Source organism: Eurypyga helias, unplaced genomic scaffold (assembly GCF_000690775.1).
Source record: "Eurypyga helias isolate BGI_N326 unplaced genomic scaffold, ASM69077v1 scaffold3429, whole genome shotgun sequence".
NCBI lineage: Eukaryota > Metazoa > Chordata > Aves > Eurypygiformes > Eurypygidae > Eurypyga > Eurypyga helias.
This window is the reverse complement of record NW_010272574.1, coordinates 1-56315: the sequence shown is the minus strand read 5'-3', so window position 1 is coordinate 56315 and position 56315 is coordinate 1. Positions and strand designations below refer to the sequence as shown.

Genomic DNA, 56315 nt, shown 5'->3' with positions numbered 1-56315 from the left:
GGGGCCGGAGAAGGTGGCGGGATTGCTGTCCCTGGCAATCTTTAAAATCAGGTTGGACAAACACGGCCCGGTGCTGCTCGCCTTGCTGAGGCGCAGCGGCAGGGAGAGGTTCGCAGCCCGTGGGCACCGATGCATGCCGGCTTGTCCTTGTCCTGCGGCGGGGGAAACGCGGCTCGTCTTCTAAGATGCCCAAATGTAAGAAGACTGAAAAAAAAAACCCTTACTGAATCACCCTCAGATTTTCCTTCTGGCTCTCCGTGATTATGACCGCTCCTGTGCCACTGGCTGTGGAGGGAATGGTGGGTAGGAAATGGCCTGGATGCCCCGCAGCTGATATACCGAGGTCGATGGGGCACTCAAGAGAAGCCGCCTGCAAGTGGGAGGGGAGAGACCTTGATCTTAGTTTGCCCAGAGAAGCTGTGGATGCCCCATCCCTGGAAGTGTCCAAGGCCAGGCTGGATGAGGCTTGGAGCAACCTGGTCTAGTGGAAGGTGTCCCTGCCCAGGGCAGGGGGGTTGGAACTGGATGTGCTTTAAGGTCCCTTCCAACCCAAACCATTCCATGATTCTATGGCTTTGAGCCCAGGCTTCAGCAGGTGCCTTCCCGCCTCGGCACACTCCGGCAGGTTCGGTGCAGCCGCTGGTGCCCCGCACTATCAGCAACACGTAAAGGCTGATGGACAAAACGGGAGGAACTGGGGTGGTGGGTTGGATCCGTGATGACCAGCTCTACCGGCCTGGATTAACACTAACCTGCAAAACCGCTGCGAGGGCTTTTTGTTGTTTAACACCCTTCCTAAAATATCTCACCCCGGGCTGTGGATCCCACTGTGGGAATAGTCTGCCCCGACTGTCCCGCTGCAGGAATTGGTTTGTTTGAACTGAAATAAATACAGTTGTCTGGCTTTAAATAGTTAATGATGCACGGATTTTCTGGAAGGCACGGTAATGAGGTAAAGAGATTAATTTCTGTAAATCCATATCGCTGTGGTTCGTGATCTCTCCAACTAGATGTGGGCAGTCCAGGCAGCAGCTGCCAGTATTTTTAGGGAGGTTTAAAGTTAATGTATTCAAAAACTACTCGGTCTGACCAAAAGAATTTCACTTTGAAATCCCAGCGCTTTGATCACAGCAAGAGAAGAGTCGCGGCAGCGTTACCCGGAGCGCGGAGCGCTGCGGCTGTAGCTGGTAATGCCAGTGCTGCTATGGATTTGTCAGCTTTTCTGTCAACATGCTGCTTTTCGGAATTTAGGGAGTTCCTCCATCACCACCCCCACAGTTCAGCACACAGGGCTGACTCACAGGCTGGATACTGATGTATTTTCCCTGAAAAATGGTATTGAATAAAGCAAATAAGGTCTGAGTGTGAGCGGTCTGAAGTGATCCAGACTCTGATCCTGCAGCAGCTACAGCAAGCATGTTGCTTCACCCGTGCACTTCCAAAGAGCCGCTCGGAACGAACGTAATGCCATTTGGAAACTGGTGCTGATTTATTATGGGCTTGCACAGCGAGAGCTGTGGGCTTCTCAGCAACAGGAAACACCCCTCCCCCATCTGCAGGCCATGGAGTTACTGCCGTTTGCCTAAGGGACATGTACCTGGAGCTGGGAGATGCCCGTTTCTCACCCACAGTGCGTGGGAACTGTGGGCGTTTCCATACACCGAGAGCTATAAACACGCTGTATGAGTACTTCGCCAAACATCAAATCGCGCGAAAAGCTCCAAAGCCTATCACCATCAAACCCCATGTGTTTCCTTCTCCCTTGCTAAGATGCACGGTTGGACAAGAGCAGCCACACCGTGCCTGAGTGCTGCGGGCGTTTGCCTTTCTCTGCCTTCCCGTTAAAACCAAAGGGAAAAAACCCCATTAAATCTCTGTTTCTACCAAAAAATCAAGGTTTAACCTGGTCTTTGCAGTGCTTTTCCTCTTCTCCCCCTTGCCTATGAGCCAGCCCAGGGGTGTCTCTTGCCCACGCTTTTCCTCTTCTCCCCCTTGCCTACGAGCCAGCCCAGGTGAGGCAAGAGCAGGGTTGGGATCAAATCCCAGCCCTGTTCCGCTCAATCCTTTTATTCCTCAAAATAGAAAGATGCACATGTACGCCAGGACAGCAGGAGCAAGAGGGAGAAAGACAATCGGTACTAAGGCATTCATTAGGCCTAACAAAAAGACAGGCAATGCTTCTTTTTCCAGGCCTCCTTTACACAGAAGAGTTTGGAAGGTAAGTGCGCACCCCTTGGAGAAAATGAGATTGAGGGCTACGCCTGCCCTCACTTGGAAAGCGTGGTTTTAATTCCAAAACTTCCCGTTTGCATCATAACGGGACATCGGTAGGGAAGCGGGCCGCATCGTTTCGGTTAAACCCGCGGCGATGATAAAAGGTGAGTGGTATGGGAGGCATCTTTTAATAAACGCCACAGCAAACTCTGCCAGCAACAGCAGCTCAGAACAATATGTGAACGAATCCCTGGGGGAAACCCACACTGGAAACTGTTCCAGGACGTGGCAATTTTTTTCCTGGTGAAAAGGTATGTGATTTTCATTCTCAGCGTGTCATGCTCTGCTGAAAGCAAGAAGCAGCACAATTAGATCTGCCCAGGTAGCAGTGACATTAACAGCTCAGCTACTTGTGAAAATGCTTTATAAAACAAGCCGTCTTTAGCAAGACGTTGCTCTTGCAGTGAGAGTGATCCACAAACTGCTCAGAAAACATATTTAGCAAAACTACAGTTTCTCATTTTCCACTAGATTCCCCCCTCCTGCCCCAGATCTCCAGCAAAGGATGGGGGACAGGGGTGAAAAGCAGCCTCCCTGGGTCCTGAGGGAAAGGGAGCACACCCCCCCGACCCACGGCAATGTACAGTGCTGCCCTGCTAGTAGCCAAAGGGCAAACAGTCTGGGGAAATGCTGGCCAGGCTCAGCTTGGAGAAGAGACTCAATGTCCGACTGGGATGAGTGGGTTAATCACCCTTCGTGGCATAAAGATGTTTACAGCTCCCTTCTGTCCCAAGGCAATAGTTTAAGCACCATCCCATGGGTGTCTTTGCAGAACCAAAAGATATTTCCCCGAGAACCAACAGCAGCCTCTGCTCCACCCTCAGTTTCCATCTTCTCACCGAGTAGGGGTTGGAAAGGCAGCTAGCTCCCACGCCGGCAGTGTGGCATCCACGCATACCGGCACCGTGGCAGTGGGCAGTGCAGACACTGGGGGTGACGAAATGAATCTGTCCCACTCCTGGAGACATGCTGGAATCGCTATTCATCAGCCAGTGAGTCACTGCCCTTCCCACAGGCTCTTCCTGAGAAGCAGAGGTGACAGCAACACAGGATCGAGCACCTACGCTTCCCCCAGCCTACACGGGGAGCTCTGCTCCGTCCCCTCCCTCCCGAGCCCGCAGGCCTGCTATTTTGGAAGAAGAATACTGAAAAGTGGGCATGAGCGTGTGGGCACAGAGTGGTGAAGCAGAACTGCATCATCTGCGGTGCCGAAGGGAGCGTGTTGCGCGTGTGAACGCTCTGGGAAACATCTGCTGCAGGGAAAAGGGCTGCACGCCTGGGACACACAGCCCCTGTGTGTGACACTCCTGGTCCCCCCGGCATTGCTCACCCTCTGCCTGCGTGCGAGGCAGCCGCCTGCTCCCCGAAGGGTAGGGTATCCCCATGCCGTGGAGGGTGGCAGGAGTGGGGCTGGCTCTGTGGAGCATCCCTGTGGGATGGCTGCCAGCAGCAGCAGCATTCCCCAGGGCGATGCGAGTGGCAGGCTAGCAGGGCTGCAGTCATCTGAGCTTTACAGGAGACATCTGGACCAGCGGTGAAGCAGGCTTCTAGTGACAAGCAGTGTTTTCCCATGACACACGCTGGCTGCTGTCGCCTGGTGTGACCCAAAGGAGGCTTTGGCATGCCAGTACTGCGCCACATTTTGCACAAAATAAGCCAGTCTGCAAGGCAAGGGCAGCCCAAATTAATTTGCTGAAACACTGTGCTTCTCAGTTCCTGTTTACACAATTCCATCAGTGTTAGCGTTGGCTTTTATATACGCCTATCACACGCAGAAACAAGGAGTCGTCCATCAGTAATAGCCCATCCGTGTCTATTTTCTAAAGCAATGTTGGCTTATCCAGAAAGTATAAAAGCATCAAACCCATAACAGCAACCACATCTAAAGAAAATTGTCCAGGGGTTGTTCCAAACCCTCTGCATGTCCAAGGTTTCACCTTCTCTCTCCAGCACCTGGTTACGAGACACAGAAGTAGGGCAGCTGAAGGCGTGGATTGCCAAGGGATGCTGCCTCGCGCCTTACGGAGGGATCAGGGTGCAGACCCTGGCCGCCTTTCATCTGAGGCAGGAAGACATGCCAGCTGTTAAGCCCTGTGATGTAGAAGAGCTAGGCTGCAGCGCAAAGCATCCGCGCTGCTTTGCCTTCTTGTGCTTCGAACAGCATTCCTGTGTCTTTCTCATCCCTGTCCCAGAGCCATTCCCCTCCCACTGAAATGACTGTGCTGACGGCCGCGGGACCTCGGCAGCGTAAGGCGAAAGTGAATCACTGCAATTTCTCAGGTTTCAGAGCCAGGGATGATCATTAAAAGCACCCAGCACTGCTGTAGATCAGCGGGGTTTGAAAGACATAAACACTTTGTTTATTTCCTGGGTTCTTTGCTCTTCAGGGAACTCCAGGATCTCGGTTTGCATCATTCATACCCAGGCTAATGAACAGTGCAAACCTGCAACCACAGAAAAATGAAAGCCACGGCTAATGGTAGCAACGAAATAAACGGCAAAAGCCTAAAAGAAAATAGCTTTGAAAACTGATACACTCCAGTGTGACATGATAATGCAGAAAGGTTGCCTGTGCTGGTATTATTTATAATTCCCTGAATGTCTGCATTCCCTCCAGCCAGCATACATTATGCACAATCCAGGGCATATGCAACAAATCATATTCAATGATGGAAAGTTGGGAGAAAAGCAAGAGCTCAATCTCTCTTGATTACAGCAGCCACCGACTCCTTTTTCATAGACTGCCAGGGCTAATGAATGAAGAGGACATGAAAGGAAAACAGAAATACTCATGTTGGTTACGTGCTTTACGTGCCAACAGATGTATCTGCTCATAAATTTGACTAATTAAATGCAAACCGTTGTCAAGAAATGTTGTTCAGCGTATGTAAGCCCTCACTGGGGCGGCAGCATCCAGCCGTGCGTGGCAGCACGGTCCCAGAAGCTGCGTGGGGCACAGCTCTGGGATCCTGGATACAAACCCCTGCTGCACCCCAACACCGGGGCACGCGTGTTTATGAAGTGATGCATCATGTGGTGGAGAAGGGCTGGTCCCCCAAGCTCTGCTCGAGCAGGATCGACTCAACAAAGGGGTTCTAACACTTGGGGTACCAGCCTCAGTGCCAGAAGCTGGGCCCCGTATCGGCAGACGAAAATTCCTTATTTTCAAAATGAAAGCCCGCAGTTTTCCATCTAGAGACCACTTCAGACAGTGCTCCCGAGGAGGTGTAGCCATTCTGAGGAGTTATTGAAATATATTTGGTTTTAAAGGAAAGTGCTAAGACCTAAAAGGGAATTTCATAGAGACCTTAGGAAAAAATAGCAGGCAGGGGTCAGGGTTAAGTACCACTCAGCTGCGATGATCTGTCAGACGCTGCCAGCAATGCATTACTGCAGTAAGAGCAGAGCTGCCTGCCTTGTAAAGGTCAGCCAGGCTTTTCACACTCACCAGGTCACAGATCCTCACCGCCGGGGGCGGCTACGCGGCGACGCTCATCCGATGTGCGTTAAACGGTAAAAAGGGACGGCGTGCTGCGGGTGGCTGGCATGGCCTTTGCAGAGCTGCTGATGGCCCTTTTTTGGTGCTGCTCACCGAGCTCAAGCTTGGCAGGGTAATTTTTTCCAGCTTTTGAAGGCTGGTTGGACTTTGCTCCAGGCAATTCAGTGGCCAAAACGCAGCGGCCAACAGACGTTCGTCGCCTGGCTTTACTTTCTTGGCTGCTACTGCCCTATTTTTGTGTCTAACATGGACTTTGCAGTGGTTCACCTAAGTTTAGCCCGGTACGTATCAGGCTCGCTGGTGCTGCTGTTCTGCTCTGGTTGGCAATGCTGATTAGGTAAAGGATACTTAGTGCTGTAAATCATTAAAATTATTTACAAGCTTTTGGCTGGTTCTTAAGAGATAAAAAGAAATCAAAGAAAAATGCACGCGCAGTTCTCTACCTATCAGTGGGTATTTGCATAAGTGCTCAAGTCTCCTAGGAAGTGGGGGAGACAGTTAAGAGAATAATATATAATTAACACATCCTCTTTTCTTCCTGTGTTGGTGCGGACGTGCCTGCAGATGAAAAGCGCGGAACGTTAAAAGCGTTTGGAGTGCGTGGGATAGAATAATGTTGGATTTTATGTAAGTTCAGCCCTGTCACCAGTTACACGTGTTCCGGAGAGCGCGAGCCTGTTCCTGCTCAGGGATCTCATCCCCTATGCTGCTTTCATACAGGCCTCCCCTGCGGCGGCGCGGTGGGTTTTGTCCTCCAAAAGGAAGGAAATTAGGGTCTAGTTTTTCCTGTGCTGTTGAAGGAATAGAAACTGACCAAAAGGAGTAGATATTTCTAGTGCAAACTTCATCTCACTTCAGCTCGTATTTTCATCAGACATCCCAAGGTGGCACATCACAGCTCAGTGTCGTGCAGCGACGTAAAACGCTGTTTAATGGGGAACGCAAAGGTACAAACCCCATGGAGGAGGCTACCCAAGCTTTCTGATATGTGAAGCTGGTCGAACGTGAAAATTAAGGGACCACAGACAGGCAGCAGCAGATTTCCCTGCTCTGGCGGCGTCACTCGTCGTGGCTCCCGGACCAGGTTCACTCTTTTTGGAAATGCTGGTCACCTGCACTGCGAACAGCCGGTGAGAAACAGCCTTTCCCAGAGATCAGTGGCTTTCTCAGTGCTCAAAATATATCCTGGGCTTAATGAGGTGAGTAGCCAGCAATGTCAGACGTGCCTGCACCGAACAGGCACCTCCACGCCATGAGGCGCTTCCCCATGCATGACTGGAGAGGGGTGCTAATGCCCCTCACAAAGCGCATACTGCGGCATCATCAGCTTCCTCGGAAACAGGGGAATGAGGTTGTTTCTGATAACTGTAGGCGATGGGATGTACACATGGGTACTTGCATTATACAAAGCTTCACAATTATGCAAATCCAAATAGATAAGTGCTTTTTTTTTTTCCTGAGAATTAGAGACCGTTACTTGCATTTTACTAGAGTACATATAAGCTGCTTTTATAGCTACTGGTTATTCAGGGACTACCAGGATTTACTGAACTGCTTGTGTGCTGGTTTTGATTGGGATGGAGTTAATTCTCTTCACAGTAACTAATATGAGGCTGTGTTTTGGTTTTATGCTGAGAAGAATGTAGGTTACACACTGATGTGTTTAGTTGTTGCCAAGCAATGTTTACATTAACACAAGGAAGCTTTCAGTTTCTCATACTGCCCCTGTTCTCCAGCTTCTTCTCTGCACGAGGATGGCAGGGGACACAGCCGGGACAGCTGACCAAATGGACTTTTCACCTTGTCAGATGGCTCCTGGTAAAAGGGCGAGAAACACAGATGTGTTTCTTGCTCACCCCAAAGCTGACATTTGCTGCCTTGTAGCCAGAGTAACAAAGGCACAATGAGCCTCAGCCAGGTAACAGTCTTCAAGCCTTCTTATTTCCTTTGGGGAAGGCCAGTTTGGTGCAAAGACCCCAAACCCTGCTTCTGTATGATAAATACACAGATGCTGGGAGCATCATTACGTACCCAATGGGATGCGCTGTGGAGTGTCCACTGTGTCACCGGACCTTGGGAACAGTCTCTTCCATGAGGACTGATTATCCAGTATATGTTGGTGCAGGCGCTTGGTGTCAAAACATCTCCAGTTCCGACACAGAGGGTTACTTCTGAGTCCTAGGCAGTTCCTCCAGAGCAAATACCAGCTCTAGCTGCCCCCCATGGCTGCTGCAGCCGTTACAGGAATCACAAGAGGGTTTTTGGTCCTGAGCAACCCCAAAGAGGGTGACAAAAAGCCTTGTCCTAGCGACAGGCCTCTCCCAGGATGCAGCACGTCCAAAATTTCACAGCAAAGTATTTCTAGAATCAACTTTCCCAGTTTAGTCATGTATGTGTCCGCCCCAATCCCGCACCCCCCCTCTGGTTGTGCTAACAGTATAGAGTGAAGCAAAACAAACATTTTAAAGCTCCTCCTCCCAAAAAAGAGTTGTTAAGATTATCTAAGGCACTATACCATATGTATGGAGCAAAACCACGTTGTTCTTATCAAATGACAGCATTACCTTGAGTTCAGATTTGCAGCCACAAGGATGTTCATTTTCTGAAGTCAATGAAGACAGCGAGACAAGAGATTTTACTTAAACTATATATTTTTACATAAAACAACTTTATGTTACAATAAAATCAGATAAAAATCACAAAGTTATATAAGTTCATAAAGAAAAAAAAATCAAGTTTTCTTTTTATATATATAAAACCCAGCATTGACTGCTACTAGGAGCCTAAACATTAACATTGACTGTCTATGGTCAATTTGAAAAAAAATGAAAGAAAAAAAGAAGAGGAAAGTACTTTTTCACAGCAGACAAAATGATGAGGTAAGAGATGTTTTTACAATGATCCAACTGCAGTAAACACTTCAGTTTCCATTAAACCATATACTAAATATAATAAACCCAAATAAAAATATACATTTAGAGCACTGCAGTGTTTTCCCACAGTTGTATATCAACAAATTGTCAGTCATTCACTAAATTTTACTTGAAACAGTAAAAACAGGGTGTCTGTTTATCTTTAGTACTAAAATCTCATAATAATCTAAATATTTTGGTATAGCAGACCACACTAAAACACTCTCATAACTTTCAACTACAAGGGTTATATTCATGTTAAAAACCAATGTGCTTTGTTTGTCATTCATGATGAGTTTTATAGAATATTGTGTTCATGATCACTATTAGGCAATTAAATGAAAACATCTAAATGCTGCAAAATACTCTTTTATTGAGCATAGCTCCCTCTCCACATACTCAAGTTAATCAACGTACTGCAAACTTAGAAGCTTAGTTCACAAATCTTACATTATCAGTCTTTTTAGCTAGTATATGGCTAAAATAATTATTGCTGACCAGTGTTAAAACAAAACAAAACAAAAACAAACAAAACAAACAAAACAACCCAAAAAAAAATTCAACAGCAGACAGATTTTTCCCAAGTGCCTTTCTTGTGTGTACCATTATTATTAGGCAACTAAATGACCAGAAAGGAAAAAGAAATCTATTTCAAAATGTGCATATCAAAATTTTGGAGGTATAGGCACCTTCATCCGAAGACTCTGTTTAGGCTGTTGAAAAAAAAGGAAAAGAAAAAAAAAAAAGAAGAGCTAAGACAAAACACAGTAGAAAATCAAGCAGTTTAGACATCCAACATCCCTGGGGGATGCAAGCAAAGCCCTCGCAGCCAGGACCAGCTCTGCCCTCAGCCCGCAGAAGCACCTCCCTCACATTTACCGTTCGCCTCCTGTCCCTGTATTTCACTTCAGTACCCTACCCTTTACCGCGGAGAGCGGTATTTAAGACACGCAAACGTCAGGTAACTGTCAAGTTTATATTCTAACAATGAGCCTAAAGCACTGCCGAGCTCCCGGGGCCCAGGACTCCACGTCCAGCCTCCCCGGCCAGGCTGCGTTGGCCAGCTGGGGCTCTGGATTGAACCTCTTGTGGCTACGTATTGCTTTGCTTGACACACAGGTGCTTGTTGAACATGATCCGTGGAAAGAAAAATTACCTTAGGGTAGCTCTGTGTCTTAGAGTTGCTAAATCGTGCCCATCAACCGGAGCCTGCCAGCCCAGCCTGGGAGCCCTTGCTGCCTCGCAGCCCCTTGGAAGCTGGACCTGCCCCTCTGCAAGGGGTCTGGTACCGCTGTGCCCACGTAGGACAGCAAGAGCTTCTCCGATTCTTGACTGGAAGCGCCTGACCATCAACCAGTGCCGCTGCTGCAATGCTCTCGCGCTGCTCAGCTCGTGTGCGGGCACTCGCCTTCCATCCCTCCCATTGCCACCATCGCGATACGCTGAGGACTTCTCGATAGTCACAGGCTTGACAAGCCCAGAATTGCCCGGACAAAGGCAGGGAAGCTGACGGATCAGCGCAGCCATCTAGACCCTTGGCACATCCACAGCTTGTGGACAGAGCGCATCCTTCACTGTAACGATCGTCAAAATTAGCTGCTGCCGATTCCCCCTCGCACCCCTTCCCTTCGGATTCAGCATCAGTCAGACACTGAGCCGAGCGGGGCGTTTCCCCCTGACAGTGGGAATCTTGGTTAATCCATAGACTCAGGAAGACAGCACTATATTCCTGATGAGCCATCGATGCTTTGCAGAGATCCCTGTTCAGAAGAGCCTAACGAAGAGCACGGTCTTGTAGCTGAGAGGCTCCAAGGAGGTGATGGTAATGGGGAGTTTCCCTTCAGTCATTTATAAAGCAGCCAAAGGTGGCAAGAAATTATTAAGGGAGAAAATGAGCGCTTGGGGAAAAAGAATGAAACAGCATAGAGTGCAGGAGCTTATGGACAATTTGTGCCCTGCTGAGAGGGGGACATGGGCTCCCCGTGCCCACCGAGCGAACACGGGATGAGCACCGGCTTTAACACCACAAATGCTTTTACATTTAAAAAGCGTTCACCCAAAATTGTTCACATAAAAATAAAACCAGGTGCTTGTCTAGAGAGACGGCGTTGTCTAAATAACATTTGTTTTCTGGGCACAGACGCACCAGTGTAAGACTCTTTTTAAAAAGCGCATCGTTTGAACACCAGGATATAGGAAGCGAGAGGTGGCACTGAATTATTTTACAGAAAAGGCAAGTTTTCATCCAGTGAGCTCACTTAGTAAAGGAGATGCCAATTAGATGTAGACAGATGAACACTCGAAAGTACTAATTTTTGCCGAAAATGAACTTTTAGGTCAAACAAAACTACTTGTGAAGTTGAGTGAGAATCAGCAAATAAAGATTCAGCCAAATAGGAAAAAAGCCAAAGGTTAACCTAATTTATTTCGGGGTGTGAAACAACGTTTCAGTTTTTAATTTTGAAATAATTTATTCCAAAGATGAGGCTAAGGTCATTTTCCAAAATGTAAAATAACGTATCTCATGGAACATTCTCTCCCCTTGAAAATAATTAACTCCGTGTATTTTTATGTCACTGAGTGTCGATAGGTTTTGTGCTAATACAAAGTAGACCTGTTTATTTCTCATTTTCACCACCAAAAAATCCCTCAAACTCCACCATTATTCAGCAGCTCTAGCACCAGCTCATAGGAGCATCTCACCGGGAAGCCGAGAAGGCAGGAAGACACTCTCTAACCCAGTGTCACAAGAGGCCAGCACTGATTTTTCTTCCCAGAGCCCCCAGCTTGTGGATGTGACCAGGGCCGGACAGGCAGGACGGGCAGCGTGGTGGGATCTGCGGCGGTGCGGCTGGCATGTATTAGCATGGGGTGTGCCAAGCACAAGACCCTAATGAACAAAAGACCACGGAACTGAGGTAGGATAGATCCTGCCATCAACCACTTAGAGGGGGAAACCTGTGTCCGGAGAGGGAACCCCCGATTGCCCAAGGTGGGATACAAGCTCGTGTAAAGACACCTCCACCCAGGCTCGATGGAAAGGGAGCAATGACCTGCTTTGCTGCTGCTGGCACGGGGAACCAGCACTTGCCCAGCGCTCTGTTCTAATCACCAATAAACCCAAGTTCTGTGGACCCTCTCTTGGAGAGGGGTGAGCCTTTCTCAGCCCGGGCAGCCATCCCTACCCGGGCAGCTGCCAGCTGAGCACAGCTCCTCGATCGGGGTGTCCGCAGGGATGGGCTGAATGAATCACAGACTGGTTTGGGTTGGAAGAGACCTTAAAGCCCATCCAGTTCCAACCCCCTGCCATGGGCAGGGACACCTTCCACTAGACCAGGTTGCTCCAAGCCTCATCCAGCCTGGCCTTGAACACTTCCAGGGATGGGGCATCCACAGCTTCTCTGGGCAACCTGTTCCAGTGCCTCCCCACCCTCTCCGGGAAGAACTTCTTCCTGATATCCAATCTAACCCTCCCTGTTTTCAGTTTGTACCCATTACCCCTTGTCCTATCACTACAGGCTCTTGTAAAAAGTCCTCTCCCAGTACCCTTGTAGCCCCTTCAGATACTGGAAAGCTGCAATGAGGTCTCCTCAGAGCCTCCTCTTCTCCAGGCTGAACAAGCCCAATTCTCGCAGCCTTTCATCATAGCAGAGGTCCTCCAGCCCTCTGAGCATCCTCGTGGCCTCCTCTGGACTCGCTCCAAGTGGGCAATATCCTTCTGATATTGAGGGCTCCACAGCTGAACCCCCAACGCACACAAAAGGAGGAACACATGCATCTGCGGGAAGGTGCAGGCATTGTGGTGGGTGACAGTTGGCCACCCTGGTGCTCCCATCTGGAGGGAGGAGGCATTTCATTGCCAGGATGAGTCCCTGAGGAGCAGTGTGGGACTCACGTTTTGGCATGCAGGCGTTATTGCTGGGCCACCTCAGAGCATCACAGAGTAAGCCGTGGGTGACGCCGACAGTCCCCACTCGGCACGTGCTCGGGGCTCCGCTCCTGGGGTGGGGATGGGGCCAGGTGGGAGAGGGGAACTGCAGCTGCTGCCCCAGCACTCCTGAGCGCATGAACTGCCTCTTCCTAGCACGCTTTTGGCTTCTGAAGAGGAAAAATACAATGGAAGAAGGGGAAAGGTTAAAAAGGATGGAGTTTGGGGGTTTTTCAGTGATACATAGCAGCTCTCAACTCACTGCTGCTGGCAAGGAAAAAGAGGGAAGGTAATTATAGCAAGACCTTGGATGCTGGAAGGATGGAGTTTCCCCGAGCGAACAGCTGTGTACAGGCATCCCTAACAACTCAGCATCAGAGCAACAGCAGATAAGGAAAGCATACGTTTGGGGCTAGACTAGGAGAGACAGGGCAAGGATTTCCCTAAGGACACCCCATCGTTCCTCTGCTGGGCACGAAGCACCCAGAAATAACTGCCTGTGTCAGAGCTATGCACTGGTTTAATGCCCCAGCACTAAACTCCATCTGTTACGCTGATGCAGATTTTACATTACATTTACATTTACAGATTTTACAGATTGTTACACCGAAACACTTTTCTTGCAATTGAAGAGTGGCTTAATACATTCTTAATGAACTGGATCCAAGATAGACCTGACTAAAGTTGAAAAAAGATCTGGATTAACCCCAATAAAATAATTTGTTCACAGAGTCTTTTGCATTTCTCTGCTCAGAATCCTGGTAAAAATCATGGTTTATAGTAAAACCAAGAAGGAAGCCCTAAGAATGCTCAACAGAAAAAAGGGAACAGAAGATGGAGCAGAGTCCTCGGTGCAAAAGCAATAAACCACTGCGACGAGGAGGGCCCTGACTAACCCTATTGCTTGCAGCTCTTTGCTGTGTTACTCCCTGGTTCCCAGCTCACACAGGGACTGGCTGCAGTTCGGGAGCTCTAAAGCAGCTTGGGAGGAGAGGAGAAGCAGGATGAGCTGCCTGTTAAATGATCCGACTTGCCATCAAATAAAGAGACTAAAAATGGAGATTACTTGTGCACAACCACACACAGTCTCTGACGTCATTTTCAGTTTTGAGATGCCTGCTCTAACCCCACATTATGCAACTGTTGAAGCTTCCACACTGGCAAAGTCTAATTTTCACACGCCTACATGCTATGTACCTGATTTTTATTTTTATTTTTAAATATCAACAGCCTACGGCACTTTTTTTTTTTTTTAAAGAGTCTTAAATGATCATAATGGTTATGGAAGGCCCCAGCTTCACCTCCATTGTTTAAAAGGAGCAAAAGGAAAATGACACAAAGTCCAGCCTAAACAGTCTAAAAACCAGGCGATGAAGATAACGCAACAGTGACAGCTGAAATGAAAATTCCAGAGACAATTGCAGACAGAGCCTATCTCCAGCACGGGGATTATACATCCATGTGCAAAATGTATTCAATGCATGTTTCACCTTTCTGTTAAAGGATACTTTTGTAACTGAGGTGTGCCGAGGAAAAAACCAAGGCACGGCTGTGTTGCGTCAGCCACTGCTGGAACATGGTAACGCGGGGCTTAACCAAGAAAATTAAGCAAATGTAATTCTGATGTCTGAATTAAAATTCAGACATTAAAATGTCTGAATTAAGCAAATGTAATAATGTCACATAAAACAGTAAGTTCTTTCCCGAATTAATTCAGATCCCGTGTAAACACTCTCAAACCAGTTTATGGAGAAAGAAGAGAAAGAAGCTCAAGGTGGTCCGAGGGCAAACCTTGGGCTGGATTCCCCTCCCCGGCCCTTCCTACATCCCTGTCTGTGACAAAGTGAACTTCCTTCTCGCTGGCACCCAGCCTGCGACCATCCATTTCTCAAAGGTGTTTAGAGCTGCTGAACAATGTTTGAGAACACAACCGCATTTCTGCTTTTCGGTTGGGGGTATTTTTGTTCAGCCTAACCTGGTGACTAATTCCCACCTTTACCGTCAACGATGCCCGAGGTGAGAATGCAGCAATCCTGGGAAAGGATTTAGATTCCTGCGGCCGTGACCCTGCCAGTCTCCTGGGCAGAAACTTGCTTCTGAGCAACACCTTCAAGCAACCCTGTACTGCTTTTCAGACCAACGCCTCCTTCTTCACGACTGCACACGTTAACCAACAGCAAGCCAGCTGCGCAGAGGCGCCTGCGCCCGGCGTACAAACCAGCAACCTATCGCTTGCCAAAACAAACCTCCGCTGCCGAGGCTCAGGCGGGTGTTTTTCAGAGACGAACGTGATGACGGAACTATCGGGGCTCAAAACCGAAGGCCAAAGAGCGAGTGAGGATCTTGCTAAGCAAGAGCAGCTGTCCTCACCTACTGGGTAAGATGCATGACCTGCAGAGCCGAAATTCATTTCTACATCGTTGGCTTTGTGCCGTATGGGTCCAGGCAAGCGCGCGCAGGGACGTTATCTGAAATCCAACGGGCTTTTTCCGGTGAGTCAGGCCTGACCGACATGGTCCCTAAGGATACTGGTATCCGTGTGAAGTGACTCACTTCACTGCAGCTCATCACAGGCACATTTTACAAACTGCAGGAGCTCCAGCTAATCTCCTCTCTGCTCCACCAAGGAATAAAAGCAGACGTTGCTAGGAGTGCTGATAGTCCGGACAAGAAAAAGACTTGTTTTCTGTTTCTATGGTTGCAACAGCCCTTAAGAAAGATATAAATTTCCCTGCAACAACTAACTGCATATTCATTTAAAGGTAGATCTAGTTCCAGATTCCTGAGACAGAACCCTCTACCTGTTCCCAACCCCACAAGCCAGAGCAGCAATATAGAAAGTTTCTAATCTCAACAGAATTCAGTGAGCAGCACGATTGGTTTGGAAAAATAAACAAACAAAAAATACCAAAAAAACCCCCAAAACAACCAAAAAACCAGCAATTTTTCAGCCTCTATGTACAGAAACAATGCAAACAAGTGGAACATTCTAGTTATATTTTGTAAAACACACGTTTGGGATCAACAAAACATCAAACATCCAGACCCTAGATTACAAAAAAAAAGAAAAAAAAAATCTATTGCCATCTAATTGTCAACCCCAAGTTTAGACAGTCCTTGTCGGAAGTCATGTAATTCATCTATCTTCCCGTCTAGTACATCTAAAAAATTCTTTAATTCAGTTTTAAGGTTGGTCTGCCTATGTTTGCTTTCTTCGACTTCTGTCCTTAGCGTTCTGACTTTCTCTTCAAGATCTTTGTTCTTTTTCTCAGCAGCCTTAAAGACAAAAAAAAGACAGTAAGGTGAAACACAGAGAAGAAGGATGAGCAGCGTTTCACAGGGAAAAGCAACAAATGTCAGTCGGGCTGTAAAAGTTCGCTTCGACTTCTGCAGACTGATTCGCACGAGCACCTCCGAGAGCAAGCGACGTGCTAGTCAGATGAAAAGCAGAGGAAGCCCACGCAGGAAAGGACACAGATTAACTGGAAAAGATGCTTTGCATCAGATTTTGACATTTGGTTGATATCTTAAAATTCAGCTGGATTTAAATCGTGAGCTGTGCATATATTTCTGTCATTTGCCACAGTTGCAGAATTAGACACTGTGCCACCAATTACATACGGAATTATCTATGGTGCTTGAACCCTGAAAAACAAGCTTAGAAAAAAAAATGCCTGAGGAGTAATATTGCTTCACTCAGCACTTTTGGATTTATTGGTAGTTTTTTAAAGTTCCACTTTGTGTGAGCACTCAGGCAAGGAGTGGGGCAGCCACGGAACACCTCGTGGCTGCGGTTCTATTACTTTCCCCTCTCGTGAGCTCTTCTGCCCATTGTCCTCCGTTTCACCGTGCCAGCACAGGCTTATTCTCACCAGAAGCCGCAGGCGACACACTCTGCCATACTGAATCAAACAGAACTCGCATTTCAACCATTTTCAGCAGCTCCACTCCTCTAAATGATTTTAGCCTGCTGGGATTACCAGCGTGATGGCTTACGTGCTTGACTGGATTTCAGCGCATCAATGCGACTGCTTCCATGAATTCTCCTTCCATGTATTAACTCACTGCACTGGCACAAGCCCGAGTCTAACGAGCGGTGCCCAAAGCCCAGCCGCCGGCTGGGGCCGGGCTCCCGCAGCCCAGCGAGCCCCGCTCCGAGTGAGCGTCGCCCAGCACAGAAACCACATGAGCAGAACCAAGCCCCAGCCGGCCGTGCGTCGCTGGAAAGGAATGAGACAGCACAGAAACGCATCCTCAGGTGAACTTTTTTTTTCCCCCTGGAGCTACATTCATCCGTTTCTTTCCAAAAAGCCTTCCCTAGCGCCGCTGCGGCAATGGGCGCAGGTCTTGGAGTGCTGCTCGACACGCGTGGCTGCGGTGCAGCTCCGCAAAGCCCAGCGCAGCAGAAATATGGGATACGGGATAGCCTGGAATCTGCAGGAGATGGGTGCAACACGATCCCAGGGAAACCAATTTCTGCAAACAGCGAGGCATAGAAACGGAGCTGTTTAATTACTCCTGTGCTGGGAAGGGCATGGTGTATTTTGCATGTAATTAGCATTTGGTGTTTTTACAAACTGCAGCTCTTTTGCCTTCAGACAGTGAGGTCTGAACAGAGAAAAGCACATAGTTACGAGGAAGGAAGTAAATGTATCCACTATTTCAAAATTAATTTCATATCCAAACTGTACCTCTAATTGTTGAGATACAGATTCACATTCTGACATTAGCTGTGGAATAATTTCACCCTGCTTTCGGAGCTCCTCCAGTTCCTTGGAAAACATAAAAGAAAAAAACAGTATTAGTGCAAGCTTCCATTTAAAACATAATGAAAATTTGAGAATACAAAATGGCTTTGCATATTTTATTGTATTCTGCACGGTATTTGGACGTAAAATAATCAAAATAGCGCGTCTGCATTCTAAAACACACACTAATTGTCTACCAGAATACACTTTTTTACTACATTTTTGACTTTGTGTTTCTAAAACAATTTTTGACTTTGTGTTTCTAAAACAATGTGATCCAATCTCTAGCACGAATGCCATTAATTATACTAATGAAATCTTAGCTGAAAACACACACCTATGCAAAAGAAATACTGAATAAGAGAGAAACGTGAAGGGCTGTAATGCTACAAGCAATTTATAGATGGTAGCAAAGAGCAAATTAGACATGAATTTTCAATGATATATGGCAGCAAAAAGGGCCTATGGCATGACGAGCTGCATACATAGAGGCATCGTTACAGAGCGCCGCTGCAATGGGCTCTCCTCCACTGCACAGCTCCGAGAAGAACCCCCCAGCCAAAACCTGTGTCCGGTTCTGGCATCACTGAGAGGGTAGCTGAAAGGAGTGCCTGAACGGAGCAGTGTGACTTGCTCTGCGTCCATGTCTCTGGTGGAAATTAAGACAACCGGAATAATTAAACACCCCAAACGAACAGCACCAGTGCGGGAAGGAGGGAAAGACTCAAAGAAAGCCTGCACATTTTGCAGAAGGATCGTCAGAGCATCTGAAAGGCACAATGCAGGTCCAAGAGAAACGCTGTGACGTGGAGAGAGCGCAAGATCCTCCTCCAGAAACCGCCCACCGTAGGTGAGGGTGCCAAGAGTGTGCAGGGGTGTATCCCCCCGAGCTGTACTGACACAGGACGGCTAAAGCTGTCCTACCTGAACGGCAGATCTCTTGGCTACGTGATTTGGAAAGGTGACTTCTTCCCTAACGGGTGAACTTGCGGCATAATATGAGAATAATAACAGAATCTGCAAGCCAAGCTCTTCCCCAGAACCAGACAATAACGTTTTTCCTCAAGTCCCCCTGATTCCCTACGTTCAAAGTACATCAATACTCAGCACTTCCAGTCTCACCCAAATTTCCCAAGAATCCAGCATATCCTGGAGGGCACGTTGCTTTCTTCCAAGGTTTGCCAAAAGCACCATTACATCAGATCTTTTTTTTTTTTGAGAAATTCTGTAATTCTCAGACAATTCTAACTGCTTTTATTGTTTCCCTTCATTTTTCAGCATCTGTTTACATTAGTATAAGAACAGAAATCATATAATACTACAGATTTTTTGTGAACTGTGCCAAAAAATTTAACTAATGTAAGAGCAACTATATCCAGGCAATGTCTCAGCTGCTGATATAGGGGAAAGAAAGGGTAACTTACCCTTTGTTTTGAGATACGAACTCTTGTGCATGTATATGTGTACATACATAAGTAATGCCGGGGAGCTCACATCTCAAAATATAAATATATTATACTATATATGCTTACTACATTTGTAACTACCATGCTGTATACTTACTATATATAGTATAATATGCACTATATATATATATATGGTACGTGGCATATGGTATATGAGAGATATATGTATAAAATATGTAAATATTTCACTGAATAGCTTGAGATATAAATATTTCACTAGATAGCCCTGTCCTGATTCCCATCTCTTTACATGCCTCTCTCCTCATTTCCTGCATGGAGAGGATAGCAGCAGCTCCTCTTACACGGCAGCGTCCATGAGCAGGCTTCATGCCGGTTTGAATCGCAGCCCGTGAAAAGGTTACGTATGGGTGCTTTAGACCTAATCAAGAACCCGATAATATATGTATGCAGTTTGAAAACAAGTTAGTAGATTGTCAGTGTAAATGGAAGATGGGCATGTAATATTCACAAGTCAATCAATTTTCTGGTTCATTTGGTACCGCAAAAATATGAATCTTGAGGAAAGCGCTGGCAGAGAATAAGGGTCATTATACGTGCTATTACCACAGAAAGGCTGGGAAGAAAGCATGACATTTTCCTTCGAAATATGGGGCTGAAAAACGTATTATATTTATAACAGTGCATCAAAATCCATCTCCCTAAACTATTTCCTTGTGCCATCTTAAAACCCTTTAACAGCACTGCTTTTAAGAGCACCAGCAGAGATGCTGTAATGGCGCATGGCAAACTTCACTGCACCTGCTGACAGCTTTTTCTCTTCAGCCAGCACAGAGCCCCTGGTCACTGTAATGAAGGGAAAAACCAAGGATCCCATTATTTTCCCCACTGTTCAGGGGCTCCAAGCCATCAACATCACTCTCCTTAGGAAAGTGACACCCTGCATGTCAAAAATGACAAAGTGGGGTGCTCTAAATGAATCTGACTTTCTCACCCATGGCATTAGCCCTGAGATGAGAGGGAGACCGTAAAACAGAAAAGCTGAAGACTACAAGCCACCTGAAAAAAGAAACAGGACTCGGTACACAAACTTCAAGTTATGTTGTAACCGATGCCTTTTTAACGATGGTCCTGATGTCCACAGAATTCATGGGGACTGGCAAACGCAACTGGTCTCTGCACACAGCTGGCTGGCTTTGGGCAACAAGTTTCCCCACTCCAGCTCTTCCATTAGGAATGTCGTACACGTGAAAGCATCACGCGTGTCAACCGCTGCCAAATCCAAGTGTGCTCGCGGAGAGCGTAAACACATCAGGAAACGGAGACTGAGGAACCCTATCGGATTGTTAAGGAGCTGTACATGGAAAATCTAGAGACAGGCAACACCCTGAGACATCGGGCTGCTTCTGGCCGTAGGTGAGCCAGTCCATAAACCTATGGCCCAAGCGAGAAGCAGGCAGACCCACTCCAACTCCAAAGCCTGGCCTTTTCTGCATCCTTACCAGCTCTTTGTCCTGAAGTTCTGTTTCCAGTTCCTGGAGACGTCTACTCAGCTGCGCGTTTCTTTCCTTCTCTTTATTTATTTCGTTGCACTGCTCCTCCAGTTCTTCAATCTTTAAGAAAAGGCAGACATGAGGTGAAATTTTTCAGCTTTCTGAAAATCTGGGGCAGAACACAGCTGAAGCAAATGGGCATTGCCCTGTGGAGCAGGGGGAAGCACGGGCAATTTTGATTTGTCATGATCTCTTTCCTAGATCATAGCACTTGATTCACTGCAACCAAATTATGGCTTCTTTCCTCAAAAAGAGCCAATTTACACATCCACTAGGAAGCCCTGGGACTGTGTTTATTCTCTCTCGCACAGTATCTCCGGAATGCACAAAACACCAAGCAGCTAAAATAAGTGGATCTGGGGATAAAATCTGCACTTCACTTCTCTGAAACCAACACGAGGCTACAAGGGATGGGTTTTCTTAACGCAGCAAGGAGAAGGAATCTCTCCAGCGCTCCCAGCTTTGCCTCCTCAGGGGTTGCTTATTATTCTAGCTGGAGAACGAGGGACACAACATCAAAACTTTGGGGGGAGAACCGGTTCAGAGCAACGTAGGCTGCTTTGTTCTCTCGCCCAGGGACGTGCTTTGCTCTCTCCGCACCTCCTCCTGCCGGCTCTGGACTTAGCTCCCAGGAGATGCACTTCCCACAGGCCGACGGGCCACCTCATTAAAGTACGTACTTCAATGCTCAGCTTCGTGTTGCTTTGGGATTATAACTTCCCTCATTTGAAGGTAGAGCAATATGCAAAAAATCCTGACCTAATTAACAAAGAAGAAGGAACTTCCCAGGGCGCTGCAGTGGTGCAGCATCAACATCGAGAAAGGAACCTACTTGGGGGAAAAGCCCAGAAAATCTCTCAGTGTAGAAAGACAGCACATTACACAGAGAGCCTTCTGCACAGTCTGGCTACTCACTGGTATAGAATCATAGAATGGTTTGGGTTGGAATGGACCTTAAAGACCATCTAGTTCCAACCCCCTGCCATGGGCAGGGACACCTTCCACTAGACCAGGTTGCTCCAAGCCTCATCCAGCCTGGCCTTGGACACTTCCAGGGATGGGACATCCACAGCTTCTCTGGGCAACCTGTCCCAGTGCCTCCCCACCCTCTCCGGGAAGAATTTCTTCCTGATATCTAATCTAAACCTCCCCACTTTCAATTTAAACCCATTCCCTCTTGTCCTGTCACTACAGACCCTCGTAAAAAGTCCCCCCCAGCTTCCTTGTAGCCCCTTCAGGCACTGGAAGGTGCTATAAGGTCTCCCCGGAGCCTTCTCTTCTCCAGGCTGAACAAGCCCAACCCTCTCAGCATGACCCCCTGGCAGACGGGCTCCAGCCCTCAGAGCATCTTCGTGACCTCCTTGACTTGCTCCAAGCAGTCGCAGAACTCCAGGTGGGGTCTCACCAGAGCAGAGTACAGGGGCAGAATCCCCTCCCTCGCCCTGCTGGCCACACTGCTCTGGATACAGCCCAGGATACGGTTGGCTTTCTGAGCTGCCAGTGCACACGGCCGGCTCATGTCCAGCTTTTCATCCCCCAGTACCCCCAAATCCTTCTCCTCAGGGCTGCTCTCCATCCACTCTCCACCCAGCCTGTCCTTGTGCTGGGATTGCCCCGACCCAGGTGCAGGACCTTGCACGTGGCCTTGTTGAACCCCATGAGGAGTTCAACATCAAAGTGTGATGACTTTGCAGCTGTAGTAAGGGAGTGTTTTGATAATCTCCAGATATCTAGGCTACAGCCACTGAGATAGGGCATGTTTCCTCAGTTAATGAGAACAGCATTTCTCTGCAACAGCAAAGAAGAGTAAAAAACCTACACTGCAAATGATGATACTTTCTAGTAACACACTGTCCCAGTCTCTCACTCCCCTATCCAAAAGAGACTGGATGTAGGAACCCAAATAATGTAACAACTAATATGAGTTCGTTGATGTAACAGCAGTTAGTCCAGCTCTGGTTTGATCCTTGAGTGGACACCTAAAAAACCATGTGAATGGATAGAGAATATTTGCCTCAGGAAATGGTTGCTCCACAGGGATTTTCAGTGCTGACAGACAACCCAGGCCACCTCCAACACTGAAATACTATTTGCAGCCTACTGACCTAGGAGAAGATAAGAAATTCCTTCCCTCTGAAAGCAAACACGAAACAAAAAAAGACTGATACAATCTGATCTCTACTCCAAACATCCAAGTGATCCATCTAAGCAAGGATCCAACTTTTCCAAAGACATGAATGAATAGAATGAAGTTATCCCTGCAAGAGGGCTCACAGATACCAGGCTCCCCGTGCCCAGGCTGGTGCCAGCCCCGTGGGGGCTGTTACCAACAGCACCGTGTCATAGAACCACAGCCTGGTTTGGGTTGGAAGGGACCTTAAAGATCATCTAGTTCCAACCCCCCTGCCATGGGCAGGGACACCTTCCACTAGACCAGTTTGCTCCAAGCCTCATCCAGCCTGGCCTTGGACACTTCCAGGGATGGGGCATCCACAGCTTCTCTGGGCAACCTGGCCCAGTGCCTCCCCACCCTCTCTGTGAAGAATTTCTTCCTGATCTCTAATCTAAACCTCCCCACTTTCAGTTTAAACCTATTACCCCTTGTCCTGTCACTACAGGCCCTTGTAAAAAGTCCCCGCCAGCTTCCTTGTAGCCCCTTCAGGTACTGGAAAGTGCTATAAGGTCTCCCCGGAGCCTTCTCTTCTCCAGGCTGAACAAGCCCAACTCTCCCAGCCTGTCCCCATGGCAGAGGGGCTCCAGCCCTCGGAGCATCTTCGTGGCCTCCTCTGGACTCGCTCCAACTGGTCTATATCCCTCTGATGTTGAGGGCTCCACAGCTGGACGCAGCCCTCCAGGTGGGGTCTCACCAGACCCAGTATCGTTTGAGGGACGGTAGTAACGACTAAACTGAGGCTTTAAGAATTTAAACTTCTGAGTTGTTTTCTGCTGTGGGTAACCAGGCCATAACCATGCCTGCTGCCTATCATCATCTGGCAGTATTTCAGAGAGATTTGAAAGGGATATGCAATGGTAATCCCACTTTTTAAACCTTTCTGGCTTACGACCCCGGCCCGCAACCCCTGCCGTCAAGGTACGCTCCCTACCTTGTCCCTCAGCCGGTCATTTTCCTCCTTGCAGGCAGAGAACTGCTTCTTCCAGTGCTCGACGCTGGCTGCGGACTCCTGCAGCGCCGTGGTCAGCCGGGCGTTGCTCTCCCGCAGCGTCTGCAGCTCCGTCTCCCACTTCTTCACATTGGACGAGCTGAGAAAACCAGGGTGCCGTTAGCCCTGGGAAGTGAAGGCACCTCACGGCACCCTGCGCGCTGCCCGCGCAACGGCGCGGCTCCACGCGTTTGTAGAACCGATGATGTTGGCGGGGAGGGTTTGACACTATATTTGACTTTTTTTTTAAGGGTCAGCCTTAAATATCAAAGTGTTAGGTAACGCTGAAGAATTAAACCTCTCATTTCCCAAAGCTTTGGGCGGCAGCACAGCGCACAAGACCAGAGAGCGAACGGAAGGAAGGCTTGGAAACTCCCCGCGCGCTCGGGGCTCAGTAGAAAATCGCTCTATTTCATGTCGTAACTTTGCATACTCCAACGCCTGTATTTTCACTACAGCTGCAAATTACTCTTCTCAGAATTTTCAAATCAATGTTCAAAATATCAGAGCAAATACCAAAAAAAAAAAACAAACCAAAAAAAACTTCAGGGGCCATTGTCCACAGCTAAGCCCCATCTAAGCAGCCCGGTGAAATTATATTTCTCACTTCAACTTTTTATGGCTGAGTTAATTTCCTTTTATAATTTTAAATATCTGTATCTATTTTCATCAAAGTAAATGTAGCAAACTGATAGAGGAAGAGAGATTGGCTTCACATGTTCTTGGTAGCAATTGCTCCCTCATGGCTTTAATGTTATTTCTGCAGCTCTAAAACTTCACAAACGAAAATGGTTATAAGAGTTGGCATCAGCAGAAGAAAAGAGATCTTATTTCATCATGAACTAGATCAGGAAAAAACTAAATACCTCTCAATTGGATACCAGGAGGTACTTGCTAAAATCTGCTCATTCATCCACTCTGCTGCATCATTTTAAATTAACGCAATTACATTTGAATTATTTCTGTTAATATCATTAGCCATGAGATAATTACAGCACGCTATTCCAATGCAATTTAGGCATTAAAGGAACTTCACCTTTGGGCTAGAGCAATTTTTAATTTATCATTCTCAGACTTGAGATGTGCCTCAGCAGGACCCCCGTGGGATGCCTTCTCATCGTCTGTCCCATTCACGCTAGATGCTCGAGTGGAAGATGGTGTTTCACGTCCGGATTCCTGCAGCACAGCACACAAACGAACACCGGTTGTCTCCTGCAACACCACAACACCGACATCTTTGTAATCTTGAGCCCACACCACCCTGCTGAGACCTAGGCCAGATACATTCTCCTGGCAGAACAGTGGTAACAAACACATTACATTTTGGGTGCAAAGCTGGTCCCTTTAAAAAGAATGAAAAAATTATAATGATAAAATGGAAGTTTAAAGTGTTCAAAAAAACCCTGTAAGTGCTTTAACTGACAAGGCTTGTGTTTTCTACAGGTTGTTTGGTTTCTCTAAGGTAATGAAACACTACAGTGCACCTGGAAGCACAGAAAGTCCAACCCAAAATTTAAAAAAAAAAAGAAGATAGCACTCTGCAAAAGAGATAACCATCCACACACTGCTTGGTGCTGATCACCCGCAGAGAATGAGGGAAGTGAACCATAAAGGCCATGACTAAATCCTTTAAAGAACAAATATCTGAAGCCAACCTCTCAGATAGGTATTTGTGGACCCCACAAAGGAGGTTACGTGAAAAACTAACAGCATTCAGCAACTTTTTTCTGATGATGCATCTGAATTCCTCTCTGATCAAAGTTCATCTAACTTTCCTCCAAACGTTAGCCCAGGTCCTGAATGCCCACTGATCAGGGTTCATCCTTACCCCAAACACCCACTGATCAGGGGTCATCCTTACCCCGAACGCTGACTGATCAGGGGTCATCCTTACCCCGAACGCTGACTGATCAGGGGTCATCCTTACCCCGAACGCTGACTGATCAGGGGTCATCCTTACCCCGAACGCCTACTGATCAGGGTTCATCCTTACCCCGAACGCTCACTGAACGGGGTTCATCCTTACCCCAAATGCTCACTGATCAGGGTTCGTCCTTACCCCAAACACCCACTGATCAGGGGTCATCCTTACCCCAAATGCTCACTGATCAGGGGTCATCCTTACCCCAAATGCTCACTGATCAGGGGTCATCCTTACCCCAAACACCCACTGATCAGGGGTCATCCTTACCCCAAATGCCCACTGATCAGGGTTCATCCTTACCCAGTGCAATGCACGTGCAATTACAGTCCAACACAGAGGCTGGGGCAACGCTCCATTTCCTCAATTTGTAAGAAACCCAGCTCTCCCTGGATACAGAGGCACTTGGCTGTATCAAGGTGCGCTGTCTAGGAAAACGTATGGCACAAATCCACAACACAAGCTTCTTCCAAGCACTCCCTGAAGCACCACCTCCCTACCCACATCACAGCTTTCCATCAGTCACAGCACAGCAAGGAAACGCTACAGCCACCGTGTCAGCCTCTCCGCTGGCCAGCTGAACGTCTACCGAAGTAGTTCGACGAATCCCATTTATTGTCTGCTGAAGCACTGCACTGACTTACCCTCCAGTCACCCCAACTATGTGTAACAGTACAAATCAAGGGATATACAGCTTTCCCTGCTATTAAAAAGTTATCACAGCTCAGGGGCTGCTGAAAAAAAAAATCAAGATTTAAATGAATGCAAAGACCATGGACGGATGAAAAACATTCCTCTGACAATGCTCGTGTCCAGCAGCTGACCATTACCTTCAGCAACCTTCCTTTTATATATTTTAGGCTTACTGCCAGAAGCTGGTACAGTCCATTAGAAAATTTAACTTCATCCTGTATGCGTACAGGTATTAAAGCTGTATTACAAACCTGGGAATGATTGCTTGAGGTCTCAATTTTCTCTTGAGATCTGTCTCTTGCTAGTTTGGCAGCTTCTTTCACTTCTTGGAATTTCTCTGCAAACTGGAGAAAGCATGAAAGGTATTTATTGAAATGACTTACCATCTGTTAAACCAATCAGATTACTGCCTTTATCTGGTTCATGGATCTCCAAAAGTGAACAAATAATTTTGGTAATTTAAAAGTGTTGTCAAGAAAAATAAAAATTAAATTCTTTGGCAGGGGTGTTTCCAAAAGAGGGACATCTTCATAGCCCTGGCTGATCACAGTATAAACCCATGGAGGAAAAGTGCCTCCTGGTTTGATTTGGTTTTGTTTCTTTCCCCCTCCTCCTCCGTTTCACTTGATGTTGACAGTCATTAAAGTTGAAAGTATAAAAGGCATATGTTTGGATAAAAAAATTATCAGTGTCTTCCATTCCTAGGAGCCAGTCAATTAAATTAAAGAATGCAAATGAGCTCATCTGCAGGATGCAAGCAAGGGATTATCAAGACATAGAAACAATGAGAAGAAGGTAGATGTGGATGTACGATGGGGCTGCATGAAAACACAGCTTCTCTGGCCTAATCTTCTTATTAGTGGCAGAAATAAAGGTAGAAAACTTCAGGGAAAGGCTTGAAGATCTTCCTATAGAGGGTGATGTCAAACTGGGGGCCCGGGAGACAGGAAAGATAGAGATGGAAAGTAACGATCCCAATCTCTACAAGTTGCTATAGGACACCCGCTCCCAGGCCAGCCTGGCACTTTCGAAATACAAGTATTATCACAGCCAGCCCCAGGGCTGCAGGGCTATAAACAGTGTTCAGAGTTTTAAAAGGAGCATTGCAAAGGTGGAAGAAAAGGCATAATCCATAGTTTTTATTTTTTTAATTAAGATGGATCCAGTAAAAGAATGGGTATCTTTGTCTTTCTGCTACAGCAACTCAGTCTTGCCTGTCATTTGAGAGACCTGAAATGCTAGAAAGACATATAAGAAGTAAAAATATAAATAGGTGAATTTTATTGTATAGTTTGTGAAGAATTGCCATTATATCCTTGGATAATTTAGAACACTTATGACAAAATTGTAAATAAAAGCATGAAAAAAACATCATGTTTTATAGTCAAGGAATAGGAAGAATCATTATCCAGTTACTAATCTTACCTTCTAACTTTTAGATTTAGGGCAGGTGTTTAGCAGGCTCTCTCTCAGTACAATACTGGGACTATACAGACTGATAAAACAAATCTTCTCCAGCTGGTCTAAGAGAAATCTGGATGTGTATGTGCAGGCGCCTGTGTTTTGTATAACACACACAAATGGAAATTTCCAACAAACACACATACATCATTCTTAAATGCCAGGGACGAGCACATTCTCAAAGCCGAGTGAAATTTTGGGTGTAGACTACGATCTGTGACGATGCTTCTGTCTGAAGACAGAGCTCTCAATCCAGCTGTTTTCTCTACAACAGCTGAAATTGCACATGCAAAGTACGTGCTCTCCGGTGGCAGCCGTTGCTATCTGATGGCACGTGCTGTCACTACACACACAAATGACTTGATTACCTTTGTAGCACTATAAAGATCATTAGGAACAACCACATTACAATCTTGCCTTAAGTGATTTAACTCCAACGTTACACAAAATGTATCTCCTGCTGTGACAAAACAGCTATAGCAAACTGATCATTTCCAAACTATTGTATCAACACTAAGTTCTACACTTGGGTTTCTTGCAAATAGTAAAGGGCTGGTTTGAGTCTCTCCTTTGCAATAAATCTTTATGGGCAAGTATGAAAAATTTATGAGGGTTCTTCATGCACAGTATGAAATATGAAAAGACAAAAAGAATTGGAAGCAATCTATCAAATTTTATTTTCGCAGCTATCTTCATAAAGCACACAGGAGACTGATGTGGAAAAATGATATGAGCTGAGAAGAAAAGGACATTTTCCCACATTTTTTGTAATAAAAAATTGTATATGACTGAGCAGAGCTAATCTTCAATATAAGCCAATAGCGATCTCGTTGCACAATAGATTTCAGTCACGTTTCTAGCTTACCAACACATGTATTTAACATATTTGCTTTTAGAAACAAGTACAAATAACTGATTTTTTCACCATCTTAGTGACAGATCTTTGCCTTTAAGAGTCAAAATATTACCCTTCGTTCCTATTGTTGTTACAAACGTGAAGATGGCTGTAACAGAAATGATAGAGAAAGACCATCTCTGTTTTTTGTTTAACCTCCACACTTGGAAACTGTCAGTCCATAAGGAGTTCTGCTGCCGCTTCTTTTCCATTCTTAGCTAATTAATACCTGCTAGATCGTACTAACAGTCTATTTTTGAAAGCTACAGAGGACCACTTGGCTTGTTATGACATTAAAGCTTTCACTTGATTACTCCTCTGAGTGCAGCAACACGGTGGTGACAGCCCAAACTTGTGTAGCATTACCAACGCTAATTGCTACAACCACAGACCGGGTGTTTCTGAAGCTACCCAGACCCCAAGGCCATCTCGGAGTGATGGCATGGCCACAGTGTCTAATCACTGGCAGAAATTAGAGAGAAGCTGTCTCTCCAGTAACCGACTTCTTCTGACCCAAACATAAATGATTGATGCTGCAAAATCATGTGCCACCTCCAAGATCTAAATTGACTTGGAGCTATCAAACCACTGTAACAACAGGGAGTGCTTTATAAATGTGAAATTCCTCGTTAAGAGTGAAATAATCTTCTGTTTAGTAAATGAAAACGTGGTAAATGCGGTCTCAAGGGACGATGCATGTATAAATACTCAAAAAACAACTAAAAAGATCACCATGCTCCTCCTTCAATCTTTACTCCCTTCATCTTCCCTTTCCTCCACCCTGGTCCTCGGGCAAAGTTCCTCAAAATTAGCACAAAAATAAGACTGAAGTAGGAAAAATGCTAACTAAACACTAACCCCATAGTCCACCATGGATGATATGACGTGTCTTCCCATGCCCCTGGAAGCTGCGAGAGTAAGACTAAGAAAAGATTTGCTGCTACCAACACTCGTGAAGCCTTTTAGTGTGGAGCTGCTGCAGCCCACGAGCACTGCTCGATTCTGAGCCTCGGCCAGTGACATTTCATGGGGACTCCAGGATGCTACTCTTGCACAATTTATTGAAAAGCTGTTAAAATCTGCAGCTAGCTTGTCACCTGGAGAAATATATATATATTTAAATAGACCTTTTAGCATTTTATACATTAAAAAGCATTATTTTGTATGCATAAATTTTAAGCTCCTGACCTGGCATAATATTTTACGTCTCCGACTGGCAAACTGTGCCAGTGTCACACAGATGAACCAGCTGCTCCCACCCAAAGCAGTGTCATAAATATTTCACCAGCCTCTCAGCTTGCAGAAGGCTGGGTGATGTGACGTGACCCACAAGGCACGCGTGGCTTCGCCCGTGGTTCTCCCAGGGTGAGCCTGCGGTACCGGGCAAGTCGGCAGGAAACAAGGGTATTTACTCCAGAAAGCAGCTGGTACTTTGCTGTGGTGCACTGCCAGCACCGAAACCGGCTGGACTGGGTTGGGGCTGCGCTGCACACTGGGAGCTCTACTCTGAGCTGTCTCCCCTGCAACACAGTGTCTGGCAAATGTCGCACACGTAAAGCGCACGCGTGCATAGAAATAAAGCCTGGTGCGTCACAGGTGCTGGACACCGTTGCTTTATGGTGTGCAAAGTCTGGGTTTACGGGGTTTCTCACCGGTATAAATCTTTGTCCCCATGCCCTTGGCTACCCACAGCTCTGCAGACCGCACGGCTGCGTCGGAGCATCCTGAATGACGGCAGAAACTTGGCTTAACCGCTTCGTGTGCAAAACACATCGCTGCCCTTCCAGCACCAGCCCTGCCTCCTCATCACACCCAGGCACACCACCCGTTTCGATCTGGCTGCGGCAATGTATGAGGAATGTCTTGAGACCTTTTTGAAGCCCAGGGTGGGAAGGGGGGAAAGGAGGGTCAGCGAGTCCTGCAAGAGGGGAAAAGGACCCTGAGTAGGGCATCAACTTTAAGCCCTGGGCTCCTCCCAATCAATGTGAATGGTAATTAGGTTACTAGGTCACTGAATGCAGTTTTCATTAATGGCTCATGTTTAATTTGAACTGCTTTTCCCTATAGGTATGGATTAATGCTTAAGTATCTCACGAGAAGCAAGGCATTAGAAAGAGGCAGTATCTTTTATTAGGCCAACCAATACACTTAAAAATGCAGATGTTTTCAGGCGTGCCAACCTCTTCTCATGTCTCATTATTATTCATTGTTTTCAGCAGGCATCTTTCAGCCTTATTTATTTATTTATATGTTTAAAGCCATGGCTATTGATCTCTGGCTTAGTGGAGTTTTAGTGTTTCCTTCCAATTCCTGACTAAAAGCTTCGATTATTTCCAGTAAAACTGGCAAGCTTTAATTTAGGTCTTTTATAAATTGTAATGATATCAACATAAAATGAAACTTTACTTTACTATTCCCAATACACTTATACATCCATAATCTCTCCACCATCTCTGATCTTTCATACTAATGGTTCAATAATTAAACTGAGGAGCATGGGAGATAAAGCATATCTTTGTCCCATTGCTTTGCACGGTGGTAATAAACCAGGTTTTCTAACATTTTCCAGATAAATAACTGTCAGATTTTTTTTTCTAGATAGATCATACCGAGCAATTTTCAGAACTGCTCCCCTCACGCTTCCCTTCAATATCCTGTCCAGAAAATGTCTTCCTGCTGGTTTGGAAAGCTTTTCCTGCAAGTAGAAGGCTGTTTTAGCAGCAGTGGCCTTTTCAGCAGATCCTGCAGTGCACACAGATGTGCAAACCAACCTGGAGAGAAACAGGGCCGGTGCTGGGGCCGCTGTGCCCACACGACGTGTTTTTCAGGTTGGCTCTAGTCCAGCCACATGACCACTGAAGAGCTGCATTCTGACACCAGCATTAGACGTATTCTAGGAAGGTGTTTGGACAGTTTTGGAGAATGTGGCAAAATCTGATATGGTAAAATCTCTACCATTTTTGCAAGGACCTCCAAATGTGCCTTGTTATACCTCCCGTCTCCTAGGTCAGCCTCAGCACGCAGCGCCTGGTGCATGTTTAACCCCAGCCCCCACTGAGGTACCTGTCATCTTGCAGAGACGTGACTTCAGTAATCCGGGATTAAAAATTACTATCCAAATCCTTTCATTTGTTGTCCAAATGTTGCACTTTATCATGCTTATCTGTTACTGGAAACAAACTATTCCCCTAGGTCCACCGTAATCCTCCTGTGTTCCCATACTACTGATTTAGCTCTTATGAACACCTCTGCCACAGAGTCAAGACTATGCCTAGGTGAAATGAGCAGTCCTCCACACCTGATTAAGCATCATAAAACATAATCAGCACCTCATTTTTAAAAAGACAGTTTTGCCTGTGATGGTTGGGTGGCCTCAGCATCCCAAAAGAGCAGATTATTGCCATGGCACCTTTACGGACAAGCCAAGCCCAAAACCAATTTAATGTAAAAGGTATAATATGCTTTACCTTTAAGAAATATTTGCAAAAAATGCAATTCTCTGGAAATTGCAACAACTCAGTGAGAGAGACTTAGTAAAATAAATCCCTACAACAATTCAGTTGATGGAAAGGTTCTCCTTCTATTGCAATGGTCTGCCTTTGCTATTTTAGACGCTGCAAGAAACATCTTGTTTTCCTGATTCTTTGCATATCAAAGCACACAAGAGGACAGCAGCAGGAGAGACTGTGTGCCATGCCCAAGGACACTATGTTGAGTCAACTGACAAAACCCAGTGCCAAGTAGTCATGCTTCAAGTGTCAACTATGTGTTAGATAAGGAGGGGTGTTCTCCTGCCTGAACAAACACCTCAGCTGCTTGATGAGCGCTTGGCAAGACTACTAATCTAATGACAGAGGATATATTTTCAACCACTGCTTATTCATTACGAGAGGCAGCTCCATACTTTGCAAGCCTGCTGTTGTAGCCAGTCTGGGGTCCAGGCAAGTGTTGCATCAACACCAAACCCACCTTTGGGGTGCAGCTCTGCCAGCAAACCTGGTGTCAGACCTGCCCGGCTACTCATCCACCGCCTCTGCCACAACCCACTATCACCTCCCCAGCTCTGTGATAAAACCGCTTTAGCTCAGGGCTGCAAATCACAGCGCTGAGCTGAAATGCCAAAAACGCAGTATTGTTTCAGGCCAGCTCAGTTTACTGAGCCTCCTGAGAGCACCAACACCAACAGTGGGTATCTGCAAAACCAGGGCACCAGCAAGCCCCAGGGGCTGGCAACTCTACCTCGTTAGCTACCAAGTCATCAAAAGGCACAATTCTGAGGCTGGGGTAGCTACTCTCTTCCTTCAGAGACATCTGGCAGCCCTAATGCTAACAGTCCTGGTTCCCTTCGCTTTTGGTGCCGCTTTCAGCTGAAATGGTCACCCAGGGCAGGGAGATGCCAACAAATACTTCAGGGTTCAGGTTGTTTCTGTAAACATCTGAAAACACAAATGCTTTCAGCCATGCTGGGCAAGATACCATCGAGATCACCTCACAGGTACCATCATCAGATTTAATGTATAGTTTTGACCTTAAAATTTGAAATACTGCTTGCTTCCGTACATACAGACACCAGGTAATTATACAGGAGATGGGCACAGGCGAAGAGGACTTGCAGAAGCATGCCACTCAGAAGAGCTCGGGTGGGTACATGCAACTCTTCATTAATTAGAAACAAGGTGACCCTTGAAGAAACACAGTGAGCCCCCGGTACCTTCGTCAGCTGCTGCTCGGAGGGAAAGCCCAAACCAAACACAGTATTTGCTCTGCTGTCTGCCCACTGGCCGAACTTCTGCGACGTTTTAGTGAAGGTCATGTTGGGTGTGATTGTGCTGTTTATGATCACCTGTTTAAAAACAGAGCAAAAAAAGAATTAAAAAATAGAAACCATATCGGAAATGCATATCCTAGCAACGATATCATCCAAAGCAATTAGTAGTCTAAATGAGGAAATTGATGTATTCAGAAGATCTTTTTTCCCCCAAAACAATCCGGTTTCTATCTTGTCTCAGTTCATGCAGGAATTTCGATGGTTTGTATTCTTTATCCAAAGCCCTGCCATGGTCTGGACTGTCCTGCAGTTCAGGAACATCACTGAGCTCAAAGCGACAGCAGGGACAGGAGCCAGGTAATGACCCTAGTAGAAATGCCAATGCAAAATCCTCTTTTTTCTGGATTACAAAGGCCCACGGCTATTCCCACACCCCCGCCAGCCACCCGGGATGGCCGGAGGCCTCCAAGCAGGGGGTCCACCAGCAACACCTGCCCTCAGACTGGAAGAGCAAAGAGATAATTCCGCAATTCTCCATTTGGCCTCAGACATCCACAAGTAGGATGCCTGACACATGCCAGAAATTAAACAAAAAAAACCCAATTAAAAACAAGATAAGGAGAAACTGATGGCTAAATAATGAGTTAAACTTGGGGGGGTGGTGAAGGGCACCACAAACAATGCACATGCAGTGCCAGGTGTGAGTCTCAAGTCAAATATTCTGTCACTTCACACAAGTTACTCCATATCTGCTTCACCACCGGCAACCTTGAAAGCAACAGCGGTTCTTGTAATTAAAGAAATAGCCAACATGAGAGACTGTTGGGATGAAGTCTCTAAGGAACTTAGTGGAACAAGCATAAAATTGTAATCTTGCAAAAAGGAATGAGATATACGTCAGTTCGTTCTGAAAAATCTTAATTTTATTTTCAAGATACATCATTATATGAGTCTAGAGACTCCTTCCCCTGGAAATTAATTCATGTACAAAGTTTTTCCTGCTCACAGAAGAGGAGCTTTCTTTAGTAATGCATAACATCATTTCCAATATGCAAATTATGCAGTCATTAAGCCAAATCTGGGGGACAGTTTAATTAACGTGATCAGGAAGTATCCTGGCAACATCCTTTACTATGTATTCTAAGTCCTACACTACCATTTACATTTAGCAAAAAAAAGTGTGAATTAAATCTACCAGAGAAAGAATTAAATCTACCAGAGAAATGTACTTGCCTCCCTCCCTACCCCTAAATTCTGACCTCTGTGTTGATGCCTTTATTTGCTTTCTTCGAAATTGCTCTGCTTCAGTGGTTCCCTCTTTTTGCACCATCTCTTTCAAATAAAACGTGATTTTCTGCCATTTCCTACCACTGAAAGTTCCAACAAAAGGATCAAACCAGAGCAGGACCAGGTGACTGGTACTCCTGAAACTGGGTTTTGGCATGAGAAAAAACAGGGCAAGAAAGAGGGAGAGGTGATTCTGCAGCCAGCGCTGGCCAACACGCACCATACAGACAGCTTTTGGGGCCAAAACTTCTTTTTGGATGGCTGGATGACAAGCAGAGGTGTAAGCGAAGCTACCCAGACGCGCCCTCCTCCGGCTAATTCACACCGAGAAACCCAGCCAATGTAAAATCCAAGTGTGATTTCAGAGCTTTAAATTAAAAGAAAATCAAAGATTTGATGTAGGGTTTTGACAATGATGACATGAGGATGGCACGATGCAGTCACAAGAACAGGAAGAAAAGCTACCACCAACCCAGAAAAATCAGGATGCTTTCCAAAAACTGTAAGGAAAGTGCTACATGTATATTTCTTCTTCAAAAATCTTACATCAGACATGAACTACTTACAAATGTTTAGCTTCTCAAGTTACAGAATTTATTTTAGAAGCTATGAAATACCTAGAAATTTCAAGCTATAAGAAGTATTATTTTAATCCTACTGTGCCTATCACATTAGACATCTGTGGGGAAAAACTAATGAAATGACCCATTCTATTGAAAAGCAAAAGCTTTGCTCACTGGAAGCAGAGTCTGAGGAGAATAAAATTCTTCTGTGCCTCCTACAGTAATCATTGAGTAAATACAAATATAGAAAAAAAGCACACCAAAGGTATCTTTCGGACCACAGTCCAATATTATCAAAGATAAAAAGAAGGATGAAGCCTGCAAACCGTAAACCGAGGAACACCTCGCTGGGTGATGAAATGCACTACATCAGCTCAGCACCTCAGAGGTTAATTTTTTCTGTAGCCGGCGCGGAATCCAAGAGAAGGTTGTGGTGATCACACACCTTCAAGAAACTGACAGTTCATCTGTTAAATTTACAATAAGCTGCAATTAGTGAAACTGCTTGGAAGCCGGCTCTACCTTTTCTTTTTTCCCTCCCTTAAATCCTCCTCTGCCAGTCAGGCACTTCAGACACACTGCGTGCCTACAGAGAAGTGAAAACCCAAGCAGAAGTTCAGGAGATTAAATCAGAGCTCATGGGAACAGTTCAGAGGAGCTGGATGCTGCGGGTACATCGCACTTACCCACCCGGACTTCCTCCCCATCCTCCCCTCCCTCACGCTCGCAGGAAGATGCCGTAATATTAAACTCCAGGAGCAGCAGCCTGTACGTTCCGTTCCCGTGTAAATCTGGTCACCGTTCCAGGGCAGAGACGCTACGCTGGCCAGGGAACAATCACTTGGGTTGTGTTGAGGAGAAAGAAAGGGTGTCACGATTCCAAAGAGCAATGAAAAGCGAGGCTTGCAAGCACTCCTGTCAGGTAACCCAGCCTAGCCCCCCTCGGCTACATGAGACCAGAAGGAAAGGACCCCCCACCACTCCATCTCCCCAGCAGAAGGTCTCCAGCCAGGGCAGGAGGCAGGGGGAGCATTTGTGGCCACCACAATGGGAAAGTTCAACCAAACCGGGAAATTTTTCCTTTTTCATGCAAGGATGAGGCAGAATTTCCAAGTTTCAAAGGAAGAAGGAGCCGAGAGGACGGGCGCAGAAGGGAAAGGGCGCTATCTGAAAGCTGCTGCGGGCAGGATAAGCCCGCAGGCTCTTTCCCAGCCCCACCTGCAATCCAGTATTATAATCCTGTAAGGAAAGGCCACTCATCAATTCAAATGGGCTCTTATGAAGTAACTTTGCCTTTGGTCCTTGTTCCTATGATACGCACACGGTGCAATTCTGGCTGCATCAGAAAACAGAATAAACTTGTGGACTTTCATCCAGGATAATGGATTCAAAAGACAAACTACTCTCTAATCAAATGTAATCAATCCCTGAAGTGGTTAAAGAGTTCTCCCTAAAGACAAAGGCAAAGAGGAGCATAACACAATAAGCACCTTACAGAATAATAAACTCATTCATCATACCGACCGAGTTGTCTACGTGCCGTTAAAAAAAACACCCGCCTTTGCTCTCATCGACATGCAAGCGCATCAGATGGCGAACATTCCTGATACATCCGCCTAAGCCAAACACATTCTCACACTAATTTCGCTTCCTCCGGGAGAAAAACAAACCCGACAGATCTAAATTTTTATCTGAAGACGACACAGAAGAATGTTCACAGTCCAAGGTAGCGCGCCATCAACCCGAAATGACTCCAGACGTTTCGGAACACACCGGGTATGTTCATCAGATAAAAGTGAATGCAAATAAGCTGGCATAGACCAGAACATTCATAGGCTGGAACACACCCATCCCGCTGCCTTCCCACGGAGAGAACCTGCCAAATAAATCAAGCAGGGAGAGGTCACAAGACGACCCGAGTGCGTAGATGGAACAAAATAACGTATTGGCAGCTCACGCTGCTCGTAATGTATGAGCAGCGCCCGTATATACAGCTGCCATCTCTTTCAGGGGATGCTTCGAGGATTTAGAAGGTTCCCCTCCCACACTCCTTGTATCACAACAGGACACTAACGGGGAAAAGCCAATGTGGCTCCTGAAATTACATTTTCCCACGTCAGCGTTTCACCAATGTAAGGCGACCGTGCGTGCCGGCTGGCTGGAGTACAGGGGGAGCGGAGCTGGAGCACACGGGGATTTGCCGCTTGGCAAAGCGAAGAAGACCAAAACAACAGCTAAGAAATAGCTAATGAATATATTATCCAGTATGTTTTGGAACTGCCTTAAATGAAATGAGAAAAGGGCCCCTTGCTCTTGGGAATCGTTCAGGAATTTCCCCTGTAAATTCCCATCACCTGTTACTCTGACATAACCGCACCTCCAGAAAGGCTGGAGCAGGCCGTAGGATCTACTCATTAAGAAGTCACTACGTTAAAACCTCCCCATTTCATTTTCACACCTCTGAATATCTGCTTTCCAGTTTGCAGCCCTTGTGAAATCTAATTTCCCCAACCCACCAGGATGCTAATCTTCGGTAAAAATGTATCCCAGGCTAAAAACAGCACTGAAGAGTGGGAGAAGCTGCAAATCCTCCGGCCACAGCTATCACAGGCTCAGCAGGTTCTTCCAGCTCATCAAGTTGACGTGAATCAGAAGGGCTTTGTGACATTGCATGTGAAGGTGAGGAGGCAGGGATGGATTCGTTGAGAAATTATCTCTCTATCCCAAATGTACAGCAACTCCCTTGAGGAATTAACCCACCTACGTTTCCATGATTTGCACTGTCCTTTGCAAATCTGTCTGTCCTTCCCATCCTTCCTACCTCTGCTGAGAGCTTCTAGACTCGGATGCAACATCTTTTCAGCAACCTGTCACTGGGATCATGTCACGTCTAGTCCTACAAAGCCAGCACACACACACATTGTTAATCAAGACAGTGCTATTAAAGGGGAAAAAGAGAGTCCCTTGCTGAGGCCACCTGTACAGAGTAAGGCAGGAGCAGCACAAGGACATGCCCACAGCAGCTTAAGAACTTGGGAATGAAAGAAAGAACAGCCTTTGGCCAAAACACTGAACCTGTAATGCAGGAGGATTAAGTATAGTTGTTTAACAAACCAGGGCCAGCAAACATGATCAAATCTTTCTCCCCGCCCTTTCTGCTAGGTCTTTGCAGAAGGTCCTCAAGGAAAAAAACGTGGGAAAACTGAAAGCAGTGAGAGCACTTGTAGGTTTGCTGTATCTGCTGACACGCACACGGTGCTTCACCTGGGACAGGCTGAGGGTATGGAGTAATTAAGATTGTAAACACATGTTAGGGACAGCATTGGGTTTCTCCATTTTGCTGTTCCTCCTGCTCCGCTCCACCGTTTGCGCACGACGGGAGGGCAGAGCAACGGCTGGCAGGGCGCACACTGCCAGGCTCTTGCTTTGGTTACCCCTCGTTTTATCCCTACCGTGCTAGTGAGCCTGCCCAGCCACCGCTTTCGAGGGTTTCTGATCTACACGGTTAACCAGGACAGCAGGTATTTCACCCATCAACAGACCTCAAAAGCTTCCATGGCTACATCCTCTATTTCTGCGGGAGGCGGGAGTGGAAGGGGAACCGCAGTGATTCATCCGCACTCGGCAAAGAGGAAGATGCCAGGACTCCTTGCGAGCCGCAGAGGACTTGCTGCAGTCCAAAGCATTTATTTCCCAACCTGAGCTCCCTCTGCAGAGAGGAGACTCACCGTTTGTGGATAAAGCATCCCGCATCCTGCTGCTGCTTGCTTCCTGGGGAAAAGGGCTGCACATAGCTTTTTTCCATCCTGCATCAACTTGCGTCCCCAGGATAATTCAATGAATGATGAGGTTCGTTTTTAACCCCAAGTGCCAACAAATCAAACAAACCCCACACAGTTCTTGCCCTCCTTTACATAAAGAGATGTAAAAATAGCCCCCACCCCTCCAATAAAAAGACTAATAACTGGTTTTCCTCTGGTAAAATATTTCTGTGGTAAAGCCCTCACTGAAAACCCATCTAAATGCAAGGAAAGTGGGTTCACGATTATGTGAATTCTATTAAGTAAATCTCCTGCTACACCTACTCCATTGCACTCTTTTTCTTCCCAAGGTAATTAACATCTCTGCAGTCGGCCTCCCATCTCCTCCACCCAGTCTAAATCTCTAAAATAGCCTATTTTTGCTTTGACATCTGACTAGAATTTTTTTTTCCTTTCAGGCACAGCACACACATCCACCCACCCACCCGATTCAAAGCACCAGCAGCTGCTTCATGGAAGAAAACCTACAGCAAGGATTTTCAAACCCTCTACGCTGGAACAAATTGTTACCCAGGAATTTCATGCAACATTTGACAAAATACATAAACCAAGATGCTTGTGTGTTATTTGTACATGAGCAGTAAGAGTTCTAACTCATTAGAAATAGGGAATACAGTGGAGACTATTTTTTCCTAGTGACTAAAATCTGGGTGAGGGAGAAGGTTGAGTTATCTACAAATGGATAAAATTAAGAAAACCCCTCATATCACATTCACACTTTGGAGGATTTAATAAAAGCATATGGCCTTTGTGCAGAGTTTAACCACATCCCTATACGAATCACTTCAGCACTGATTATTTTCTGCATCCTTCAGATGCATCCTGCGGCTGTAGGACAGCAGCTTCACTGAAGGTCCCTTTGCAAAGGTCAGAAACGGCATGGCCACGCGGCATCGTTAAAGACTCTTCTGCTCTTTAACAACCTACACACCCCAAGGAGCAGTTGGCAACGGGATAGCTTACCGCTTCCTCTCCAAAATCTGGAAAAACTGTCCCTCGACATGAGGAATGGCCAAGATGGGCAGGTACCTTATTTTTAGGAGTTGACGGGATCTACTTGGCATCTTCTGAAGCACCTCGAAAGCGGTCACCATCAGATGACAGCCCAGGAGAACCAGCTCTAGCAGTGATTTGGAGAAACACAAAGGTAACTGAAGATACCAGGTACCTATGGGATAATGTAAAATACCAACCCTTCTGCATCCTCAGAAGTGCCACATCCCTTATTTTGCTGTTAGAAAAGATCATCTTGTTCACTCCTCAGGGAGCATCAGCTTTGGACTTCAACTGGTATTTAATGGTTAACAGTCATTTATACTATTCCTCATTTCTCTTCTAACAACCCCTGTGCCACTGGATGCGACTTCACAATCCAGAATCAAGAAGGAAGCGATGTTTGGGTTGTGGAGGGGTTTTTTTTGGTAAAACTATGAAAATATTGCCTTGAATTGTGTTTGATACTCAAATTTTAAGAATACACAATGCAGTGTAGTTTATTTATAAACTCCATCTGGCATGACTTGATTAGCATGTCTGATACATTAACTCTCCGAATAGGGATTTCCGAGTATTAGATACCTCTGGGACTAGAGCAAGGGGGGGAGAAGGGAACAAATAATTTGTATAGCTGTTTCAGTGGACAAACAATCCTTAGAGTTTCATACAGCACATCTTATAGGAATTATTATCTTCAGTACTTTCAATAGCTGAACTTTAAAAAAAAAAAGGGGCAGGAGCAAAAATCCCAGATTAGGAAACAAACAGCTAACCAGTGCTGCACTTATTGCAATTCTGGACAGAAGTCCCTAATTCCCTGGGAGGAGGCTGTGGAGAGCTCGAGTGGATGGACCATGTGCTCAGGTCACCTTTGGGCACAAGATTCCTCAAGCCCCTTGTAATTTCTTCCAGAAGAAAAAGGCAGCACAATGCAAAACCCTCAAGAGAGCTGAGCACCACTGGGCTCGCTGGAGTCTGGTGAGCAGGTACGGAAGGTTTTGCCATCTCTAGGTTTGCCTATTTCAGTCTCATCCCACTGGTTTTGCTTTGATCAGTTGAAGAAACCAGAAAGACATCTGTAAACTCTCCCGTGGTGTGTCTGTGTTGATGATGTTCCTAAGAACCCTGCTTTTCCCCCCCGACCCCCCCCCAATTTTCACCTAACTCCAGGCATGGATTATTTTCACCAAGAAATTGTTCAAGATTCTTCAAAAGCTTTGCAAAATTCAAGGACCATGACCTAAACCTTCGCTTGATTCCAGGTCTCTTTACAATAGCATCACACGGTTTAATTAACACGTTCAGACGACACATTAATACTCGAGTCTGGTGATCAGAAACAACTCTGCGAGGCAGTTACGTGCTGAAACACTTCCTGTTAGAGCTTTCCCCGAGAAATTTTATGGAGAGGTTTTAAAAAGGAAAAATCTACCCAGACCAACGTTCCCCTACTTGCTGGTGAGCGGTGCAGCAAGAAATCCTCTAGCACCACGGATATTTACCTCCTGCCCCCCGTTTTTAAAAGAGTAGCAAATTGTGATTCGGGAAAGGTTTCTGCAACGTTGATCTCCTGGATTCAGCTGCCTGTGGTCTTTCCAGAGCCAGGGACACGTGCACGCGCTGTACATACGAGCAGAACAAGCCAGATCGGATCAAACGGTGGCAGATGTGCTCCTGCTCGTCTGTCAAGGATCCAGCTGTTGCCAGCACTTTGTTATCTGTTCTCCTAAGCCTACTAACCGTCTTCTGAAGGATTTACTTCCAGAAATAATCCAGACAATGAACAGAGGATTTTTCACATTTCAAAGTTAATAACTTGGAAAAAGATTAATATAGAAACATTCAAGTGATATGAGTTCTACAGCTCCAGATGCTTTTTTTTTAAAAAAACCAAAACACATCCTCAGCAGATGATCAGGATTTCTGGTTGATGCAGTCTCCAAGGACCCAACAAATTTCCTACCATTTACTTTGCTTCATTTCTCTGCCTTTTTTCTCCTTCACCTGCAGCACCAGGTCTTGTTTCTGCAAACATTTTTAAATTTTTCCTTCCATTCCCAATTCATCTCCACCAGTACTGGCAAATCTGAAATCACCACTGCAGTTAAGCCTCAACAGTGTATTTTTTTTTGTCCTCTGAACGCTCAAGGACCTGCTCACACAAGCACACCCAGTGTTACTAGCTCTTCCTATCTAAATCGGTCTTGGCAACTTGAAAATTCTCCTGCAGACACAACTCAAGGCCATGTACTATACTCCCCGTTATTAAATCCTACACCTCCCCTCAGTCTGGATTGCTGAATACTTGATAGCACCTTAAGCAAATAAAGGATGAGGCAAGTGGGTAGTCTCATCCTCGGCTGACAGCTCTGCTTCGCCTGTAAGCTGTATTTCTTCATCCGCAAATGCCAAAGACAACGTTCTCAAGTTATTTTAACGTCTAGAGAGAAACACAACCTCAAGTAACTTTAGTCGAGTACACCGCAAACACAGGCAACACAAATATTTTAAGATTACCAGGGACTGTTATTTTCCTTAGTTCCATTCACTCTTATTTCAAAGACGTCTCTGAGAATGTGAAGTCCTGGTCTATGTAGCAGAAGGATGCAGTGCACACCTCGCTGTGGTGACACACCCCCCACTCCCTCCTGCCCCAGCTACTGATCCTCGTTTTAAACTGCACATTTCATTTTCGATTTGCATCTCTCCTGCTTCAACTTCCACCAACCCCAACGTTCGCATTTCTCTGATACTCCACAGGACGAATGGTTTGTCTCTTACGTCTTCGGAGCGCAACGCTCTGGGCACATCCTGCAGCCCCGAGGTGCCCACGCCATGCAGACACCCTCCTGCCTACACCCACACCCTGGGTGCAGGGTCGCTACTGACCCAGCACCCGTACACCCCAGCCTTCCTGGGAGCAGCAACCTCTGCCTGGACGGCACCAGCATCACCCGCTGATGGCAAGCTTTCCTTAAATTCAGAGTTCTTCCTGAATCCTTCCCGGTGATGCTACAAATCTGGAAGTTACACCACCACAACTCTAACATCTTTAAATGAAGTCAGGAAGTAGTTATTAAAAACAGCAGAGTAAAAATATTGATTATTTACTGCAAATTGCTCCACTGTCTGAATGAGAAGGATGTGCTCCAGCTTAGGTTAGGCTGGGGAGCTATGACTCGGGGCAGGACACATGTTCTTCTCTTACCAACATACGAAACGAAGGAGAACTTGGCTACAAAAGGAGCAGCTGCCTGTCAGAGCGCAGCCCCATCCAGCTTCATTATTTACAGCAACAACAAACCCAAAAGGGACTGCAAAAAGCGGCTAGAGACTCTGCAGGCATCTTTTGCAAAGTCCTTTGTTTAGCACGATTGGTACTAGAACATGTCTCCAGCAGACAAACGCTGCTCTCCGGTACAGGCTGGGAAATCTGAACTGCGAAAAGTCCACGCTGCAGCTGCCTTACGAAGCAAACTCATCCAAGGAGAGTGGATTCCATGGCATCAAAATATTTTAAAGGCTCTAGTATGGATTCACAGGATATACACGCTGATATTATTACAGTTGCTGTCTCAATGGTAAAGTACTTATCTGTTATATCATGTATATATAAAGATCATAAAACCACAACTAATACTTTTACTTAATAGCCGTCTCGCTAGCATAAAAGCAACGAGCTGTTAATTACAATATACACACAAACCATGCACACTGGAAGACAGGATTATGCATTAAAACTGTATTCTGTACCTGGTTTTGTATTTCAAAAGATGTTACTTTCTTTTCAGGGAGGGGGTTTAATTAGTTCCATTTGCTGGAATTACTCTTTGATGGCTCCATTATCATCTCCAGTGCTAATAACCATGTTGAAATTAGCTCCAATAGTTCATGAAATACTTAACATACTATGATAAAGACAAGTTGAAGCCCATCAAATATACTCTGTAGGACAGTAATCAGTCAGACCAGTACTGGAAATCTTGTCTTCTGGCATATGACGGTTTCTTTTGTGGACAGATATGGCCAAGGCTGCAGGAATCCTGGATCAGTCAGCTCAGACCTCCAGATGTCAACACCTGGACACCTTTCCACTGGCTTACCCTAACGCAGCACCACCCTGAAGCCGGGGATGTCTTCTGGGCTCCTCAAACGCTACCAAGTGTCACACGCTGCCTTTTGATGAAAGGTCCTGTCTGTGCTGGTGCTCCGAGCCTGAAGTGTAAGTGACACTGAGCCCCACACCCGTTTTATGGCTGGCACTCTTTCTGGGATGACCAGAAAAGACGGGATTTCCCACCCAGGCTGGAAAAAACAGCACGAAGGGCTAAATAAAGCACGGCAGAAAAAGTTTTGAAAAAAAGACATACCCATCTCAGTTACCCAGCAGTGAAAAAAGCTTTGAGAAGCTGGAATAAAAAAACCATCTTCTGCTAATTTAATCAGATTTTAGCAGCAGGGGCTCTCTGGAAATCATCATCCTGCCAGTGCTGCAGTCAGCAAAATAACCTTCATGATGAGGAGTGGGGCCCCTCGGCACGTCAGCGGCCACAGACCCCTGCCGCGCCGCGCTCCTCCGGGACGCAAGCAGCATGCAGCACTCCCGACAAGCCATGGCCATCGATAAAACTAGGGCAGGCAAAACGGGAAATAAAAGAATCTCTGTCCCTTTGACAAAACACACATACATGCTCACCCACACCCTTCAAAATCAGAGCATTTAATCCAGCATTTCTCTATGAACATTAGAAGAAAAGGCAACACATCCCTTTGTAAGGTCACTTTTTAGGGGTTTTTTCATCCCTTTTTGTTTTGCTACCCAAGGCTGTAAAACATCTTCTGACCTTTCCACTACAGAATTATTAAATATGAAAATTTAGATAGTTAAGAAGCTTAGGCATATAAAAAAAGTTTAAGTATTTTAAAAATATAAACCACATTACATCACTCCACCTAATTCATCAAGCACGAGGTCAGACAAACGCACATGGATACTTTGAATGCCAAGAGAGAAGGAGATGCGATTGTTTCTGCTACACGTTATCGCAAATCATAGAATCACAGACTGGTTTGGATTGGAAGGGACCTTAGAGACCATCCAGTTCCAACCCCCCTGCCATGGGCAGGGACACCTTCCACTAGACCAGGTTGCTCAAAGCCTCATCCAGCCTGGCCTTGGACACTTCCAGGGATGGGGCATCCACAGATCAGACCCATGAGGTCTTAGAGGCAGAGTTAAACGCTGCCACACCAACGCGGGCCCCTGGCGAGGTACATGTGGCCAGGAGGCTTTTTTAATTCAGTGCCAAAAATTTTGTAACATCTAAATTACTTGGTAGTGTTTTCCTGAGAAAGAGTTGCTATTGGTTTAATGGCTCAATTTACGTCAATGAATGAAAAACAAGACCAGAAAGAACTAGCCAGATGAGGGAATTTCATCCGTGCTACCATACCCTGCAATTTTTTTCCTGTGAAAGGAAAACTGCTTAAATCTAAGAGTCACCTTTTGGCAAAATACTCTAGGATATTTTTAACAACTATGTCTTAAAATAATTCCATTTCCACGGGCAAGGAAAATGACTTGTTTTGAGTCTCTGAGCACAGCACTGGAAGAACTCCGAATTGCCTCTCGGTGTGCCTGCCTCCAGTCATGAGAACAAAAAAAGCGTGGTCATGAAGAGGTGGGCAGCTATGCAATTAGGTAGCAATTAGGTACAGGAACTGAGAAAGCCAGAAATACATCAAATATCAGCAGATTTACGTATCCCTCCCTGGCTTCTTACCTCCCTAAGCATCTGCTCCCACATGCTGCTGGGGCTCTGTCCCTGCCAGCCACATTCTGCTCTGGAATTCACACCGTCGGTTCTTGCTGTGACCCTCACCGACAGACCCACACGTGCCACTTAACCCAACAGCCTCACCAGGTTATGTCATGTACTGTATTCACTTTGGGGAACATTACCCGAATACTGATGGGTGAAATCTGTCCCATCTTCTCATTCTTACTAATTGCAATTTACTTCAGAAATAGACCCACTGATTCTGCTTTCCCAGCACAGCAATTTTTCTGGTTCTCTCTTCAATACTTTCATGCGCTTACGTCCAACTTAGCTGCTGATCTTCAATATTCAAGGTAATTGTTAGGCACTAAACTCTTTTAAATGATCTAGCAATGGGGAATGAGTGTCGGCTGACAATTTTTTTTTTCCTCTGAAACACAAAGTCTCTGTTTCTGTACCACATATTTACCAAAATTACTCTGGCAATCTATTCATCTGTTTAATCCTGATTTTAATTTTTTCTAGTCACCCGTTTAAGCATCTCACAGAGACAACTTAGGACTGGCATCTGAGATGACTCGTGCTGTGTCACTTTGCTGCTGCCAGCTCAGAATGTCTCACTGTACACTTTATTGCTGGCTATTAATTTTTAAGATAGCTTTATGTTCCTTCTTAACAACTTACTTCTCAGAAGATGAAAACGATGCTGTTGCAACCACAGGCTGTGTAGAAATATAACATCTGAATATCTGAAAATGAGGGCAGAAGCTTGTTTCTGAGGGATTATATTTCCTTCTCAAATTCTATACAGAAACACGTTTCCCAGCCTTTCCCCCTTGTCTATATTGTTTGGACAACACGTATTTCCAGTTTGTAAAAAACAAACCAACCCACCAACCAGGGCACTACCTTGCATTAATCCAGAGGATGATGGAGGATATCGGTCTGAGTAATTTCCATGCTTTCAAACTTCCTTTTCGCCTCTAAAAGGCAGGCTAATGTAGGTCACTTTTAATGAGGAGCCCTGTGTGTGGCTTCCCCCACGCACTACACAGCAACGGGGCACTTAGGAGTTCATGTTCTCCCTGCATCATGACCGTACTTTGTCATTTTCCAACAGGGTTGACTTTTGCCCACAAAGCTGGGCACTTTCATATGGCGAAGTCTCTTGGCTGCCTCATTAACTCTGAATCAGTGTGTGCCCTCGCATTTTACTGTATCATTTCCTCCAGCATTCATTATGCTGTGGTTTAAACAGCCTCTGGCTAGAAACTTCTTAAAACATCACGATGAAATTACTTTCTCAACAACATACAAGTCAATTATAATGTAATTAAAACATATACTAACTTATTCCCTTGTTTGGTAACGGTATCCTGGTTAAGATCACCCAGTGCATACTCCCATGGTACCTGTGAAATCTGTGCTACGAATTCTAAGCTACTGTCCACAGCCCCTGCTTTTCTGTGAAAGACGCAGGAATTATAACGCCTGTTCTCTTCCAGCTTTGCAAACACAAGGAATTAAAGTGGCACAAGCTGGTTTGAACCTCGGGTCTCCACTTGTCAGTGCTTGACACCCCAGGCATTTCAATGGAGTGTTTTGTCCTTGGGCTGGGAGGATTTGGCAGATCCCTGGCACCTGGAAGGCAGACGCTCTCGCCGGGCTGCCCTCCATCACACTGGACTGGTTTTCAGCATAAGCCTCTCACGTATCCCTCTGCAAGGGAGGAGGTAAGCTCCCTTGACTTCACGCTGCTCCCTGCCTTTACCCTAGTCCCCTTCCACCCCATTCTCCTCTTTGTCCATCGTCACCCCCCCTGCATGCACCAGCTTGGCAAACGGGGAAGGACCCGAAGGCCGTGTCCTACCCTGCCAGGCAGCAGAGCCAAGCGCCCCCCTGCCCCTCCGCCAGCCCTGCTCACAAAACAAGTTCCCAATATTTACGCCTTTAAACACATGGGATCAGGGGTTCCCTTGTTCCCCCCCTTCAGCCCACTCCTCCCGCGGCACCCCTCCTCACTGCCCTGCGCTCTGGGTGTTTTGGGGATGAGGGGCAGCGAGCTACCAGGAAGGAGAAGGGGACAGGCTGGGAGAAGAGAGGATGGGGCTGCAGGACGGGGGACTGCAGAGGGTCCAGACCTTCGGGGACAGCAGCAGCTGCCCGAGGAAGCCGATTCCTGTGAGAATGGCAGCCCATTGGGTTGGTGGTGCACCAGGAGGCAAGCAAATACTCATCAGGTTGACACTGTGCAGCCTGCCCCGCGCTCTGCACGACCCCAGCGTTAACGGGTTTCGGCAGCCCTGGGCTACCTCGTGCACTTGCAATTCAGCGCGCTGCCCAGAGTGACACGTCAGATGCTAACAGTAAAATAAAGCTTATGCAACCTGGTAACGAACAATGTTTAAGTGAAGTGCCCTGTATTCTTGATGACTTCAAAATATTTTTGTTGTTACTATGTAATGTCAATATAAGGTAAAGAAAAACCCAAACAAATTAACAGCTGCATACAAGATGGATTTAAATGAGATTTCTTTGCAATCCAATGTGCATCGTATATCTTTGTCTAAAATAAACTGTTAGAACAGCCCCTTTGCAGTTCAGACAAGGATGGAGAGTTGCAAGAGACACATCCTTTGTCACCACCTTCCTTCTAGGGCCAAGTCCCTTCAATTACTTGAGCTTCATCTTTTTTGTCTTTAAAACAGAGATAACTTCTGCCCACGGCAATGCTGTGATGCTAATCCATCCGGTGTTTGCCAACACACGGAAGACACTATTCTAATAAATGAGATGTACAGAAAGCAGGACAACATCAGTCGATGCTGTCTGTATTCTCCATCACAGTCCTACCCGGCTTCATTTCTGGCTAGAAAAGTAGGTCAAAACACTAAACAATAGTTGTTTGAGGGAGAACAGCAACTTTTAACTTATTTGGGTATGAACACACTCCTTTTTCCAAATCAGCACTCCTACAACGGACAGGCAGGGTAACTGGGGACTCCCCGGAGGCGAGCGTGAAGGCAGCATCTCTTCTCGACCTGTTCCTTAATCAGCAAAGGTTCAATACAAGAGGAATAATTCATGTGGCCAGCAATTGATTCTTGCTCAAGAAGCCTCGGGGGAGAATTTTAATCATGGAAAGCTCACCTTCTCCTGGGACATGCTAAAATGGGGCAGAGGGAGTTCCTTCTAAATGTCTTTTGGGCAGATCACAAAGCAGAGCTTGGATGCCCATCTTGTACCCAGCACACACGCTGCAGTTCTGGGCAGGACCTCTGGCTGCGGGCATACGCTTCCCCTGCAGCTTCCCCCTGCCACATACAGTAATTACTTTCTTTTCAGTAATTGGTCTTAATGCATGCATGCACATCCACCAATCAAGCGACACACTGCTGCGAGAACAGCGGTCCTGGCTTGGAAGTCACGCTCGCCTGTAAAGCCAACAGCCCACCAGCACCAGCTTTGCCTGAGCAGGAGTATCCGTGGGGTGTAAGCAAATCTGGGGGAGGCTCAGCTTTCCTCAGCAAGTGGCAGGGTGCAACCCGAGGCAGCCAGGGCGGTTAGTCGGCGTTTCTGGAAATGAACAACCCAGCACCAACAGCGTAATGACGGCACTGCACCGATGTCAATGAAACATTACCATCAATTTAAGCAGGCAGTATGGCTGATTTATAAGCCAATATATAACCAAATATAGCGCTGGAGATGTTTGGAAAAACAAATATGTGAAACAGGCATGACAGATAGAAAAGCTTTATTAAGGGATAATTTCTGCAATCTCTGTCTCTCCCAGGACAGTGATATTTTAACACTCTCAGCCGAACAGGAACACAGATAAACAGGCTGTAAACTTGTCTCATTGCCCTGTGGGCTGTGCTTTGGCAGAAATGACCGATGATTTTTGGACTCAAGTGAATGTTTTAACTTACACCTCTGACAGAGTCTGTTAGGGAGATCTGCTAGTCCCTCCTACTTTGGAGAGACTAATCAGAGGGATAAATCTAGTGTGTAATAAAACCAGTTGTCTCAGCAACCCATTCAACCAGGATTCCTACAGGAAATACTGCAGCACGCTATCTGGTAATGCAAAACAAAATAAGGAAAAAAAAGAACGAAAGAGGGAAATCTTCACGCCCAATTTGTCACCTAAGGCTGGTGAATTCCAGTGCGAAAGCTGAAGAAAAGCAAGTGCTAACCTGCAAACAGTTCAACCAGGCAAAAGGGAATACGCAGTTGGCATTTACTGCACATACCTGTGTCCTCATTCCCTTTAAAAAGAACATTTTTTGCCACCAAAAAGGCCCCAGCTTTATCTGCCTGATACGGGTGGTGGTTTTAGATTCTGTGCTACGCACTCCATTTGGACACTTAAACCTCTTGGCTCATTAAGGTCGTGAAGTCAAACTAGCAAGAGGTAAAATCAATTAAGGCTGGCAAGATCACTTTTAAGGTGCCCTGTGTTTTACCCATTATCACTACAAGTGTCCAGAATGGATTATATTTAAAAAGTGAGCATTCATGAACTTCAGTGCTTAATGTAGCCCATCTACGTTTCTCTTCAGCCAGGGCTGACAGTCACCATCCTCTCCGCACAGTAAACACGCCGGGGTACCATCAGCCTCCTACCTTGGCTCCATCCACACTGATAATCCGATAGCTGTTTCTCGTGCTGTCATAGAAGTAGGAAACAGTTACAGCCTGCTTGCTTGCGGGAACCCAGTTCTTCTTCGTGCTGGGGTCAATTTGGAAGACATGGGCTCTGGTGGTGAAGATGGGCTGTTCTCTGGAATAGGGAGGGACAGGAGAAATGGATGCATGAGTCTGCAGAAGATGAAATGTCCCAGAAGCCCAGCCTTGACCAGGCATGTTGAAAGCACAAGACAGAGAGCACCTGGCAATCCCCCAAGTGAAAAGGCAGAGCGGTGACGCTGCTGAGGCGTGATCCAGCTTGGGGTACCTCTCCCTGGCATCGCTAAGTGACGTTCAGTGCCCTGACATTACTGCCATAGCCCAGGACACAGTTGGCTTTTTTCCTCCCCATGTCATGCTAACTCAGTACCCACCCTTTCCTGAAAAAGATTTATTTCCAGAAAAGGACACTCGCATGCATTCTTTCTTTCCCCATCCATGTTTTGCCAAAAACAACAAGCAGCCCCCCACGGCTGGATTTCTTCCTCCCACACATTCCTGGGAACCGGTGCCTACAGCCAGCGTTCCTCTATGGATGCAGCAAGGATCCCAGCGACCCACAGGCCTGGTATAATTACTGAAACACTCATCTCTGTCCTTAGAACCCCACTGTTTTGGGGATGCACATAAACATTTCATCAGATGCAAAACCAGTTCATCATCCCGGGGAGCGACGGGGAAAAGAAACACAACCCAAACCCTGCTGCTGATATATACTGCCTTTCAGTTCAACCCTGGGAGGATGATGTACGGCCCCTGCCAGCTCCTAAACACCAGCCCTCCTCGGATACTTTTTCTCATCAAGAAATCTGTTCACACAGTGGAGGGGGTTTGTTTTACCTTCGACACGTGACGATGCAAATCACACGTAAAGGCAGACAAGATGCAGGACGAAAAGAGCAAAACGTGAGACACACAACGTCATCTAGGCTAAAGATCAGAATTAAGACTTACTTAAAGGCCATAAAAATAAATTCACCTATACCTTTAATCCAACTTCAGAAGTAGAAGTGCACTGTGAATCAAGCTCTACTGCGCATTTATATACGTTTTTATGCTTTAGTTCTCAAAAGCTACAGTGTACAATGGTCTGTATTAAGTGTAGCGCTCAATATATTCTTATCACACACAAAATGTTATAACATGAATAGTTACACTTGACAGAATTACAACAGGATTCAAAACCAACTGTCCTACAACGGAGTTACCGCCCCAGAATGTTTACCACATGGAAACGGAAAACGCTGCTGGGCTGAATTCTGCACAAGGCAAACGAAGAGAGGTGAAAGGCCAGAGAGATCTCCTCCTCTCATATGCTGTTCTTTCCTACTCATACAAATAATTATCTTCTATTATTCTCGGTCCCATAGTTTTGGAACTGTGTTTTTATAATCTTCAGCTCCTTGTGCGTTTTTAGAGCAGAACAACTTCAGGTACTGTATGTAGGAACTGTACCAAATATCACACATGATCTCAACTGTTGGCAGTTAAATTAAAACCGAGGGGAGCAAATTTACAAATCTCAAACAGATGAAACAATTTAAGTGTAGAATTAGCTCAGGAAAGATGGAGTGAGCTTGCAAAGCCCAGCAAAGCCTCGGGAGGGAGAAAATCAAACAAGGCTTTTTTCCCTTGCAAGACACGTGAAGTTACACATTTTTTCCAGGAGCTGCCATGCAGGTTTCTGGGTGGACAGCTGTGCTGAACCCCGTAAAACACATGAAATAAACTGAAACTGCAATGGGATTGTCATGTCACAGCTGTGAAAGAGTAGCATTTGCTTCAGGCCTTCCCTATCAGTAACTCACTGAACCTGACTCTCCTTTCACACTAAAATCGATGCCGTCCTCAGCTGGGAGGAAAGAAGGGGCATGTCTCCGGAACATTTTTAAAGTATTTCCATTGCCCGTTGCACAGGATTAGCAGCGGAACACCCATGAGGGTCGTGGAGCTTGTCTGCAAGAAGGAATGCAGGCAGGGGAAGCTTCCCCCAAGCTGCTTGTTCTTGTACTCTAGAAAGACGTACTTTCCCCGAGCGAAGAATAATTTTGAATTTATTTCGCCTTTTACTTAGCTCTATATTTTCAGTGGATTCTAATAATAATTGGCTTTGCTAATGGTAATATGACCTATATACTGCAGTCTAAATTTTCAGGTTTCCTCCACACAAATGTACTCCACAAACAATTTTAACTCTGTTAACTCACCTTAACAATACCAGAAAAGACTGTTTAAACTATGCCTTGCCTCTCTGCAGCAGGAGCACTGAGCACATAAAGTAAACCTGGGGATAATTAAAGTAGAGTGAAGGGAAAAACTACCTCTCTTCGTTTTTTCAGGAGTCTTAGAGCAGCTACTGTTGTCAACAGGAGCTGTAATATGCATCCAAATGGATAAATTAACGAGGCTCAGGGCTCGAGATAGCCAACTATCCATTCACGTGAGGCCTTTATGAAAAAGTGAAGGCAAACACTGGTTGTGTTTCTAATCCTTATGATTATTAAACAAAACAAAAATTTGCATTTTGTCTTCCTGGGTGCAAACAGCAGCCCTACCACTCACAGTGATAGTGTGCTTGTTGATAAAGTATTTAAAAAGAAAAGGAAATGCGATGTGTAAACTTGGCATTTTAACTCATTCAGGGTAAGTGAGCTGTTGACCTTTCATTGAGACTCCAATGCGGAAGGGCCAGTCGGTTGTTTCCACTTACGCCTTTGACCTTCCTGCCATAAGTGGCTCCACGAGGCAGCGAAGTCCCAGGATTGATATTTAAGCCCCTGGAGCAGACAAAGCACCCCCAGGACACAATCTCCTGGAAGGATCTCCCCGCACTGGCTTGTAATAATTAAGGAAAGATGCATTTCCGCGGCCATGCCCGCCCTGCCACCGAACCCACGTGCAGGTCTGCCCTCAGCTGTTACCCCGAGGAGCCCAAACCCATCAGCAGGGCCTGGGAGCTGGCACCGGGAGCCGGTTCCACCGTGCTTTCCCTCACCACGGCGGGTCAGCAAAGCCAACGGTGTTGGCAAACTCCAGTGGTGCAGCCTTTAACATGGGGGGGTGGAATATCCACCTTCATTGTGCCCCAGACTCCTTTGACCAGTGAAGCACACCCCATCGACCACAGAACTGCGGCACACAATTCTCAGATGAAACACTGAATTAGACACTTTTAAGCCACTTACCATGGCCTCAGAGAGCCCCAAATTGAGCATTATTCTGCATTACTCACTTGCAACTTTTGATATTTAAGAAAGCACTTTACTGACAAAGGAATGACTTCTTTTTTTCCAAGATTTCTTTCCTTTTCATTTTATCAGAGGTTCATCAAGTTTTATACTTAAAACAACAGCCATGCTAACCTGAAATTCCCGCAGCACATCCTGCATCGTTCGAGCCTCTGTAAACTGGCCCTTACGTGCCAGGGAGGAAGGGAACAGTGGTGCTGCCAGCTGGGCTGCAGGCTCGTAAATCAGAAGACAAAGAGAATTTTTGAACGGTTAAAGTCTCATGAATTTTAACCGAAGTTGTTAATGATTGATTAAATACTCTTTAAAAGAACAAAAAAGTCTGTTTAAAAATCAATTTGACAGTAACATCCACTGTTTAGAGTAAAGCTGCTTGAAAAGTAGCGAGTAGAGGGCTTAATTATAGCTAATATTTATTTCTTTAATAACACAGATTAAGACAGAAAATGCACTCTGATAAGCTTTTTTTAATTACTAAATATGGCCAGCATGTTGTTTATAAATATGATTGCAATTTTCAAGTCATGGTTTTACACATTTTGGTTGACTGTTAATTTCTGTCCTTGTGTCATACGAGACAAATCTCAAGTAAAAAAACCCAATTATTCTCCATTAATGTAGAAATATGTCATAAATCTTTTCTGAAGGATTTAAAAGCAAAAACCGAGGCTCTGGAGCTAACTGCATCCACAGCTGTGTGAGACACTATCACTTTCTGGTTAATATACAACCACGGCAAATTTTACAAATGTGCGACTAGCTGCAAACCATGTGTTTTATATTACTTTTCCTAATCAACTGCAATGAGCTCTCAGTTAGGGAAAGTTCAAATTATTTAATTCAAAGTTGCTTGTTTATCATTTGAACCATGAGCACAACCAGTGATTTAAATCACATCAGCTGTGAAGAGCCTTTGCTGACTGCCAGCTCTCCCCACACAAATACTAGACAGCTTTGCATTAGCTGCCTCATTTACCAGTTGGAATGAATGGATTTTTTTAAAAGAACGTGTCCTCATACAGCTGCCATTTGGTGGCGGATGCACATGCCTGCAGACAGTGCGTCAGCGTAGAGTTTTTGGAACGTGGCGCTTCCTGCTACAGGCCAGCGTCACGCACGCACTGAGGTTTATACCACCTGACAGCGCCAGCAGATCTGCAGTGGTTTGCTATAACAAGTATTAGATAATGAGGGTCTTTCAAGAAAGAGGAATAGGCATGAATGCAAATTCCTGCATTGTGACATACCCCCATCACTGGTCACGATACGAGAAACTTTATTCGCTAAACGCAACATGATAAACCTGGTGTCAAGAGTTATTTGGATTGAGCGTTGTGACTACTGCCTAACCACAATAAAAATAACTCATCATTCACGATTATCTGCACACATAACGTAGTTTGGAGTGCTATTTGTATTTATTTATGATAGTTCAAAAATAAGCCATGTTGCTAAGAAGAGGAGCGTTGTTCCCACACCACCCCTCCCCAGGGGTGGCCAGCTGTGCACGCACGGCTCTCCTACCAGACAGCTGCCCTCGACCCCCATGTGAAAGCCAGCTTCCACAGCCACCGAGCGTTACCTGTACCTCTGCCTTCTCAAAAATGCGTGCGCAGCTCCAAAGGCTACGAGCACATTAGTGGGAGGGCAACAGGGTCAGCCTTGCCAGTGACAAGCTGTGGCATGAGATGCCAATGTCCGAGGGACGGGGTGCTAGCGAGGGCCCCCAGCCTGTTGCTCTGAGGCATGCCAGCACCCCTAAAGTCTTACAGAGGTGAGCCAGGGGCTCCTGAGGTAACAGGAGCCAACAGGGAAACACCAGTGAAATCCCTCAAAGGAATGAAGGAGTGCTGATCTAAGAATGTGGCATGGCCGACAGCCCAGCCCACACGGTATGGGCAACGAACAGGAAGACTTGGAAGCCACTTCCAACTTCCCAATAGAAAGTTATGACCTAGTGGCCATTACCAAAACGTGGTGGGACAAATCCCATGACTGGAGTGTGGCTGTCGAATGGCTACAGGCTGTTCAGAAGGGACAGGCGAGGCAGGAGGGGTTGCCCTCTACATCAAGAAATGGAGAGAGTGTGAAGAGCTGTCTCGGAAGAAGAGCCACGAGCCTGTTGAAAGGTTATGGGTAAGAATCAGAGACTGAGGCAACAAAGGGAACCTTCTGATTGTGTCTAAGGCCACCTCATCAAGGGGAGCTTATTGAGGAAGCTTCTTACTCCAGCTACAGGAGGCATCGTGCTCCAGGCTCTCATCCTGCTGGGAACTTCAACCACCCCAATATCAGCTAAAGAAATAGCCCGGTGAGCTGTGGGCTATCCAGGAGACTCCCGGAGTGCACGGAGGGTAACTTCTTAAGCCAGGTAACAGACAGCCCTACAAGAGGGGATGTGATACTGCAGCTGTTGTCACCAATGCAAGTGATGTCAAGACTGGGGGCAGCCTGGGCTGCACTGATCATGCACTGGCGGAGCCTGCAGTTGTCCCGGTTTCGGCTGGGAGAGTTAATCCTCCTCCTCCTCGTAGCTGGTGTAGTTCTGTGTTTTGGATTTAGCTGAGAATAATGTGATAACACCTTGCTGTTTTGGTTGTTGCTGAGCGGTGCTTATGCTAAGTTTGGAAACTACTGGGGACTACTGACCTGTAAAAAAAGAAAAGAAAAAGCTGAACATGAGCCAGCTGT

At 46.1% G+C, this 56315-nt stretch overlaps 1 protein-coding gene across 1 annotated transcript; it reads right to left on the bottom strand.

The window, feature by feature from the left end:
• Positions 1 to 15593: 15593 nt before the first annotated feature.
• Positions 15594 to 50470, bottom strand: HOMER2 (homer homolog 2 (Drosophila); the record flags this gene model as incomplete). The annotated part of the gene is made up of 8 exons (XM_010159157.1): positions 15594 to 15889; positions 17305 to 17385; positions 20288 to 20398; positions 23443 to 23599; positions 24536 to 24675; positions 26365 to 26457; positions 33181 to 33312; positions 50314 to 50470. Coding segments are annotated over 8 exons (1060 nt in total), but the record flags the coding sequence as incomplete, so codon positions are not given.
• Between the last annotated feature and the right edge of the window lie 5845 nt (positions 50471 to 56315).